Source organism: Dermochelys coriacea, chromosome 6 (genome assembly GCF_009764565.3).
Source record: "Dermochelys coriacea isolate rDerCor1 chromosome 6, rDerCor1.pri.v4, whole genome shotgun sequence".
Classification (NCBI taxonomy): Eukaryota; Metazoa; Chordata; order Testudines; family Dermochelyidae; genus Dermochelys; species Dermochelys coriacea.
In genome coordinates, this window is record NC_050073.1 from 37,975,997 (window position 1) to 38,048,085 (window position 72,089).

At 40.0% G+C, this 72,089-nt stretch overlaps 1 protein-coding gene across 1 annotated transcript; it reads left to right on the forward strand.

Moving 5' to 3' along the window:
- Nucleotides 1-35,695: 35,695 nt before the first annotated feature.
- Nucleotides 35,696-45,122, forward strand: KCNA4 (potassium voltage-gated channel subfamily A member 4). Its single transcript, XM_038407686.2, has 2 exons — nt 35,696-36,497; nt 37,212-45,122. The coding sequence occupies exon 2, from the start codon at nt 38,018-38,020 to the stop codon at nt 40,007-40,009; it is 1,992 nt and encodes a 663-aa protein (XP_038263614.1). The 5' UTR covers nt 35,696-36,497; nt 37,212-38,017; the 3' UTR covers nt 40,010-45,122.
- Nucleotides 45,123-72,089: the final 26,967 nt, after the last annotated feature.

The following is a 72,089-nucleotide window of genomic DNA, read 5'->3' on the forward strand; positions in this document are numbered from 1 at the left end:
ATCTCTAGTCTGCCAGAGTTCTGTGAGTGAGGGGAGGTCAGCTTCTCATGGGTACTCGTCCTCCTGCCTATCTTTCGCAGCACTGCTGCTGATCTGCAGAGTGAGGCTCCAAAACCTGCCTTTTGTATGGCTCCCACTGAGACCTTGAGAATTACATGGCTGCCATTCTGAGCTGTCAATACTACACGGCAGTATTTTAGTGACTGAAACCTATTCATTTGGAGCTACAGGGGAAATTTATATAGACAGAATGAAAACTGAGTGGAATTCCTCTTTTACAAAGTTCTGAGGGGACATCCAAAATCTTTATAAACTTAGGGATTCAGATTATCAGTGTTCTTCTGATTATGCTATAGAAAGCAGGTCAAGCCTCTACAAAGTTAAGTAGCTCACCAGAGGCAGGGAGGAAGGGGCTTCCAGGAGTAGAGTGAGTTGGTTGACTTTCCTGAGGCTGTTTAGCTCAGCCGAGGTTCAGGCGTGTGGATCCTCTAAGCTTCACAAGAGCACAGCTTCAGTCTGGAAGAGTTTAGGTTCTTAAGAGTTGTCAGGATAGAGTTTACGTCAGTTGAATGCCTTGGGATTATTGACTAATTTATCCAGCGAGCTTTGAATATCTGGAGTTCAGTTAAATGTGGTTGCACTCTACCTGAATCGCAATTTGATTCCTGGTCTAGCCTTCCCACTGACATGAGTCTTACACTAAGGAAAATTGGGCAACTGTAACCTTTACCTAATATAGTCCATATGTCTAGTTAGATAAAGGAAAATACCTGTGTGGCCCATAAGATCAGGATTTGTTAATTTATATTCCCAACAGCGTATTCACAGAACCTCTTACAGAGCTCCAGGAATATTTGTGAATAATTAGGTGGTGCTGAGATGCATTTGTATCATTGTATTTGAGGAGTTGCTGTTTATAGCCTGCAGGAATACAGTTAAATACAAGTGGAAAGTGTGCATGTTCCTGTATATTTCATAGAAAGGCTCCTCATGTGAATGAAAGCATATGTCTGACAAATGATTGCTGAACACAGCATCCACAAATCCATTTATAATCTTTGCTTGTCTTGTTTCACCTTTTGTCTTGCTTCATAGCCCGCTGGCTGAGCACTATTCCTGAGCACTGACATATTTTGTATTATAATTTATACATTGTGAAATGTTTTCTATTTCAGATTCATACCTGACCCAGATAGTTACCCGGTGCTTAGTGCAGAGTATTATCTGGGAACTTGCACAACCACGGGAAAGTTTTAATTTATATTCTTGACATTTCAGCTGATGCTTATTTTTTGGACAATAAGATTAAATTTACTTAGCTCCATTTGTTCACAAGCCTCACAGCCACTTGATTCTAATCCTTTTGTAGCCTTGGCACTAATAGAAAACTATCTGAGATGTGCATCATCTTTAGGAGAATTAAGTCTGTATGTTTTATATGTAACAGTGGCAAATAAGTTGCCTTGTATATCTAATTTATGGGATGTAACAAGGTACGGTCCAAATAATTTCTTGCACTTCGGGACTAAAAACCAAACCAAACACCCCTATGAGCACATCCAGTGCTGGCCACTATCAGAGATAGGACATTGGACTATACGGCTATGACAATTCCTATGTTCTCTTGCTTAACTCTACTGGGCTATAGCTCAGACATATACATCAATTAACAGAGAACCACAGATACCCACCTTGTTACTAAAACGTGCACAGAAAAGAAGGTCATTCTTATTTGCCATAGAGGGAACGTTTCTTTCTGACCCCAAATATGACAACCAACCAGTGAATACTCTGTGCAGCCAAGAGGGCACTAAACTAAACTAACACAATGAACTTGTCAATTTGTGCCAGCTAGAAACCTGGTGAGTGGCTCATTCCTCCTGCCCTGAGATCAACCTCATTTAACAACATGCCAACTCACCAGATGAAAGGGGGTAGAAAGGAAGGGGAATCCATCCTTGAGGGAGGGAAGCAGGTAAGCCCTATTTGCACCTTTTCAATGCCCACCTGTAGAAGGGTTGACTCACCCCTAGTATTCCCCCTCATGGTTGAACATGGCGTAGCAGCTCTCTCTTCTACTTTCCCCTGCCAACGGTTGCTCAGGTTCTGGGGTGTTCTGCCTCTTCTGAGCCCTCTGGACAAGTCACATTTAGTCTCATCCCATCCAGGGTAAACAAAAAGTACACTAAACTAAACTAAACTCAAATAAACAAACTTTTCACCCCATCTAGGCTCTCCAGGTTTGTTCTCCTGCTCTGGTTCAGAGCAACACCTCTCAGTGCTTTCTCCCTGGAGGCCTGGCTCCATATTCAATAGTTCTCCTCTTTGTGTTAGTTGTTTCTACACCAACTTTTCCCACAGTCAGTATGGGTCTTCAGGCCCTCCCTCTTCTCTGGGCTTAATCCAGGGATGCTGTGGTAAGAAGCTAAGGTCTGCTCCATTAGACTCCTTGCTGCTTCCCTAGATGTCTTCCTACTTTAACTTTCCTTCAGGCCCTCTCCCAAAGCCCCTCCCTGGACTTACTATTCGTCTGCCTTTCTGTAGCTTGTTTGGTCAGTTGATCTGTCCATCCTACCTACCCTCTCACAATAGCAAAGAACTGCAGAATTCTTGTTCTCTCTACAGCCTCCTTCTGTTCCAGAATTCCTTTCTTTATACTAATTACCTCACTCCTTCCCAGCTGGTCTTTATCTTTAATTAAACCTGGTCCACCCTCCAGTGGTAGCCAGGTAGTAAAATGACCTCTCAGGCCCACATGGATTCTTTCAGTTTCTGTGTGGGGCTGTGAAGGGGCATACGCTTACACTGACAGAGAGGGGACTAATGAACGCCTCTGGGCTTGTTCTCCACCAACCAGGTACACCTGCAAGGCTTGTTCTGCCTGGAAGATTGGGACCTTAAAAGGGAAAACCTGCCACAGGAAGCGGGTGGTGAGCAAGAGGAAGGCTGTTCTGTCTGCCTCTCTCTGTCAGCTGTTGGGGTGTGGAGGGTCACAGTTCAGTTCAGTCACAGACTGGTTTGTCATGTGCCATAATTTGCACTTGTTGATGAGTAAATGTGGAGGGCTTTTTCCCCTTTGGAGCCATCCCAGTAAGCCAGCAACATCTACTCTTTGTTAAGATCTGGATGTAGCATTTACTCCAGAATGCATATACCAAAAACTGTTTGTAGTGTTTTTGTAGTCGTGTTGGTCCCAGGATATGAGAGAGGCAAGGTGGGTGAAGTAATATCTTTACAGGACCAACTTCAGCTGGTGGAAGAGACATACTTTAAGGTTTCTCAGAGCTAGAAAGACAGACCTGAAGAAGAGCTCTGTGAAGCTCAAAAGCTTGTCCATTCCACCAACAGAAGTTGGTCCAATAAATGATATTACCTCACCCACCTTGCCAATGAAATGTAAGGAATGTTTATAAGATCTTCTACAAGTAATGGTAGGAACAGTATATTTTTCCAAAGGTATTTAAGACTTAAAATCACTTGTTTTTCAAAAGAAGACCTCAGGAAATAGATAGTCTTTTAATAAAATCTACTTACTTTACAGGTTTGGTAGAGCTTAATGGAGCACATATGATTATATAAGAAAGAGATTTAATTTTCACACTGCAGAGATCATCATAAGAGACATGTGCTGCATTATAAGGGAGAAAGAGCCACTTAACCCAATTGTGTGGAAAATAAAATGCTTAAAATAATTAACTTCCTGTGCTTACAGAAGTAAATCACAATAACAAATTAATCCACTGAAAGGAAACTTCTGTGCACTAAAGCCAAACATACTGACATATTAAAAGTTCTCAAAAAACAAGTCTTTGGGCAAAAATGAGTGCAGTGACATGGAACTGAAGTTAGATAAACATGACACTGCATCACACAGTAACTGCTGTTACTATTACATTTTTTTAACCTTCTCATCATTTTCTTAAAAGAGAGTGTCCCTGTTTTCTAATGGCTAGATTATGACTTGGCCTACGCATGAGGGAAAGTAAGAATTCCTATGTGTGGACTCCCTTGACCTCAAATCTGGGTATACAGGCACAGTGTGGTCCATCTAATCGCTGCCTCAAAAGCTGGAGGGTGGAAGTGAGTGGAGTCTTGTCCAGTGGGTCTGGTGCAAAAGATGTCATAATTTGTTGCATGGACAAGCCAACATCAAATTAATGCTTCCAGGAGCAAGCAGGAGATAGGGAGACAACTATGCCTCAGAGAGATGCTCTGAGTGACTGTATCTCCTAGAGCTATTTCTCAGGTGGTGTGGCTTGTGCAGCATCTTTACTCAAGGCCTAACGGTACTTATAGGTTTTTTTTTATCTTGCAAAACACTACTTCGTCTACTCCAAAAAAGATGGCAGCTTGGGACCCAGAGGAGAGATTGATTATGGCACATGCAGTCCAGTATCCATTTCATTTCATGTCATTAATTTCTGATGGTCTTGGAAATGTTTTTGTAGCTAGGTCAGAGGGCGAAACAATGAGATTTTATTAGTTTAAAGTTGAACAGTTGCAGCAAGAAAGAAGTTAAATGGTTAAAATAAAATATTTTGTTTGATTTTATCAGCTGTTTAACAAAAAAAAATGTCCTTCCAGAAAACACAAGTGGATGAAATTGGAACAGTCATGCAGAAACGTTCATGGGATTCAGCCTGTTGAAATTAAGTGACTGTCTGACTAGAACTGCAGTCTTGAAACCCATTTCTTTTTTTTTAAATGATAAGTTTACTCTCTACGGTTTCTTCTACTGCACTCTTCACCATGCTGTCTGAGCACTAAGAACACTCACCCCTTCACCCTGTTCCTCTCAGCATCTGGATTTCTAGAACAATGGTCTTTTTTGTTCAACTGTTGGAAAAAAATCAAACAAACCATTTTAAATTTAAACTGCACACATCGTTTCTTGTTTCAGAGTAGCAGCCGTGTTAGTCTGTATTCGCAAAAAGAAAAGGAGTACTTGTGGCACCTTAGCTTATGCTCTAATAAATTTGTTAGTCTCTATTGTTTCTTGTGTTAACTTCAAATTTAAACTGATCAAATCTAATTCCGTGCTTGCCCTTCGTTGCTTTCATCTGCTGTCCAGAATGGACGGGTGCTAAAAAAGAGCAATACATATCAATTTTGTCTTCAGGTCAGCCCCATCTCGTCACTTGTGACATGAAACAAAATGTTTCTCAAAAAGAAACATAAGGCAAATGTTTCAGTAAAAAAGTCACATAAATCCCAAAGGAATCATTCTTTGCTGTGACTTAAAATTCTGGGGCCCAAATCTGCAAACATGGTTTGCCTTAGTTCCATATCAATAAAACAAGGATACAAATACCTATTTCCTCCTGCTTGTTGTCTGTCTTATCTATTTATATTGTAAGCTCTTTGGAGCAGAGATTGTCACTTACTATTTGTAGTACAATGGGGCCCAATACTCAGAGGAGGCCTCTAAATGCTATATAATGAGTATTCACATTTGACTGCATGAGATGATGAATCATCTAGCAAGGACTACTTGCATGAGTATGCGTTTCAGAAAACATTAAGTAATTTCTATTAACAGTTACTGAAATCAAACCAACTGATATTGTGTGGGAGGAGAGAGGAACATTTACAGCTCTGACAGCTCAGTAGTATTAACATTACAGTTGTATTATAAATTAAACTTTTTATGTGAAATATTTTTTCTCTTCTCTATGACGGTTTTGTTTATGTTTTCCTCCTGTCATAAAAAGCAACATTTCCCAATGACATCTCTCTTATGTTTCCTTTACAGTATCCAGTTGATAAGGGGATAAAAAATGTGAATCAAAGCCAGGCAATAAGTAACGGGTTCTAATCCAGCTTTGGTCAGTAGTGACAAAAAGTTGTTCCCATCTCATAGAGGATATCAGTGTCAAATGTGCTGGTGGTCTCAGTCCAATTTCTAGTGGACACTAGTCCCATCTCACAGAACCCATCACCTTTGCAAACTTTATTTTTAATTGCAGCAGAGAGGCCAAAGGCTGAATAGGAATGGAAACTGATCTATCCTGTCACCTTTAGGTATGGTTTCTCAAGGCTAGGATTGAGACAACATTATGGGAGAGTTGACATTCCTTCAGCCCTACATATACCATATTCAGCACCAGCTAAGAACACTAAATTCCCTAATTTATATATATATATAAATATATATATATATATATATAAAGACACACCCACATATATATTTGACTAATCACTGGCATAGTTTTCTCAGTGAGTTAGAACTAAACTGGAATATTTGAATTAATTTATAATATATTATTATACTAAGAAATCTCCCCATATAGTTAACTTACTTTCTGGCAGGAATTAACTCATTTTGTAAACCAACAAGAATCAACAAGCAATCAGAGTATTGTACAAAATTTTGATAGAAATTTCCAGAATGCTATATACATTTTCTGTTTTTTTATTTTGTTTAGAGACAATGTTGCTGCTTTTATTGATGCTATTATAAGGAGATACTTGCATTATAGTGTTTACCATGACATTCTATGTATTGGATTTTTGTCATATGACAAATATTCATAGTTGATTGTCTAGTGGTAGGATCTGTAATTACTAACAGGAGAACTATAATAATGTTCTGATGAACTTTGAAGTAATAGGAAAAAGCAAAAACAAATGAGAGTTTGCCTTCAACTTGCAGTGAGAGGATGTGAAGTGAAGGGACATGGGTCAATTTATTTGACTTAAAATAATATTACAGAAAATATGTGCAATAGGAATATTCCTGAAAATGATGATTTTTTTTTGTTACAGCGTGTGTACAATGACTAGCACAGGGTTTCCCTGATCTTTGATAGTCATCAGTAATATGGAGATAAGATAGCATATACTTGCTCATTCACTTGCTGCTTGTTGCACCCTGTCCTCTGTCCACAGTAAATCCCATTTTTAAAAATGACTTTGAAAAGGAGACTAAAGATCCAAAAGTCACCAAGATGTTTTTGAAAATGTTCTTCTGGGTCAATTACTTTTCCGTTTCAGTGTTTCCAAAATGGAACATTGTAGAATTTCAGTTCCATGAAAGATTTTAGGTTTGGGGGATTTTGTCTCAATTTGGGATGAAACAATTCCAAAGCTCAACATGTTTCACAGAATTGAAATTCTGTTTTCTGGCCAGCTCTAGTTATTGGTATTGGAGTGGCACCTTAGGATAGGGCATTGAACAAACACATAACAGAAAGAAAGTCCCTGCCTAGAAGAGCTTACAATCGAAGGGGAACTATACGGAAAATAGAGCTGGAATGTAAAAAGGTGGATGGAGGAAGCATGCGCTAGTTTTACTTGGAAAGCATCCATATGTAAATAATGTAATAAGCTCTGGAAGGTAGTGAGTAGGACTTAGCTGGGTTCACAATAACATTTTCACTATACTGCAGTTCAGTCTTTGATGCTGTTCCAGGGAAACAGCCTAAGTATAGAAACTGCTTCCTCTTCTCCACCTTATGCTGAGAACCATGGACAGTATTTCTTCTCCCACTCAGATTCCCTTCCAAGATATGCCTCCTTCTCCTGCCTAACATGGTCTTTTGGGCAAGGTCTGCAGGCCTATTTTTAGTATTGAAGTGAACCCTCTCCTCACCCAATAGATGCAGGCTGGAGAAACTTGGGAGAAAACTTGCTTTGCTCATTTATCTTGAAAATGAAGATGACCGTTCTCTCTCTCTTTGTGTTTGTATCAGAGGATATAACAGGTAGAGGTAAGGTGAATGAAAAGACTGGAGTTAGGCGGGGCATGTAACTGTTTTGGAATCTCAGATCCAAATGTCATTGCTTGGGTCTATCTCCAGGTTTTGCACAATCAGAATTTGAAAATATTGATGGGTTATTGTTCACAGGGCCTAATTCAGAGCCCCGTAAAGTCAAAAGAAGACTTTCCATTGGACTTGGACAGGCTCCAGATCTTGCCCATAATGAGCTAGTAATTCATCATGTGTTACTTTCTTCTTGCAGAGACCTAGTTCAAGAACTGTTTGGGAATAAGTCAGATCAATGTAAAATGTTTTGCTATCAGCAGGATTTCAGAGAGAAAACAATAAGAGAAGTGAACTTAACCAGACACTTCAAAAATATCATGAGGCATTGACCTTTAAAGGATTGTAACACAGATTTCAGTAGTGGAAGCTATTATGTGCTGCAGGTGAAGAAAAACAATGAAGTCAAAGAAGGCAAGACAGAGAGAGATTAACTTGAAAATAATCACTCTGTACACATGCTAAGGATTTTGGAGTATTCAAAGATAGCTCAGGAATATTTTATGCTTTGGATGCCAGTGCATCAGTGAAACCGGTGGGGGTGCAGTGGGCGCTCTGTCCCTGTAAGCTCGCACATGTTTGTTGTGGGAGGGAGGGAGGCAAGAGGAGAACCATGAGGGACTGGAGTAGCTGCTGTGGTGCCCAGAATTGGGCTGGGGAACAGGCAGGAATCTCAGGGCCTCCTTCTGCCAGGTGCCCATTGCTGAGTCTCAGTAGCTTCCCTTGCTCCCCCTCCTATCTCTCTGCCCCCGATTCACATGAGTTTCCGCCCTCCACATAAGATACTGCTCATTATATACACAACATCTATCTCTAAGATATAGAGTCCCTTATCTTTTCAAACTAGATTTGCCTCTAACTGTGATCTTCTTTGGCACTGATCCAGCAACTAAAAAATCATATAGGACCAAATTGTGATGGCTTTATTTATGGAGGATTTAAATGGAACTTAAGGGCAGCATAGACCTTGTACTAAGTGAATTTCACCATGTTTGAGCTGTGTTTAGCTGTGATTAGTCAAATGCATTACTTTGAAAGTCACCTTCTGTGAACATTTGTGCCAAAAAAAAAACCACTTGACTGCACAAATATTTGTAGGAAGCAAACCCCCAAAAGGGGGAAAGCTGGTGCTAAAGCAAATTCATTGGAAATTGGAGTGAATATTCCTGGCTGCTTTTTTTTTTAAAGCATTTACCTACAACTTGTTTTGATTGAACTGTCCATTCTTGAAAGACTCACAGTGCATAGCCAACTAGACACATCTGTGGCTCTGCAGTTATGCCATACTGACTACCGTTATGCAAATAACTGAGTTTTTGGTTCACTGGCCAAATCAAAAAGAAATAAATACAAAAAATTGTTTCAGGTCAGCCTGAAACTAACACTTGTTGAATTTTCTGGCTAAGTGAAAAGCCAAAAATCAAATTCATTTTGAGACGAACAAAATATTTTTTAACACGAAATGAAACATTTCATATAATTTTTTAAAGCTTTTAAAAAATAAAATAAAATTTAGGAAATTTTCTAAACAGTCCTTTCAAATTGAAAAATTGAGTAATTTTTTTTTTTAAAAACCCAGGTATTCTCTGGGCCTGAAAAAGTGGTTGGCAACTGGGGAACTTATTCCTGAAGGTAGAAATATTGCTAAAATATTGACTTATCTTTTTGAGGCTGAAATAGAAAAAAAGTGTTACTCATTATGTATACAGCTGTATATCTGGGTGATGCATACAGTTGTCTGAAGTAAATACTTTTCACTTAAAAAGGGGATTAAACTATATATTTAATGTCTGATTTTCTCCCTTACACATCTTTCTACTGCAGTTTTTATCTCTGCATTAGTTTTGCTGTGGAAACTACTGAAGAATCTTAAGTTCATCTCAGGAGGCAGAATCAAGTGCTTGACAGCTGTGTCCATTTCCAACAGGTTGAGTGGAAATCCAAATTGGAAATGTGATTCCACTGAATGCATTTAGACTGACCCACGTTATTCCTGCTACATAAACATATTTTCTTTCTTCCAAATGTTTCATGAGTATGTTCTGTATGTGCAACTAAGTACAGACCTAATGTTTCCTCAATGGTTTGGTAAAGGGTTTATCCCACATGACAACTAACTCTCCATTTTCAGAATTCAAAGTTGTTGAAATGGACACAAGTTTTGTTCCCAGCAGTAGCAAACATTGCCACTGCTTGTTATCTTCAATAGGTCACTTTTTTCACTTCTGATATAAACACCATCATTGCTGTGTCACTTTTAAAAGATGGCACACGCTGTATGAAACCTTCCGAAGTTTGTGCAATAAACTTCCTGAAGAAGAAACTTTCTCAAGGCCCATGGCACCATCAGGGAGCTGTGGCTGTAATATAAATAAATAGGTTCCATAATATTTGGCCTTGTGATACCCTGACTAATATGATGTGTAAATCAGATTTTATCTTGATCGAATTATAGGAGACATGTAATGATGATCTTGCCTTCAAAATATGCTAATTTGATATTCCACACACGGAAAAGCCTCACACACCTTGAGTTATTCTCTGACCCTGAGCCTCACACATTTGTTTCCTTTCATATCTTGTAACTGGGCAGTATCCATCACAGAGAATATTGTCAAACATCATTCAGAAGGTTATTAATCAATAGTTAGCAAACACAACAAAATTAGCATCAAGGGTAGACAGATTAAGTCTCCTTCATGATCGGAGGACACATGTAAATATAAAGCCATTGTAAAAATATCACGTACCAGAGTCAACATTATTAATAAAACGTGTGCTGATTACAATTCAGTGCTGCAAAAAATGAAATACATAATTGCCCATTTCACAACAAATGTTATATAGATCTGCTGTGGCTTGAACCACCACTGCTCCAAGTCTCTCGCCAATACACAGTTATGAGTCCATGAAGCCTTGAAAACCTAGCCTTTGACTCAGAGAAGTGCTGACAAATCAAAATAATGTATTAAAAATAGTAACAGTTACACAGTCCTAACAGATAAATTATTCTGAATTAAATCTCTCATTAAAACCCACCTATTCCATAATGCCAAGAAAACTTAATGGTTATGCAGCGACCATTGCTAGTATACCTGTTATAACTGCCTTAGAGCCTTGGGCTCCCCTCCCTGTTGTATCTGCCTGGTGTCTCATGTCTTATATTTATATTGTAAGCTCTCTGGGACAGAGGATGTCTTTTTGTCACTGTGTGTGTACAATGACTAGCACAGTGCTTCCTTGATCCTTGATAGTCATCACTATCATCACGGAGATAAGATAGCATATACTTGATCATTCACTTGCTGCTTGTTGCACCCTGTCCTCTATTCAAGTGACTTTTGAAAAGGAGACTAAAGCTCCAAAAATCATCAAGATGTTTTTGAAAATGTTCTTCTGGGTCAATTACTTTTCTGTTTCAGTGTTTCCAAAATGGAACATTGTAGAATTTCAGTTCCATGAAAGATTTTAGGTTTGGGGAGTATTGTCTCAATTTGGGATGAAACAATTCCAAAGCTCAACATGTTTCACAGAATTGAAATTCTGTTTTCTGGCCAGCTCTAGTTATTTGTGTTGGAGTGGCACCTTGGGATAGAGCACTGAACAAACATATAACAGAAAGAAAGTCCCTGCCTAGAAGAGCTTACAATCGAAGGGGAACTATACGGAAAATAGAGTTGGAATGTAACAAGGTGGATGGAGGAAACATGGGCTAGATTTACTTGAAAAGCATTCATATGTAAATAATGTAATAAGCTCTGGAAGGTAGTGAGTAGGACCTAGCTGGGTTCACAATAACATTTTCACTATACTGCAATTCAGTCTTGATGCTGTTCCAGGGAAATAGCCTAAGTATAGAAACTGCTTCCTCTTCTCCACTTTATGCTGAGAACCACGGACAGCATTTCTTCTCCCACTCAGATTCACTTCCAAGATATGCCTCCTCCTCCTGCCTAACAAGGTCTTTTGAGCATAGAGCATGAATAGGTCTGCAGGCCTATTTTTAGTATTGAAGTGAACCCTCTCGTCACCCAATAGATGCAGGTTTCTTTGACTGGTGACTGGAGAAACTTGGGAGAAAATGGAACTTGCTTTGCTCATTGCAGTTTGAAAACACAGATGACTGTTCTGTGCTGCTATGTCAGCTTACTTGTTTTCTGCTGGGGATACACTAGAAAAGGAAATTACATGGCAATATACCAGCATCAAACCATTGTCAGACTTAATATCACATAGTCTGGCTAAAGGCAATTTCTCCCCTCTCCTTATGTGAGTAGATGGGACCCACAGCTGCTAGGACCTGCCCCTCTACCTAGTAGCAAGCTTCTCCCAGCCCTGGGAATCAATGGTAGTCCTGCATTACAGGATTCAAAGGCCAGAGAGGAGGAGGGTAGAGGCAGGGGGCTGTCACTTTCTGAGGATGTTCCCCTGCTGACCCCAAAAATGTCCAGGGGTATCCAGCCAAGTTTTAAAGCTGCCAGAAGAAGCATTAAAACCTGAAGAAATGCAATCCTCAAAGCTGATGCTGTATAGCAGCAAAGACAGGGAACAAGTAACAGTACAGCTCTTATTGGTGCTGTGCTAATAGGGGAAGGGGCCTATAGTCATGTGGGGGAGCAGTGCCTCCATACACGTCCCAGGATTCTCAAGAACAATGATGGTTAAAGGCATGATTGGCAGTGGTGGAGGAGACAGCCCTTCCTCCAGCAACTGCACAGTGGGCAGGAAACTCTGCAGTTAGAATATTGCTCTGAGTCTTACACCATATGTAGGTAACAGAGCAAAATATCATGTTCCTAGCCATGGACATCTCTACAGGACAGTTTCCTAGGACACCAAAGTATCCGGGGCAGGGGAGAGACTGTGGCCTATGGATATTTTCCAGTTTGCTAAGATAGATAAGTCCCTAGACTCAGAAATGCTTCTTTCTTTTGTAGGGGAAGGGGGCATTTTCCCTTTAAAGATAATTCCTGCTAAAGTTTATGGGAGTTAGATGTGAGCAGCAAGGGGAGATGAGAACTCTTTCCTTTGCTTATGGAAAAATCTAGCATATTTTTATTCCAGTAAGACTCATCTTTGAAAAGTCAGAGATTACAAGAGCATATCTTTCTCTTTTGTGGGAGAATAAAGTCCTGTCTAAAGAAGAAAGGCTCCTATATTTCTTTATTAAGAATGTAGAGAAGATTTGTACTGCTGTCAGCGGTGCCATCTGGAATTTTGCTCTAAAAGTCTGCTGTGCTTTGTTGGTGGATAAACAGAATGACTTTCTCCCTTCACTTAGAGTCTGATTTAAATATTGCACTGATGGATGCTCATATTAGGGCATCACATCTCTATGCACACTCTCCCCACACACCCACAGGTGCGTGCAAGCTCACAAAGCTTTGTTTCTGTTGTGATTTTCCTCTGAAAAGAACTAAAATATTAGGCTTGCTTTGAATCTATTGGTCTCTTACAAGGCAACTCAGGGGCTGATCCTGCGGTATCTATCTAGACAAAACTTCAATTGACATTTGTAGGAATTTTCCCTGCCTCAGGATTGCAGGAGCTGGGGACTCATTGATGATGGGAGCCCACAGCACTAGTTTAAGATGGCAGAGGGGAGAATCAAATCAACAATCTAAAAAAAAACTTTGTAGTTAATCCACTGGCCATCATTAGTGATACTTTTAATGTCAGGTTGCTTCTCTTGCATGCGTTTTCTTTGAACTGCTACAAGACTGAACAGTTTTAAACTCAGAAAGCCCAGAAAACTCCCGAAGTTCCCACTTAGCTTCCCAGTCAAATACTATCTGCACCACTACAAGCACAACTGTTGGTGAAGTGGAAGAACATGTTAGTTCATTTGACAATGCTCTTACTGTCGGAGCCATGCTTCTCTGAAGAAGCAATTTGTTAATTAAATTACAAAAGGCCGACTTAGGAAAGAAATCAATTTTTCTCAAACCTTTGTTTTTTAAAGTTTTGTCACTTAAAAAAACAAACTAAATCTCCTCCTGGACTGAGGAGATGTGCATGTGGGGTGCCAATCTGGCAGGGATTTCTACTGCAAAGCTGTCAACCTCTAAAAACAAGGGTTTGTAGTACCTTTACTCTGGAATGATGTCTTTGGGTATCCAGGCATGGACCTTGTAATCAGAGAATGCAGATTCAATGACCCCAACTGGACAAACAGCAGGGTCTGAATCTGGGATCTACAAACATGAGCATTAACTTGAGCCAAAGGACTAAATCCATTAGCCTGTAGAAGTAGTATACTCCTATCCTCTTAAGTGGACCAGCCACTATAGGGGGACAAATATCCACTCACAGCCAGTGTGGGTTACACATTAAACAGCAGGATTCTGGGTGCCTGCCCCTTGCACCATTTCCTTCCTTTGGGCACCCGCACAAGAACACACAGAACCTGGCTTTTAAATTGACTTTGTTTTGAGTTATTCACTGGAAGGAACTGATTGGAATTTGAGTAGGAGGTCACACCATAATTGAACAACACCCCAAATCCCAGATGTACCCTTTCTAAAGTGAGTTCATGTTCAGGCAATGCAATGATCCTAAGGGAGTCTCTGGTACTGCAGTCTGCATGTTGTTTAATCCAGGCGGTTTCTCTGTGCTTTTTCTGGGAAAGAGAAGAGGGTGTTATGCTCTAAACTAAAAGGAGTACTTGTGGCACCTTAGAGACTAACAAATTTATTAGAGCATAAGCTTTCGTGAGCTACAGCTCACTTCATCGGATGCATTTGGTGGAAAAAACAGAGGAGAGATTTATATACACACACACACAGAGTGTGTGTATATAAATCTCTCCTCTGTTTTTTCCACCAAATGCATCCGATGAAGTGAGCTGTAGCTCACGAAAGCTTATGCTCTAATAAATTTGTTAGTCTCTAAGGTGCCACAAGTACTCCTTTTCTTTTTGCGAATACAGACTAACACGGCTGCTACTCTGAAACCTGTCATTATGCTCTAAACTGTTGTGCAGCATCTTGAGCACCTTGGAAGGGGGGAAATTTATAAATATAATAACTCTTCATCCTTTTCAAAGTAATAATATTAAAATACATCCCAAACCGCGCCAGCAGATGCTGAAATATTTCCCTGCTCTTGCGATTTTCAGTGAGAGTTTAATTGCTGTCATTGCTTTTCTCTCTCTTTATTTTATATAAATGTTTCTGCATGCCCAGGTTGGAGTAACCCTGCTTTTACTGGGCAGCATGCATCATACTTTGGAATTAACAATGCCCTCATACACACTCTTGAAACTCCCGTGAAATCAGTGTGAGTGCATGGGTGTAACTGAAGGCAAATGTCTGCCTGGTGTATTTGCCACAATCCTGGGGGTAAAAAAAAGAGCTACAGCCAGAAATAGTTAGAAACTACATGGAGAATTGTTCTTCTCCATTACACAATGATACAGGGAGATAATTTTCTTCAGTATTATAATCTATATTGCATTAGCACTTGAAAGGCCCAGTTACAATCAGTATTTAATAAGAGCAGCCATAGGAGAGGAAGGATGGTCCTACGGTTAGGTTCCTAATCTAGCACTTGGGAAACCTGGCTTCAAGTCCCTATTCTTCTACCTGGGTGAGCTTGAGCAAGTCACTTATCTTCTCTTTCACTCTATAAAATAGGGTGAATAGCATTTCCCTCCCTTACGGGGCTGTTATGAGGATATATACCAGGAGATGCTCAAACATTACAATAATGGGGGCCCTATAAATACTTAAGATAGACATCCCCTAAAGAGTTTACCATCTATGGCCTTAGGCAGAAGGGTAAGTGTGCTTATATCTGAAGCCAGTCTCCCTCAGTTTCCATGATCAAATAATTTAACTTATTGTCTCAGTATTTCTGCTTGTAAAAATGGAGCTAATAATATTTTTCTGCCTTCCAAGAGTGTTGGGAGAGTTAAGGACCACCTCCACATCCTGTGAACAAAGTTAACCATGTGCTTAAGAGTTTCCAGGACTGGGACTTAATTTCAGACCAAAGTTAAGAAGTGGGTGCAACAAGCAAAGAAACAAAGGGTATAGGATTGGGAGGAGACAAATAAGGGTGATAGGAACCGGTGGCTGTGTAGTCTAGCTAAGTGCACGATTAATAATGTACAGTCTTTAGTGACAACTTAAGACAAAACTTCACTATGCTATTAGCAAAATTTTGAAGCCAACTTCCAGCAAAAATTAGTTAAATGAGCCTCTGACCCTTGGTATCCCTGTATTCACACCCTTCATAGTACTGCAATAAAATCTGTACAAAACATTTGCAAATGTCAAAGCTTCTCAGAATTTGAGGATACCTCCCAGACACCACCACATTTTGTTATAACAGGCTCAATTTCATCACAATTTTCACCACATTTCATAAAGTTTTTCCAGTGGAGATGGGGTCATTTCTACGAGAAGGGTGACTCCAAAATGCAAAATTTGAATTTTCTTATGTGATGGATGCAAAAAGAGCAGAAATGTAAAACTGGAAGGATCCAAAATCACTTGAAATGAAAGAGCAGCATTTGTTAACTTTTACAGTAAAAATATCACCAGTAATTTCACACAGCTATATTGGCAGATTTTTTTTTACCTCAATTGAATATGGAGATGTACCTTATCTGAGTTTGGGAAAAAATTCTCTTCTCTGCTTGTGCATTTCCTGGCATTACTTAGTAGTGAAACAGTCAGAATACCTCAAAAAATTGATTTTGGGTTCTTGCTCAGCTGGCCCAATCCATGAAGTGCTAGAAATAATATTTAAAATGTTTTATCCTGTGACTTTTTGGCATGATTTTGACACCAAAAAGGTTTTACTTGGATGCTTTTGGTTCAACTTTTGGATAGTCAACCAAACTATCATGAACAGAACCCAGAATCTTTGTAGGTTCACTTATCACCATCCTCAGGATGGGACATTTTTGTCTTTGTTAGGGTAACAAAATGACTAGTCTGACTAGTTTGTGGAGAATAGTCTGATCAGCTGACTCACCTACTTCCACACCAAGAACTCCCATAGAATAGCATACATAGTAAATACATCACCACAAGTTACAGGAACTACTTTCTTCTGCTAAATAGCACTATACTTCTCCCAAAACCAAAAGTCTTTTGGTTTCTATGGTGTATGCCGATACTTGTTTACTTTGTACCACATCCTTAAAGAGAGAAAAGTCCTCTTATCTCTTACAGAGGAACTGCAATTTTGTATTCAGATGCAGCCTGCTACAGAGGAGATTCTCACACACTGTGATCACTCATGGAGACATTATTTTTGTTCTTTTTTGTTCACTAAGAATGTAGTAGAGGACATTCTGACTGAAAGTATATGGTTGCACTTTGAATATGGAAAAGGCTAACAGTATCACATCTAGATTTATAACAAAATCCAGTCTAGATGATCATAAACATATCCCTTTAAAAAAACTGCATAAATGAGTGCATAGCTATAATTGATTTTAATTTTACACAATGTATGGTAGGTAGCCTGCAACCTGGTAAGCGCTTCTAAAATCTTCTAGAAATATCAAGGACAATAATCATGAAAATCCAATATAGTCAGATTGGCAATAAAAAGCCTGAGAATTACATCCCATCTTTGTATGTTACTCTAGAATATATGACAGGTTTCAGAATAGCAGCCCTGTTAGTCTGTATTCACAAAAAGAAAAGGAGTACTTGTGGCACCTTAGAGACTAACAAATTTATTAGAGCATAAGCTTTCGTGAGCTACATCTCACTTCATCGGAGCAAATGCATCCGATGAAGTGAGCTGTAGCTCACGAAAGCTTATGCTCAAATAAATTTGTTAGTCTCTAAGGTGCCACAAGTACTCCTTTTCTTTCTAGAATATATTACATTATTTTCTGTATTTTCTTTCCCAGCCTTCAACAAGAAAAACACCAGACTAAAGATAATGAAAGATGAAATTTCTATTGCAAAATTAGAGAAGTCTATGAAAATCAGGGATGTTTTAGAAGCAGGCAAATGCATTTTCAAAAGATATGAGCAGGCTCATAATATATTATCTTCAACAGTTAAGCTGGTGGAGGATAACCAGTGGAATGATAAACTACTCAGGAGGATTTAATTTTTTTCCAATGTAATCTCAACATTTAATTTCTTGAATTGCTTGATGTAACATAATCTTATACAGAATCCAGTGCAAAGCGTAGGTCATACATTTCACAAATATGAATTCCTTTACAAAAACAATAAAGGAAGGAAAATAGCTGCTGAACAAGAGGGATTTTCCTTGGATTGTAGAATCAAATTTCTAAAACTGTAAACAAAACATAATAAAACAAAAAAACCCAAAAACTCTCTTCAGCAGTGAATCAAAGTGCAAGATAATATTAGAGTCCATAGACCTAGTGAGGTAAGTAAAGCTTTTTTGTGCAGGAGACAACGCTTTCTTGGAATTAGTCCAAGACCGGAATGAAATTGTGTTGGATCTAAAACCCACCAAAACCTTTATGAAACCTTCCATTTTTTTGACCTTGCTTTCATTAATATACAGCATAGTAGATAAAATACATTTTTTAAACAATTAAAATTATATTAAAAACTATTCACATTCAATTTTCCGCTGTGGAGAAAAAAGAAAGAAAGAAGTAAAGAACTACACATAACAGTCACAACACATACACCCCAGTTCAGCAAGGTACTTAAGCGCATATCTAACCTGAAACATAAGCAAAAAAACCAAGGAGTCCTTGTGGCACCTTAGAGACTAACACATTTATTTGGGCATACGCTTTCGTGGGCTAGAACCCAGTTCATCAGATGTATGAAGTAAAACATGAGATTACTCATGCAGGGACTACTCACATGCTTAAAGTCAGGGGTGTGCTTATGTACCTTGCTGAACCATGGCCTTACTGTACCATTGGAGAGTACTCAGATTCCATGGTGATTCAAATGGTATAAGAATCTGAATAGACAAGTTCTGGCATGGCATAGGGGTCTGTTAAAGATTAGACTCATCACTTATAAACATAGAGTATTTATGTTATAGATGTGCTTTATAGTTTGTCAGCACTTCAGGTACTGTAGACTGAATTCATTCATGAACTTTGCAATTATCTACATAGTTCATTGTAGTATTTAAAGAAGAAAAGCTGACGTGAACAAATTATTGGTTTTTGCCAGTTAGATATGGTGCATTGTTAAGATAAAGAAAGCTCTAGGCAATGCTTAATTTGTAATGAAAGAGGTGCTGGGGCTCAAACTGGGTGGCTGGAAAGTGGCAGCTGCAGGCTGGGCACCCTGCTCTGAAGGCAGCGCCACCATCAGCAGCAGCACAGAAGTAAGGGTGGCATAGTATATTATTGTCATCCTTACTTCTGCACTGCTGCTAGTGGTGGTGCTGCCTTCAGAGCTGGGTGGCTGAGAGTAGCGGCTACTGGCTGGGAGCCTAGAAGTGTTAAGATACGGGATGTAGACCTGAGGTTGAAAAGGATCCTAAAGGGAGCGGAAAAGAATCCCCTAATTATCCTTCATGTGGGAACAAATGATACGGTTAGATTCTCGCTGGAAAGTATTAAGGGAGACTATGCTAGGCTGGGGAAGACGCTTAAGGAAATTGAGGCTCAGGTGATCTTTAGTGGGATCCTTCCTGTTCCTAGAGAAGGGCAACAAAGGTGTGACAAGATTATGACTGTCAACAGATGGCTTAGGCAGTGGTGCTATAAGGAGGGCTTTGGGATGTATGGCCACTGGGAGGCATTCACGGACAGAGGACAGTTCTCTCAGGATGGACTTCATCTGAGTAGGGAAGGAAATAGACTTCTAGGATCGAGGCTGGCACAACTGATAAAGAGAGCTTTAAACTAGGAATTAGGGGGAGATGGATGGGAGATGTCCAGGAAATCTCCACGCCAGATTTTAGCATTGAGAGGAAAGAAGACGAAGTAAGAAAGGATACAGCCGTGGGTAGGAGAATGTATATAAGGAGCGAGGGCGGTGTGGATACTAGTCTAATAGGTTATACTGGCTGTAGAATGACTGTGCCTAATAGGGTACAAAATGTGAGCGAGGCCAAACAGCAAAAATTAAGATGTTTATACACCAATGCGAGGAACCTAGGTAACAAAATGGAGGAACTAGAGCTACTGGTGCAGGAAGTGAAACCAGATATTATAAGGATAACAGAAACATGGTGGAATAGTAGTCATGACTGGACTACAGGTATTGAAGGGTATGTGCTGTTTAGGAAAGACAGAAACAAAGGTAAAGGTGGTGGAGTAGCATTGTATATCAATGATGAGGTAGAATGTAAAGAAATAAGAAGCGATGCAATGGATAAGACAGAGTCCGTCTGGGCAAAAATTACATTGGGGAAGAAAACTAGTAAAGCCTCTCCTACGATAGTGCTTGGGGTGTGCTATAGATCTCCGGGATCTAATTTGGATATGGATAGAGCCCTTTTTAATGTCTTTATTAAAGTAAATACTAATGGAAACTGCGTGATCATGGGAGACTTTAATTTCCCAGATATAGACTGGAGGACCAGTGCTAGTAATAATAATAGGGCTCAGATTTTCCTAGATGCGATAGCTGATGGATTCCTTCATCAAGTAATTGCTGAACCGACTAGAGGGGATGCCATTTTAGATTTAATTTTGGTGAGTAGCGAGGACCTCATAGACGAAATGGTTGTAGGGGACAATCTTGGCTCAAGTGATCATGAGCTAATTCAGTTCAAACTAAATTGGACTGAAGAACTTATAGATCTAAAGGTAGAGGAGGCCTGGGATTACTTTAAATCAAAGCTGCAGAAGCTATCGGAAGCCTGTATCCCAAGAAAGGGGAAAAAATTCATAGGAAGGAGTTGTAGACCAAGCTGGATGAGCAAGCATCTTAGAGAGGTGATTAAGAAGAAGCAGAAAGCATACAGGGAGTGGAAGATGGGAGGGATCAGCAAGGAAAGCTACCTTATTGAGGTCAGAACATGTAGGGATAAAGTGAGACAGGCTAAAAGTTGAATAGAGTTGGACCTTGCAAAGGGAATTAAAACCAATAGTAAAAGGTTCTATAGCCATATAAATAAGAAGAAAACTAAGAAAGAAGAAGTGGGGCCGCTTAACACTGAGGATGGAGTGGAGGTTAAAGATAATCTAGGCATGGTCCAATATCTAAACAAATACTTTGCCTCAGTCTTTAATAAGGCTAAAGAGGATCTTAGGGATAATGGTAGCATGACAAATGGGAATGAGGATATAGAGGTAGATATTACCATATCTGAGGTAGAAGCGAAACTGAAACAGCTTAATGGGACTAAATCGGGGGGCCCAGATAATCTTCATCCAAGAATATTAAAGGAATTGGCACCTGAAATTGCAAGCCCATTAGCAAGAATTTTTAATGAATCTGTAAACTCAGGAGTAGTACCGAATGATTGGAGAATTGCTAATATAGTTCCTATTTTTAAGAAAGGAAAAAAAAAAAATCCGGGTAACTACAGGCCAGTTAGTTTGACATCTGTAGTATGCAAGGTCCTGGAAAAAATTTTGAAGGAGAAATTAGTTAAGGACATTGAAGTCAATGGTAAATGGGACAAAATACAACATGGTTTTACAAAAGGTAGATCATGCCAAACCAACCTAATCTCCTTTTTTAAAAAGGTAACAGATTTTTTAGATAAAGGAAATGCAGTGGATCTAATTTACCTAGATTTCAGTAAGGCATTTGATACCGTGCCACATGGGGAATTATTAGTTAAATTGGAGAAGATGGGGATCAATATGAACATCAAAAGGTGGATAAGGAATTGGTTAAAGGGGAGACTGCAACGGGTCCTACTAAAAGGCGAACTGTCAGGTTGGAGGGAGGTTACCAGTGGAGTTCCTCAGGGATCGGTTTTGGGACCAATCTTATTTAATCTTTTTATTACTGACCTTGGCACAAAAAGTGGGAGTGTGCTAATAAAGTTTGCAGATGATACAAAGCTGGGAGGTATTGCCAATTTGGAGAAGGATCGGGATATTATACAGGAGGATCTGGATGACCTTGTAAACTGGAGTAATAGTAATAGGATGAAATTTAATAGTGAGAAGTGTAAGGTTATGCATTTAGGGATTAATAACAAGAATTTTAGTTATAAGTTGGGGACGCATCAATTAGAAGTAACAGAAGAGGAGAAGGACCTTGGAGTATTGGTTGATCATAGGATGACTATGAGCTGCCAATGTGATATGGCTGTGAAAAAAGCTAATGCGGTTTTGGGATGCATCAGGAGAGGCATTTCCAGTAGGGATAAGGAGGTTTTAGTACCGTTATACAAGGTACTGGTGAGACCTCACCTAGAATACTGTGTGCAGTTCTGGTCTCCCATGTTTAAAAAGGATGAATTCAAACTGGAGCAGGTACAGAGAAGGGCTACTAGGATGATCCGAGGAATGGAAAACTTATCTTATGAAAGGAGACTCAAGGAGCTTGGCTTGTTTAGCCTAACTAAAAGAAGGTTGAGGGGAGATATGATTGCTCTCTATAATATATCAGAGGGATAAATACAGGAGAGGGAGAGGTATTATTTAAGCTCAGCACCAATGTGGACACAAGAACAAATGGGTATAAACTGACCACCAGGAAGTTTAGACTTGAAATCAGACGAAGGTTTTTAACCATCAGAGGAGTGAAGTTTTGGAACAGCCTTGCAAGGGAAGCAGTGGGGGCAAAAGATCTATCTGCTTTTAAGATTCTACTTGATAAGTTTATGGAGGAGATGATATGATAGGATAATGGGATTTTGGTAAGTAATTGATCTTTAAATATTCAGGGTAAATAGGCCAAATCCCCTGAGATGGGATATTAGATGGATAGGATCTGAGTACCCAGGAAAGAATTTTCTGTAGTATCTGGCTGGTGAATCTTGCCCATATGCTCAGGGTTTAGCTGATTGCCATATTTGGGGTCGGGAAGGAATTTTCCTCCAGGGCAGATTGGAGAGGCCCTGGAGGTTTTTCGCCTTCCTCTGTAGCATGGGGCATGGTTGACTTGAGGGAGGCTTCTCTGCTCCTTGAAGTCTTTAAACCATGATTTAAGGACTTCAATAGCTCAGACATGGGTGAGGTTTTTCATAGGAGTGGGTGGGTGAGATTCTGTGGCCTGCGCTGTGCAGGAGGTCGGACTAGATGATCAGAATGGTCCCTTCTGACCTTTGTATCCATGAATCTATGAATCTATGAATCTCAGTGTTGGGGCTGTGAACTGCCTAGTCTAAAAGTGCCATATGACAAGCCCCAGCACAAATTAAGCACTGTTTCTAGGACAGTACAACAAGCCTGATCTGTAGGGTGTCTACAAAAATGTACAAAAATAGCATTCACTTAGCCTTGTAGGTTGCTGAATCAAAACTTGATATAGTATTCTCATCCCATAAAGGTGTTATTAGTTCATTTATCTGTCTTCCCTGCTGAACAAAGGTAATGGACTCTTACAGAAGAAGTAAATGCATCCAGTAGGGAAAGGACCTTCTTTTATTTGTGGATAGATGGGGTGTGTGTGTTGACTTTATTCATAGAAATGTAGAGTAAAATACATATTTATTGAATTGACTCTTTGCAGACATTTTTTTCCAACCCTCGGGTTTTTAGAAAGGCTTAATATTCCCCCCCAGGCATCAGAAAACAGTATGGGGCTGTCTGTCATTACATGATTCCAGATCCTCACAGATAAGTGTGATACCAAGCATGCAAACACACGCATGCATACACACCTGCTTTGCAACATTACCCTATATTTCTTTTAAAGTTCAGAAAAAGAAAAGAGAATGGTGTAAATAAAATATCTTCTAGGAACATGGTGGTGCAGATTAGAGAGCATGCACATACTTCTTTAGCTTAACTTTCCCACAATTACTACATACTGACACAAACAAACGAACAAACAAACAGTTCCCTTTCATCTGGGGGTAGAGCAAAGAAATGGAGACTGAGATCCCATATGTTTCCTTTAACTTTTTGTAAGGCACTCAGTACTGTGATGACCATGGTATAAAGGCTTAGGTGACAGATTAGATAGATCTTGTAAGGAGATACATAGCCTTTAATCTCTAAATCATCAACTGTAAACTTGCTAGGCTGCAAGTCATTGTTTGGAAATGTATGTAAGATAAGTGGTTAGTCTCAATCTTGTTCATGTTGGTTTCCACATCACTAAAATACTCTCGAACAAGCAAGCAAACCAACCAGATATTACCACAATGAACACCTATTACAACATCTTCCCTGCAGAAAAGACAAGGATGGAATGGGCATGGTAGTAACCTTCCTGGAACTTGGAGGGAGGAGCACAGATTGCAGGAGTGAAGAGTTTGGAGGAGGAAGTCAGTCTGTGTGTACATGTGTGTACATGGCTAGAATACCAGTTATAATTGCATATCTTAATAAAGAGCCAGTTTAGTTTTACAATAATTGAGTCCTTTCATATCATATCATCATCATATCACCCAGCATGAGATACATAAAACAGACTTGGTTTAGGGCTGCACTATAAAAACAAAAAAACATAGCAAGTCACACAGCCCAGGTCAACTGACTTGAGCTTGCAGGGCTCATGCTATGGGTCTAAAAAAACACTTGGCTGGAGCTTGGGTTCCAAAACTCAAAGGGGGGGTAGGTCTCAGAGCTTGAGCTCCAGCCCGAGCAAGAACGTCTACACTGCTATTTTTAACCTTGTAGTGTGAGCCAGAGTCAGCTGACCTGGGCTCCCAAAATTGCTATCTCAATTCTTTTTTTGCAGTGCAGACGTACCCTTTCAGTTTGAATTCCCCTCTTCCTGACCAGATCAGGATAGAAGCACAATGGTAGGGGAGTATGAAGAAGTATATATTGCTTCTTCCCATGCTGTAACTCTTCTATGGATAAAGAGAGGACTTCAGGATCCAGAACTGTTAATTTCTAGCACCTTCACCAGCACTAAACTTGCCCTCCATTTGGGGCAAGAGTCCAGAGTAATTCAGTACTTTCACAAATGAAAAGGAAAAAAAAAGGAAAAGATTTTCCTTTCAAATATTTTCCCAGAATATCTGAAAGTGGCTGCTTGGTGTGTGCCAGGCTAGGAAGAGGACAAAACTCACCTTGTAAATAAGCAAGCTGGATTTTGAAACATTTCTCCTCTTGATTTCCCCTTTTATTGTTCTTGTTCTGAACATGAGCTTACATCTTATAGGATTTAAGGTTGTTTTTATGAGAAGGGATCTCATTCCTGTTTTTAATTTATTTGGTGTATATACCAACATAGAATTTGCCTACCTTGGAGACCTTGGTCTCAATATGTGGGAAGGACAAATGCATGACAACAATATATTGGAAAAGGGGGAATAGAGAAGTGGCATGAAGGTATAACGTGAGAGAAAATGACACTAACAGGAGAGGAAGAAGTGCAGCGAGGGAAGTGAAGAAAGTAATAATGGGAGAAGAAATAAGTTATTTGCTGTAATTGATTTAGAAATTGAATCGTTACTAATTGTCTCTTCTCATTTATTTCTACATAACAGTCTGTTTAATTAAAACCCATAAGTGCTGTCGGGAATGATGACTAACAGTGCCTATTCCCTTTCACACTCTATCCCATTGCCCCCCGTCACCAGCCTCCTCATGGCACTGTCAGGGAACAGTGAACACCATGTCAGTTGCCAGTGACCGTGTACTTAGGCTGTTACCAATTCATGACACAGCATCTTCAGTGTCTTCTTCTTTGAGGCACCTGCCAATGATTAAATGAATGTAACAGTCAACCAGACATAACTCCCTGGATCTTTAAAAGGAGGTGCTACTTGCAAAGTATAAAAAGTATGGTTAAAGCATGAAATAAAAGATGATTAAATTAAATATAAGCTTAGCTGGGCACCACTAAAACTGGTAACCAATCAAAGCTTAGTTAGAGAAACTGGCATAGTCATCATTCATTTGTACTTGCATTACTGCATATCAACAAGAAAATGTCTGCCAGAGGAGACCCTGCAGGTATGAGAATAAATTTTCTAAAGAGCTAAGAGGCCCACCTTGCTTTTTGTAGGAGCAAATACCTCTTAGTGTAGTGCAGCTGTGAGCACTCCCAAACTGTGGAGAACTGGCTCATATATTGGGACCCACTAAGTACATGGCTTCCATACGGGTGAATGGTACAGTTGTCCAGGCCCTGTTCAACTTTGACTGAAGTGAAACATTTGTCTGAGGCACCTGTATGATGTTGTGCTACAGACACACAGAACTATATTACCACAATCCCTCGCCTTGCAGGTAACAGTCAGTGAATCTCAGTTTCAGGGGGGTAGCCGTGTTAGTTTGTATCAGCAAAAACAATGAGGAGTCCTTGTGGCACCTTATCCCTGTTCTACACTGGGGGCGGGGGGCGAATAGCATAGCTGAAGTGGGCATATCATAGGTTGACTTACCTGGCCATGAGGACGGCGGCGAGTCGATTGCTGCTGCTCCCCCGTCGACTCCGCTTCCTCCTCTCATGAGCTGGAGTTCCGGAGTCAACAGTGAGCACATTCGGGGATCGATTTATCGCGTCTAGATGAGACGCGATAAATCGATCCCTGATAGATCGATCACTACCTGCTGATCCGGCGGGTAGTGAAGACCTGCCTTTAGAGAGTAACAAATTTATTTGGGCATAAGCTTTCATGGGCTAAAACCCACTTCATCAGATGCATGGTGTGAAAAATACAGTAAGCAGTATATGTATTACAGCACATGAAAAGATTGGCAACGGGGTTTGTTTCAGGGTTTGGTTCCTGGGTTAGTGTTTTTGTTGTGTGGTGTGCAGTTGCTGATGAGTATTTGCTTCAGGTTGGGGGGCTGTTTGTAAGCGAGGACTGTCTCTCAAGGTCTGTGAGAGAGAGGGATAATCCATCAGGATAGGTTGTAGATCCTTGATGATGCACTGGAGAGGTTTTAGTTGGGGGCTGTAGGTGACAGCTAGTGGCATTCTGCTACTTTCTTTGTTGGGCCTGTCCTGTAGTAGGTGACTTCTGGGTAGCCTTCTGGCTCTGTCAATCTGTTTCTTCAATTCACCAAGTGGGTATTGTAGTTTTAAGAATGCTTGATAGAGATTCTGTAGGTGTTTGTCTCTGTCTGAGGGGTTTGAGTAAATGTGATTGTATCTTAGAGCTTGGCTGTAGACAACGGATTGAGTGATGTGGTCTGGATGAAAGCTAGAGGCATGTAGGTAAGTATAGAGATCAGTAGGTTTCTGGTATAGGGTGGTGTTTATGTGACCATCGCTTATTTGCTCTGTAATGTCCAGGAAGTGGATCTCTTGTGTGGACTGGTCCAGGCTGAACTTGATGGTAGGGTGGAAATTGTTGAAATCCTGGTGGAATTCCTCAAGGGCCTCCTTTCTATGTGTCCAGATGATGAAGATGTCATCAATGTAGCACAAGTAGAGTAGGGGTGCTAGGGGAGAAGAGCTAAGGAAGCGTTGTTCTAAGTCAGCCATAAAAATGTTGGCATACTGTGAGGCCATGCGGGTACCAAAGCAGTGCCACTGACTTGAAGATATAAATTGTCCCCAAATCTGAAACAAAGAAAGTAACAGACTGCCACTAGCCATCACCTATAGCCCCCAACTAAAACCTCTCCAGTGCATCATCAAGGATCTACAACCTATCCTGAAGGATGATCCCTCACTTTCACAGATCTTGGGAGACAGGCCAGTCCTCGCTTACAGACAGCCCCCTCACTTGAAGCAAATACTCACCAGCAACTACACACCACACAACAAAAACACTAACCCAGGAACCAATCCCTGCAACAAACTCCAGTGCCAACTCTGTCTGCATATCTATTCAAGGGACACCATCATAGGACCTAACCACATCAGCCACACCATCAGGAGTTCGTTCACCTGCACTTCTACCAATGTGATATATGCCATCATGTGCCAGCAATGCCCCTCTGCCATGTACATTGGCTAAACTGGACAGTTTCTACACAAAAGTATAAATGTACACAAATCAGACATCAAGAATTGTAACATTCAGAAACCAGTAGGAGAGCACTTCAATCTCCCCGGACACTCAATAACAGACTTAAAAGTGGCAATTCTTCAACAAAAAAACTTCAAAACAGACTCCAACGAGAAACTGCAGAACTGGATTAATTTGCATACTGGACCCCATCAAATTAGACCTGAATAAAGACTGGGAGTGGCTGGGTCACTACAAAAAGTAATTTTCCCTCTGCTGATACTCACACCTTCTTGTCAACTGTTGGAAATGGGTGACGTCCACCTGGATTGCACTGGACTTGTTCGCACTACAAAAGTAATTTTCCCTCTATTGATATTCACTCCTTCTTGTCAACTGTTGAGAATAGGCCACTTCCACCTTAATTGAATTGGCCTCGTTAGCACTGACCTCCCCAACTTGGTAAGGCAACTCCCATCTTTTCATGTGCTGTAATATATATACTGCTTACTGTATTTTTCACTCCATCCATCTGATGAAGTGGGTTTTAGCCCATGAAAGCTTATGCCCAAATAAATTTGTTAGTCTCTAAGATGCCACAAGGACTCCTCGTTGTTTTTTTCAGTGAATCTAATATCCAAGTTACCCAGAGATATCTCTCTGCATTGTCCAGTTCCTCTCACTGGTCACTCACAGAAATGATTAAGTTACCTGTATTCAAAGTGACAGAGCACACATCAGCCTGTTACGTTAGCGGAAGACTCACACTTCACTTTAATACACAGCACTGAGATGTTTTTATAATAAAACAAGAATAAGTTTAGTCACAAAGAACAGAGATTTAAGTGATACTAAGCAAGAATAAAAGAGACAGGAATGGTTACAAACAAAACAAAACAAAATGCACTTTCTAGTGATTACAACTTAATTTTATCAAGTAACAGTCTTTGCCTAAGCAGTTTCCTTACTTACATCAAGTTACCAGCATCCCTAGCCCTGCAGACCAGAGGATCCAACTTTCATAGGTTCAAAGGGTGCCCTATGTCCCCTCAGTGATGGATAACTGAAAAGTCTTTTTGCTCCACTTATATTACCCAAATTCCATGATCTCTGCCTCAAGAGCCAGGAAGGCTTCCTGGGGTACAGATTCTGTCCCTCAAGTGGTTGTTAAACAGTCTTCTCCCTTACTCATTTTTTAGCCTAATGGCTTTGTTTACCTTATATGTAAATGTACTTTCATTGTCCTCTGCCTGTAACCAAGCTGCTCAGATAGGTAAATACATATTCCTTTGCGCAGGGCAGGCTGGGTTTATGCACTGTCTCCCAAATACATTTTAGGAACATATTTCCAGCACACATCTATAACTCTTTGTACTCATACATCATGCAATGATTTTTGTGACCAGTGTGCCACCAGTTTACATATGATACCTTACATGACATCTTTGAGGTACGTATTATGACAACAGTGTCTTGGAAATCGTGAAATTAATTATCAGGCCTGATGTGAGTTATATCATTGGGGAGGGGTGGTGAGCACCCGCTTCAGCCCTGAAGGGGTTGGAAAAGCCCTGCAGAGGGCTAGTCTTATTGGGATCCGGGAAGTGGGCGGGCGAAGCCCGTCCACTGCTAAAGGGTCCCCCCCAGCCTAAAAGGGGGATCCACAGGTGCAGAGGGCTAGTGCTGGGGAAGGGAGCAAAACCCCGGCTGATTAGGGGAAGTGGCAGCACCTGAGGGCCACACCCCAATCAGGGCTCAGCTGGCTGTATAAAGGCTTTGAAGATCCAGCAGAGTCTCTCTCTGTGTAGAGAGGGAGAAGGACCTGGCTGCAGGGGCTTAACCAAGGATCTAGTTTGGAGCAGGGCTGGGGAAAGGCCAAGGGAGCCTGGGAGCTCCAGCCTAGGAAAGCCCCAGGCTGTGGGCATGGTAAGGTCTATTAGGTACAGGGGTTGCAGAGGCAGCAGGTCCAAACCCCCTCGCCTGTGATGAGTGGCTTATACTTCAGTCTGCCCCAGGGAGTGGGGGCTAGTTGGTGACTGGCAGTAGCCTAAGACTGAGGTGAGGTGGGGATAGTGGGTAGGGGTTCCCCTGGGAAGGGGAGACCCAGAACTGTGGGGGTACTGCCAGGGGGCAGCACCCAAGATAAGGGCACCAGGGTCTGGGAGGGACATGGGGGCCAGGGGTGGCGAGACACTGGCCTGAAGAGGGCGCTCCAGGGGCTGGAACGCTAATTCCCTGAGATGACCATCAGGCGGTGCCGCTGGTGAGTCTGCACCCTGTGACAGGGGGCCTCTGCCAATTGCATTGAGGGGCTCCCCGGGTCACAAACTTGTAATGCAAGAAGAGGGTCTTCTGGGGTTATGTACAGAGAATGCCCCTGTGGAAATGCTAAGTCATTGACAGAGGACTGATGTAGATGTACTATTGGGGACCACAAGCGTTCTCTAATTTGTGGGGCTGGGCAAGAAGTTATCTTTCCAGTTGTGTTGGGGTGGGACTGGGTTCACTTTAACCAACTTCTAGCAAGTTTTCAGGGATTTCTTGCCTCCCCCAACCTACAAAGTGACACCAACCCCATCTATCTAATATTTAACTTATTTATATATTGTCTTTCTAGGTAATTACATGGCCATCATCATACTATCTGAGTAGTTCACAAACATTAATGGAAATCATCCTCATAACCACCCAGGGATGCGCAGGATTCCTTGAAAAGAGACATTTCTATCACAGGTACTTAAATGACCCCCATTATTACCATAGTATCTCAGCACCTCACAATCTTTAATGCATATATCCTCTCAACACCTCTATGAGGTAGGGAAGTGCTGTTATCCTCAGTCTACAGATGTGGAACTGAAGCATAGGAAAACTAAGTGACTTGCCCAAGGTCACACAGGAAGTCTGTGACAGAGCAAGGAATAGACCTGGGGTCTCTTGAATCTCAGGCTAGTACCCCAACCACTGGATCATTCTTCCTCACACTTCTTCCCTTCTGGAATTGAGACCTTGGCTTTCCGTATGCTTACTTGGCTAATAAAAATAGTGGTTTACCAATGTAAACACTATCATAAATTATCCCTAGGTTGCTAGCTAGATCAAAATTGGCCCCAGGAATGTTTAATTTATGTATTAGCCTTGACAGTTTAATTTTCTCCATCCTTGTGTAGTAATAACTGTCTGGCACCCCTGACAGGGATTGCTAATTTTGCTTGTATATTCAAGCTGGGAACATTTATTTTGCTGTTAATTTTGTGGCTTGTACACCCACAAAGCTGTACAACAATCTCCCCGATACAAAGAAGTTTAATGAACTTTTGCTTGGACACAGTTTACACGTAATTTGCTTGGACACCGTTTGTTCTACTGTCTTTGCCTACTTGGGCCTATATAAGTGGTGCATAATAATACTAGGCATCAAGCTCCCCTCTGGCACTGATCTGAAGCCATTAGGAATCAAGTTGAACATGGACCCTGATTTTTGACAACATAATTTTCCATTGAAAGAATTGCATACAATTGTTTCTGATGTTTCAGGTTGTCATGTCTGATAAAATGCATACATTTTTCCCGTGTATATGTGTGTGCGGTTGTGTAAATATAACTGTGAGAAAGCTCATAACATTATCTCATGCCCCAATCCATGACACAGTTGTGGATGAAATGACACATAAAACTGTCACAGTTCTTATACCACACCTCTTATTAATTTACATGTTCTTTCAACTTTTGTGGCAGAATCATTGTCTCTTTTTAAGGCACAAGGTCAACTTCTCATTTGTAGGGTGTCAGTAAGAAAGTAGCGGAACCCTCCACTACAATGATGGCACAAAATCACTCTCTTTCTGGGCTGGTAGTAGTGGCTTCTGACCAGAACTCATGGACACATAAAGGTAGAAAGGACATAACTGTGGGTCTTCCCTCTCCGAACAATCTATTTAATGTGAAGGGCTCAGAGGCAAAGCAACTTGTCTCTCCTGACCAAGCTTATCTGTTGACACAGAGCAGAAAACTCCCTCAATGTACATCTCTCTTCACCATCAGGTTGGCCATAGCGGATACAGCAGAAACTTTGACATGCTGATTTTGGCCCAGAGTCTCTGTGGGAGTTGTACTTTGTTACTGCAAGGCTGAATTTGGATCAAGACAGTTGTGTCAGAATATGGTCTAATACATGATCTTGTGCTTGAACACCAAGACCTTTCCTTCTAGTGTAATATGGGTGTGCTGTATTGTATAATATCTTCTAGCATGGGGTCCTTCAACAAAATTTATAGTACCATGGAGATAGTGTTTTAATCACAGTTTTTCGCCTGATCCTGCAGTTCCTCCATGTTCATAACTTCCATGGATGTCAATGGCAGCTTTTTGGTATAAGAACTTCAAGTTCAGGCCTGTAGAATCTAAAAGTCATGAGCTCATGAAAGCATCCTTTCCCAGTCAAAAATCTGGACAAATTGGTGCCAGCTGACACCAAATTACAAGGCACTATTGGATACATTTGATACTGGTAAAAATATCTGCCATGTAGTGAAACATGTCAAATTCTTTTCTCTACCTCTGTGACAGTTTGGCACAATACCAGGTTGCAATGTGAGACATTTCCAGGTACAGAGCTCCTGTACAGTTCTTAAAGCGAGTGCTTTTGAATTCTTTGCCTTGGCCCAAAATGTTGCTCTTTCTAGTTCTCTCATAGATGTAACCTTAACAGTCCAAAAGCAGCATTAATTGTGAGCCCACAATCTAATCTCTCCCCAGATTATTCCTGACAAAAGCAGGGGTAGTCTGCAAGGGACTGATGTCCATAGCCAGGTCAAAGAATATGTGTGTTAAATTTCACAGGTCATGCTTCTGACCAAACACTAGAATGGCCGGGTTCTACTTGCAGAAGAATACCTGCAAAGTATTCTCCCCATGAGTTTTTCAGAGAGCCTTAACTAAGGTGAAACCCTACCACCCCATGTTTTTCCAACCCCCTTAAGCTTCCTCTGGCATGTGGACAGGAGCAAATGCCACCCACAGTCTAACATCTAATATCTCCTGGTCTTTTGTGTGCCTTTATAATGATTATATTCCCCATTTGCCCTGTTTCAAAACTGCAAATATAGAAGGAGGACATTTGATTCAGTACATTGAGCAAACAAAGTTTAAAAACAATCACAGAAATATAAGGCTGGAAGCTTAAGAGGTCACCTAGGCTGTCCCCCACATGCTGAGGAGGAACCAAGTGTACTTAGCTTAGATGATCCCTGCCAGGTTTTTGACTAAAAAACTCTCTTCTTAAAAACTTCCAGTGACAGGGATTCCACAATGCAAATAACTTTGAGTTTGGTTCATTTTTTTTACAGTAAATCCTAGGGGCTGCAATAAGACTGGACCCCATTGTGTTAGGCACTGTACAAATACATAGAAAGGGGAAGTTCCTGCTCCAAACATCTTCCAGTCAAGAGAAGACAAGATGTGGGAGAAAGGAACTATAATTACCCCCATTTTACAGCTGGGGAACTGAAGCATAGAGAAATGAAATTATCTGCCCAATGTGACCCAGGAAGCTTGTGACACAACTAGGGGTGAAGCCAGGTCCCTAACTAGTGCCTTATCCACAGGGTATCCATCCTCCCAGATTGTCCATCCTAACAGTGTAATCTTCTTCTTCTAGTTTTGTTGTTTTGAAGAATCTCCCTGGTCATGAGCCTAAAAAGAACCCAAGAAAAATAAACAGATAAATCTCCAAGAACAAAAATAAACCATTTGGGTTATTTCTGTTCTAGTCTCCTTTTTCTTCCTTCTGTGCACTTCAGGTCAGGAAAGCACCAAAACCCAAGATTTGGCACATGGAGCCTGCCAGATCCATCCAATTTTTGGCCTTCATCCTTCAAGTTCCATAGCCTGTGTCATTGTCCCTGGGTAAGCTGCCCCTTTGGAGATTCTTTTCCAGTCCTCTTCAAGTGACAGACCCTTGGCTCCACTTCTTTTTGGGATGGGACCCTGTGATCCAACCACTCCCCAACTGGGACTCTGGGTTATATACCGCTGGTTGCCAAACATAATACCTAGCAGGCCCAATGGACCTGGCTCTTGCAAGAGTTTCCCTTTGGGAAGCTGTGGACAGTAAGTTTGCAGTGACATAGAGGCAACTTCTTCTAAAGAAAGTATGATTTATTTGCCAAAAGGTTCACAGCACTCAGAGAAGTGTGCATATATAAGAGATCTATATGCATACGGTGTTACCTACACTTGGCAATGCCTCTTAAACTTATAGGTAGACATGACTTAGCCTTGATGCCCCTCTCCTCATTTTTCTTGGGTACCCAATTGTATCTTGTTTTCTGCAGACCCTCACTCTCCATCAGCCTGGATGTTTCCTTGCCTGATAGTGCTGACCAGGATGCAAGTTGCTTCCTGTTCAGTGCTCTCTGACAGTCCTTGGGCAGCCTTTATTAACTCCCTCAACGCATTTCCCTTTTCTAGGTTCAGGGTTCTGTCATGGTTTAGTATACCCCTTTGATCCTAGGCTTAGCCCTGGGAAGAGTAAATTCTACAGCTCGGATGGAATCAGTTAAGAGGTATTCCCCATTGTTTTCTCCAGGATTCTTTAGCTGTGCCATTGTGTTGCCTTTCCTCACTGGTTCTTTTAACAACACTTTTTGATCTAACTCCATCATACACAAACACACAGAGACATGCACCATATTCATACAAATACTACAGATATTGTCCAGTTTGCCACATCAAGAATACAGCACGAAAAAATACTGGACCCTGACACATCCCATCTATTTTGAAGGCACAGTATGGGTGTTTTGGACTAAGAATCCTAAGGACTCCAAGTGTTGGATCTATGAATTGCAGTGTTATGGAGGGATGCATTAGAATGTGGATTTTTGCAGTGGCTGTGAAGCAGCCACACTTCTCTATTTAGCTGGTAGGCATTTAGGTTTGGAAGAAACAAAGAAAGAAAGCTGGATCCAGGTGTTGGATTCATGATTTTATGGGGCTACTGCATCAGTTTGCATTACGGTCTGGATTTTTTTAGATACAGTAGGAGCTTTTATTCACCCCCCCCCCATTTTGTTTGACTGGGGTTAAATTTGGTTAGATACAAGTGCCAGTCATGTGTTTTTTTCCATGCTATTGGGCTGGAATGCATTAAGATCCAGATTTTTTTTTTCAGTGAAGTAGGAGTGGTTACACTTGTTTTCAAATTAGATTCCCCTCCTCCCCATTCATGAATTTTGTGAAAACCTGGATCTGGTATCTGGCTCCAGCTGGATCTTGAACATATTTGACCCCAAGCCCTCAAATTCTACCATCTGACCAGTTTTGGGTGGTGTAGGAGCAGCTACACTTGTTTCCTATTCATGCTATGGCATTTTTTTTGGAGGCAGGTAAGGGCTAAAATTAGATGGATCTGGTAGGATCCATAAGCTGGATCTGGGGTTTTGTGGTGCTCATAGGCAGTGATGTGCCATGGTGATGATTTTCAATGCATTAGGAGCAGCCAGATGTATTTCTCTATATAAGCATTAGAATTTGGGGCTGAAGTTTGGCAGGATCCCCGTGCCACATTCAGGATTTTGCAGCGTTCCTACTCCAGGGTGTATTGTGGATTGGATTTCTTTTTTGCTCCAGTAGGAGCAGTAAGACTGGTTCTCTATTATGATGCTGCAGATTGGGAGATCAGGGCCAAAATTCAGCAGGAGACAGGTAGATCCAGCTTTTACCTGATATTGTGTGTGACAGTTATTCTCTGATTCATTTTGAAATTCCCAGTGCCTTCTGAGCACTTTTTTTTAATTTTAAAAAAATAATAATAAAAAGGCAGCCTTGAGCATTGACCTGAGAGCTAAGTTTTATTAGCCAACGTATGTATTATTCAGCTCTGGAATATTTCTTTCAATAATTAATATATGAATACAAAAAGAGACAATGCCAAAGGGGATTTGCAAAATACCTTAATGAGTGCGAGGGGGCCTGTGGCCGCTAGGGGCCGCTAGAGGGCTGGAAAGCCCAGGGAATAAATCAGACCAGGCGTTCGTCCTTCAGTGGTACGTAAACACAGTTGAGAATTGGGCAGAAGACTGACAAAGGGGGCTAGAGAGCGGGAGAGAGCAACAGTTCTTGCTCCGGCAACTAACTGATCACGGAGTTCCCTCGATTGCTGCGCGGGGGCTTGAAAACCCGGGAGTGAAAATCTCGCTGTTGCTTTTGATTGTATTTGTTTTAATTGCATCACTCCCACTCCCCCATCGCCCTAGAAATAACATCAGCAACAACAAGTGGAGGCTGAGAGCGTGACGGGTAGCTGGACTGCGGGGCGAGCAGCTGCCGTGTGCACGGGCGTGAGAGGGAAATTGCCACAAGCAGGACGCATCTTTTTTTTTTTTTTATCAATAGCCAGAGCCGGGCTTGGTCCAGGGATTATGTCACGTTGATTCACAAATCCTACAGCAAGCGCCGGGGTTGGGAAGACTAGTGATCACACTCACACACACACACACGTACGTGCACTCCCGCGCGCGCGCGCGGACACACACACGAATCCGCTCCTCTTTTTTTCTGGAGCAAGATTCTTGATTGTTGTTGTTTTTGCTAAGATCTGGGCTCAGAAGTGATCGTGGCTGAATTCTCCAGAGCCGGGCTAGCCGTCTGGCTCCCTCTGGTTCCATATAAAGGGAAGTGAGAAAGAGAAGTCATCAACCTGTAGTTTTGACGGTCCCTACACCTGCAAACCTAGATTGCTTAGTACAGTCCCCTCCTCGGGAGCTCTTTCTCCAGATCCTTGGACGAACGAGAACAGCGTTGCTATTTCTCTGCCTAGGAACAGTAAGTATAATAGCATATTAATAAACAGGTAGCTATAAATGAGGGTGCTATTTCTTAGGGGCATAGTGGAGTGTGTGTGTGTGTGTGTGTTGCTCCACAGAAGCTACAGTTTGTATTTTTTTTTCATACAAGTATGGATGTTCCTCACTTAATATGCCCAGGTATGTACCTGTTACTAAGTGACAATTTAGTAATAAGTGCAGTATGACTAAAACATAAGTTAGGTTTAGAATATACTGTATCATTCCTGCTTCTAATTAAGTTCCAAATATGTAGCAAAAGCTATTCTGTATATATGTCTCTTTGTGCAACATTTGATATATATGCATGTAAGATTTTATACATATATATTAATATATAAGTCTTGCAAAATTTGAATGTCATATACAGTAGTATTTTTGGATTTTGCTCTTTCCTAGAGTTTGAAAGAGAAAACAATTATACATAAGTGCACTTAAGTGTATATATGCACACACCCTTATCCATACACAGTCATATAAAATCTATGGGTGTATAGAGTGTGTGTGTGTGTGTGTGTGTGTGTGTGTGATGTATAAATGTGAATAGTGTGGTAGTGGATGGCTGAACACCTTAATAAATGACACAATTTGCACTTGACCTACACTGTGGCCTCTTAGGAAAATGAACCAATCTTTTCTAAACGTTTTTGTTTTTTGTTATTTTTGTGTGTATGTGTGTGTGCATGTGCCTCAGGTTAAGTACTTCTGCATGAGCATAACCAAAGGGTGATCCACTCCCTTGTCCCCTATGGAGACCTCAGAGCCAGTGTTGCAGCCTTCTTCTCCTCCTCCTCCTCTTGCCACTGCAGCTACTGCTCTGGGTGCTGCTCCAAGGTTTGAGACACTGTTGACAGGCTGAAGAAAGAAGGCTTGCAAAGACCTCCTCACTGTATAAATAAAATGATGGCTGGAAGTTACTTCAACTCCCTAAATATTATTATTAAGTAGTAATCATATTGCTAGGCCAAAGCATTGCTTGGAGCAAATGAGAAAAGAGACTATTGGCATTTGGTTACGATGATAAACTAAAGACCTGAAACTTTTTTGTGTCAAGAAAACAGGACAGTTACCTCCTTGCTTTGCATAAACATTTGCTCCTTGCTGGGTGCAGTCCTTGGAGTCTACAACAAAATCATGAATTTGAACAGATGTGTGGATTCTGGATAGGCCACTGGAGTGTAATAAGAATAAAGAGGCTTGGTGGATAAAAGGACAAGGCCTAGAATCTTTCTGAGATCAAATCTGAAGGCTGCATCTGTTATTTTTTTGATAGCAAAACAGTTATTTGTGTCAGATGTCCTGGATGATAAGAAAATGCAGATTTTGTGGTGGTTACAATTTTGCAAAACACAAATTCAGTTTTACTAATACCATGATGTGCTGTGCTTCCAAGAAACTGTCCTCCAAATGCAAATGGCTTTGAACTTCTCCTCATAGAAGTCAAGGTGTGACTATAGATATCCTAGACTATTTTGTATTAAACAAATAAACAATTACAAAATGGAGGTTGCAATGGTGAGTGCAGATAGCTCTGGCTGCAACAGCCACATGCCCTATGGATATGTCGTCCAGGCTCGGGCTCGGGAGAGAGAACGACTGGCACACTCAAGGGCAGCGGCAGCTGCAGCTGTGGCAGCAGCAACAGCAGCAGTGGAAGGTGGGGCCTCGTTAGGAGGCGGACCCTATCACCACTACCACCAGGTACAGAGTGGGGGGGCTTCCTCTTCTCACAATGGGAATGCATCACACAGCAGTTTGCTCCAGCGTCAGAACAGCAGAAGGAGGAAGCGAGGGAGAAAGAGGAGCCACTATCTGGGTAGCAGGGATTGTGGGGCCTCCTTCCCCTGTGCTGAGCTGCTGCCTCTCAGTGGCTCCGAAGAGAAGATACTGAAGGACTTGAGTGAGGAGGAAGAGGAGGATGAGGGGGAGGATGAAGAGGATGAGGAGGAAGGAAAGTTCTTCTACAGTGATGAGGATGAGGTGGATGAGTTTTCGTATTTGGACCAGCCACCTGATGATTGTGGTGGTGGCCCTGGGGGCTACAGCACTATACACTACAGCGAGTATGAGTGCTGCGAACGGGTAGTGATCAACGTGTCAGGACTGCGGTTCGAGACTCAGCTGAAGACCTTGGCTCAGTTCCCTGACACACTGCTTGGTGATCCGGCGAAGCGGGGCAGATACTTTGACCCACTCAGGAATGAGTACTTCTTCGATAGGAACCGGCCCAGCTTTGATGCCATCCTGTACTACTACCAGTCTGGGGGCCGTCTGAAGAGGCCAGTCAACGTGCCCTTTGATATCTTCACTGAGGAAGTGAAATTTTATCAGCTTGGGGAGGAGGCTATGCTCAAGTTCAGGGAGGATGAAGGGTTTGTCAAAGAGGAAGAGGATAAGGCTTTGCCCAACAATGAGTTCAAGAAGCAGATCTGGCTGCTGTTTGAGTACCCAGAGAGTTCCAGTGCAGCCAGGGGCATTGCCATTGTCTCTGTCTTGGTCATCTTGATCTCCATCGTCATTTTCTGTCTGGAGACTTTGCCAGAATTCAGAGACAACAAGGAGCTTATATTGTCCCTGGGCTTGGGGAGGGGGCTTTTCAATGAGACTCTGCACCTGGATGGTGGGGGGAACACTATCTTCAATGACCCGTTTTTCATTGTTGAGACAGTCTGCATCATCTGGTTCTCCTTTGAGTTTACAGTGAGATGGTTTGCCTGCCCCAGCAAAGCGGTCTTCATCAAGAACATCATGAACATCATAGACATTGTCTCCATCTTGCCTTACTTCATCACCCTGGGCACTGAGCTGGCCCAGCAGCAGGGCAGTAATGGTCAACAGGCCATGTCTTTTGCTATCCTGAGGATCATCCGTCTGGTCAGGGTGTTTCGCATCTTCAAGCTCTCCAGACACTCTAAGGGTTTGCAGATCTTAGGTCATACGCTCAGAGCCAGCATGAGGGAGCTGGGGCTTCTCATCTTCTTTCTTTTTATTGGAGTCATTTTGTTTTCCAGTGCTGTTTACTTTGCAGAAGCTGATGAACCTTCCACTCATTTTCAAAGTATCCCAGATGCCTTTTGGTGGGCTGTAGTGACCATGACCACAGTTGGTTATGGTGACATGAAACCCATAACTGTGGGTGGGAAGATAGTCGGGTCCCTGTGTGCCATCGCAGGTGTGTTAACCATTGCTTTACCAGTGCCAGTGATTGTCTCCAATTTTAACTATTTCTATCACAGAGAGACTGAGAATGAAGAACAAACACAACTGACACAAAATGCAGTCAGTTGTCCATACCTCCCAACAAATTTACTGAAGAAATTTAGAAGCTCATCATCTTCTTCCACAGAGGGTAAATCAGAGTATTTGGAGATGGAAGAAGGAGTTAAAGAGTCTCTTTGTGTAAAGGAAAAAAAATGTCAGGACACAGGGAATGACAGTGAGACAGAGAAGAAAAACTGTGTAAATTCAAAATCTGTGGAAACTGATGTGTAATATTGAAAGTTTCCAAATATATTTATGCATTAAAGAGTGCAGTGATAAAAATGAAATATGCAAACAAAAGTCTCAAGCATACAATAGTATGCCCTTTATTGGTTAAATACAAATACAGAATAGTGTTGGTAAACTTGTATTACATATCAAGTAAATTATATACCTTGTGGAAGAGGTGGTTTGAGCTTATGTAATTTCAAACTTTATATTTTTATTAGAATGCAGGCATTTTGCACATGAGGGGAAGAAATCATTAAAACCAAGACAGTTTTAAATTGGGTGTGTGAACTGTTGACATCACTAATAAGATCTCAGTGGTAAAAGTTGGCATTCAGAGGTATTTACTATGTAAGAAACAATGAAGTTCAGCAGTCATTATCCATTTATCAATGCTTTAATAGCTGTTACCATAAATCATTGGATTTCATAGTTGTCATCTTCAAAACAGTAAAAATTATTGTAAAAACCAAAATTATTCTACAGAACATAGGTCTAAATGTTAATTTGAAATAGCTAATGTTTGTTTTTAATTGGAAATTAACTTTGAAAAAGCTGCTGAACCTCCAGAAGTTGTTTATTTTTATAACTCTCTTTGGAGGCATTGCAGCATTTGTTTAATACATGGAAGAAATGAAGTAAGATAATCATTTAACATGGTCTGAATGCAGTGGCAAAGTGACTGGAATGCTTTTTTGCACTACTTTTTATGCTGGAGATATACTGAAAGAGACTTCATACTGTGAATGTTTACTAATGTAGTAGTTCAATGACAATCATTGGAAGAGTGAATTCTGCATCTCATTTTATTGGTTTTTTGTGTGTGTGTGTGTGTGTGATGCTGATGGCTAACCAGCTAATTTTACGTTAAGTCCATAGTCTTTTAATTATGACTATTTGTGATCTGGAAAAGGACTGTGAAGTAAAATGTTATATTTTTTTTAAAACAGTCTGCTCTATTGATGCCCTCAAGAAATAACAATGTATTTTATATTTTCTTTACTGGTTACTTCAGCATTCAGAATCCATGATAAATACACGCACTTTGTCAGTGTTGATGTAATTCTGAGTAATCAAAGGGACTGTAGCAATAATAAGATGTTCAACTGATACAGTGATGAGGACTAAGAATTGCTAAATGTGCTATTATTGGAGCTGTGTTTTTTTTCCTTAATTACAGCTTTCACCCATGTGCATTTGAAATAACCTTTAAGATCCATAATAGGCATTCTGGGATTTAGAATAAAACACTTCAGGACTCACGCTGTCCTCAAGAAAGCATTTGTTGATCCATTCTTGCTTATGTTTAAGCCACTCTTACCTTCCTTGTGCACCCCAAGCTCCTATTAACGTCAGTTGGAGATGTGGGTGTGCAAGGACTGTACTGTCAGGCCCATTGTATATTTCAGAACATGGCATGAAATAGGGAAGGTATCATCTAACACAGTATGCATTCAAAATAGGTATTTTTGGAGATAGAATTATCTGGGAAGGGCATTACTAAAGTGGAACAGTTTCAGAGAAGGCATTGTGGAATCCAGAAAGGTCCAAGTTACTACCCTTGAACAATATTGACACGAGCACTTTGGGACCTGGAAACGGGCACTGTTAGAAATAGAGGGAGTTAAACAACACTAGTAAGTTGGTGTGATTTTTCCAATGGCCATCCAAAGCCCAAAAGAGGAATTCTGGGATGATTGATAGGAAATGACAAAGTTCTGGTGCTGAAAAGTGTGATTTTTTTTTTTTTTTTTTTTTAGTACCCAGAACTAACCTCAATTAATGTAAATTGCACAGAGGTATCAACCTGGCGTTAATTTTCAGCAACATCATGTGGCACAGAATGGAGCCTTAGGTTTAGGACTTTCCTGGTTCGTCAGTTTTTTCCCTCATGGTTATTGTGTGGGTCATGTCAGCCAAGAAGATCCTCTACTTATCCTCCAATGCAAACATCACTAAGCTTATTAAAATACATTAATATTATTGATGGTACAGCAGAAAACACAGCATTGTGCTCAGCCTTGATTGAAAGGCCACAGATAAGCATTAGATTCCTCACATAAGATCCTGAACAGATTTCACCAACTTTTTGAAGAGGCATTAACCAGAGGTCCTATTTAGTGTGCTGACATTAAATTCAGCTAAGTTTTAAAGTGTAATACCCAAATAGTTTTTATTTGTAGAAATTCACTATAAGTAAGATATTGTATTTCATTCTTGCTATTCTATGGAAACAAATTTTTAAAAAAGCCTATAAAGAGGAAGTGTTAGTAATAAGGATGAGCATTACTATATATACCGCAAAAATCAACCAAAATAAAGTGCTTTAACAGGTGTCAGTAACAGCTTAAGAACATATGGATTCCTGTGTATACTGAATTTATAGCAGTACTATGTAAGCCAGGTCCCAGGTGATCTTATTTGAGTCAGTAAAAAGGTAGTGAAAATAAGGGAAGTACAAGCTAAAGACAAATGAGTAGAAAATAAGGAGTGCAGATTTGCGAGATAATTTGGCTGATAGGGAAAGTGGGAAATTTAGGCTGGATGAGAGACCATGGAATTTTGAATCTTCAGACTGAGAGTATTGTAGAAATAAGGAATAAAGCTCTTTTTTTTTTTCAGAGGGAAAGGCATATGTTGCATTACTCTTGGGGACTTGCAGTAGTAAATAGAAGAACATTATTATGTCAGATGAAACTGCTGTGCCTCTTGAAGATGTATATGAGCCTGTGTACATGTAATTGTTAAGTCAGGGGTTGTCAATATAAATGAGAATAACTGTAGCTCAAAATTAGGTATTGCTACTAGTCTGGCAGACCATTCTGAAACATACAAAATGACCCTGCGTTTCCAGAAAGGAAACTAATATCTTTACACAGACCTTTGGATTTGATCGACCCACTGCTCATCAGTCCAATCAGTTATGACAGTCTGAAAAGGCCTTACCCCAAACACACCTTCAGCTCATGAAAAGGCTAAAATCTGTAGGTCATAAATCTTTTCAATAAAATGGAAAGTCTCAATAAAATACAACTTAGGTTGCAACTTTGTGCAAGAGAAATCCCTGTTTAAGCACTTATAGTTCCCATTTATTAATACCGCTGCTGCTGTCAAAGCTTTCTTAATGTTATTTGATGCTGACAACTACCAGAATAAAATATTGTCATCATTTGGGCATTTTCTGATTCTTAAATTATGGACGAGAAATGCATCCCTGGTATAAGTGTACTGAAGTGCATGGAGTTGCACCAGGGATATATTTGGCCCTAAGTACTATCGTTCAGACCATGCCACAACAGACACATGCTCCAGCTGCAAATAACACAAAATGAAATATTTGGAGATTTTGGGCCTGATTAGTGTAAAATCTAGTGCAATTCCAGTAGAAGTCATTGAGTTACACCAATGCAAAGTGGGATTTCAAATGGATTTCTGTTAATTTTCTAAATTGCTCGTCATGTTCAGGAATACATATATCATTTTATAGTAACGCTTGGTGACAAGGCAGGAAAGCAAGTTTTTAAGGAGTGTGCTTTGCTAAGGGAACAGCTGATTTAATGCATTACTTATATTCAGAGACTTATATTTTTTCCTTCCTTACAATCATGCTGTTTCTTGAAATCACATTGACTCATGGAAACCTCAGTCTGGGTCCCCATACTGGTATAAACCTAACTGTTTGTGTTTTTGTTAGGGAGCACAATGTCTAGGCTTTTCAGTGTTTAGCAAAGCCTTCTCAGAATGGTTCTAACATAAAACCTATTGATGGAAAGCACAGTTCTTTGTTCCGGTTTGAAGAAAAATCTCCTATCTCCTTTTTTTTGTGTTGAAAAGAGTCCATTTTATTTGTTTCCATGTCATGCAAAGTCATTTTAGGCAGTGCAGGTGCATGGACAAATTGTTATAGGTATGTCCAAGTCACAACAACCTTGTGCTTGGTATTTTGGGGATGTTAAATATGAATTCTGGATTGTTCTTTGTCATAGAAAGCATCATTTGGTTGGGTTTTGGGCCAGCAAAACCTTGTTCTAGCTCGTGATGGAACATGAAAAATCTATTCTGGATGGCTTTGGTGTGTACAAAGTCTGATTTAAGTGTCATCAGGTCTTATCCCTGAACAAAAGAATTGTGTTTAGTGGCTCCAGACCCAGAAAGTTCATGTCAGGTATGTTTTTTGAATTGTGGGAAGTTCATTCTAACTGACCTGGTGTTATGAAAAATCAATTTTTAGGTGGCTCAAGAGTGTGAAAAACTTACACTTCATGGTTGGGAAAGCATGGGAAGGGCATTTTAGAAGAAAGGTGACAGGAAAGGCAGCTCTGAGTACTCACCTATACTCATAATCTAGAAATGCCTATTTTGGGCATGCCTAGTTTTTCCTGCATAGCCTTGATTTATGATGTGGCCTCTTTGTGATCCCAAAGCTTGGGAAGCCAATTTTCGGTGCAAACAAAGTATTAAAATAAGGCTTGTGGAAATTTGTTGGTAGTCCTCAAATTAAATATGAACTTTACTTGGTATTTTAGCTTTCAGTAATGCAATTCCTCAGGACCCATTTCTGACTGGTCCAGTGTTTATTCTACTTTCACTGTATCCTATTATAAATACTGGCCTAAATTATTGCAATTAATTGGTATGAAAAAAGTAATATGTCAAAACATGGATTAGCTTTTTAAAATTGACATAACATCCAGCATAGATGCTATAGATTTTGTTATAATAGGAGTGACCAAAATCCCAATTCATAATATTTGTAGACATGGCTCAGGTTATGCATTTTATTGTTGATGTATTTGAATGAACAAATATTTTTGGCTTTACAGTGAATGGGTCTTGTTTAATGGTTTACCCATATTTGTGCATCTTTGTTTGAAACAAGCGATTGTGGAGAAATCCGTTATTTTTAAATCACTGAGACGGAAATGAACATACCTTCATTTCCACAAAGATCATTTGAGTTGAAAATAACTCTTGACAACTTAATTCCTGGTTAAACACTAAAAAGATTTTACCTGGGAACCAGGTGCAAATATGAAACTTCCATGCTTTTTATGTATTCAGAACTCTGATTACATATTAGTTCATAAAGACAAGTCATTAAATCATTTTGTACTGAGGTGTTTGAATTAATTTTTATTTTAAACTCTTTTCTGGAAAATTATAATGTGCTTTGAGGACTTCTTTTGCAACAGGTCCTTTACAAAGCAAAGCAAAACAAAACAAACAAAAAGAAAAGAAGAGAGATCTTAAGTTACATTTCAAAATCTGATAAAAGATTCTGACCGGTGGAAAGTAGGTAAGTAAAAATTGTGTTTAATTATTCCTTCAGTTGCACAAGCATAGCATTGTCACTGAAACCAAATTAGGGATCAGTTGGTTAAAGGAAGTTTGCAACTACAAATCTAATTACTTTATAAATTGTGTCTAATTCAGGTTCTTACATGACCCCCATTATTGTAGTATCTGAGCACCTCATAATCTTTAATGTTTTTTTTCCTCACAACACCCCTGTATGATAGGGACATGCTATTATCCTCATTTACACCTGGAGAACTAAGGCCTAGGGAGACTGTGACTTACCTAAGGTCACACAGGAAGTCTCTGGTGGAGCAGGGATTTGAACCTACATCTCAAAAGTCCTAAACTAGCACCCTAAGTAATGGATCATGCTTTCTTCTTAGAATGCTCAAAAATACTACACATAGTCGTATTTTTCATAAACAAAACTGTTAATGCTGCAATGTCAGACATTTTTTTTACTGGGGTATGTGAAAAAAGATGGATAAAGCTCTACTTTATTTCTCTTTTGTGTGCTGCAGGGATTTTTATGTTTAGTTTGGGGGGGTGTATTTGATTTTGCAAGTTACATCATAAAGAGCTTTGACATAGAATGAGATAGGTGCCTCTTCGTAGTCTTATCAATAAAAATAAATCTAGTGAGTGTAAAGTTTGGGCTTAGTCCAGAGGTGAAAGTAAGCGGGTACGGCATACCGGTAAGAAAGTGGCCACTGGTACACAGCCGACCGTAGCGAGAGGGCCACTGACTCGGGGGGCAAAAGGGGCAGCTGCCTTGGGGCCTGGCAATTTAAAAGGGCCTGGGGCTCCCAGTTGCTGCTGCTGCTACCACGCCAGCGGCCGGAGCCCCGGGTGGCGCAGGTCGGGCAGCACTGAAGGGCTGGCTGGGGGAGTCTGGCCCCAGCCCCGTGCCTTCTACCCAAAGCCCCACCCCTTCTGGGGCTCAGAACCACCCCTCCCTACCTTGCCAAGGACCCCAGCCCCCCCTGTGTACCAGTAAATCTGTTAAATTACTTTCACCCCTGGTTTAATCTTAAAACAGTCCATGTGAGAAGATCCCTTTGAAGTTGATGGTAGGACCTGCAGGATTGGATTCCCCAAATTATTACATTATGTCCATAAGAAATAGTTATTGATGATGGAAATACAACCAAAATTATACAATGGCATTGCTATTCTTTTAATTTAGTTTAGTATAGTTATTCTGTTTTTGAGCCTAATCCTAATCCCACTGAAGTCAATGTTAAAACGGTTGGCTTTAGTGAGTGTAAGACTGGGCCCTTTATCAACTATTGAAAATATTATTACATAGTTTGAGAATGCAGTTCATATTTGTAGTTTATATTTATACTGATATAATGTGGCCTGATCTTGTTCCCATGAAAGTCAATGGGAGTTTGTCCTTAATGTTGATAGCACAGTTGAGCCCACTATGTCTGTTCTGGGGTGTGTTATGCGTACAGTATGAACACTATTTCATTTCCCTCCATTATTGATTTTATTTTGATACAGCTTTATAATGAATTCAGGGAGTGAGTGGCAGTTTCCTCCTGCACAGTGCAGCCCGAGAAAAGAAACCTACAAAAGGCAATTGATGTGAACTAAAGTACCTTTTGTTTTCCTGCCTAAATAGAATGATGCACGACACTTCACTCTAAGGAAAGTATATTTAAAGGGCTTTAAATTTCAGAGCAGTTGAAATAAGCACTACCTCTTTAAAGGGCTCATTAAATGGGCATCTTGCAAGGTGCTGAATGCCCTCTCCTTGGACTGACTTCAACAGGATTTTAGGATGCTGAGCATCTTGTAGGAAGAGCTCAGGCACCACGAACAATTTGAGCCCATTTAGCACTCATTTTTGCAAAGCGCTATGACAAAGCAGGATTTTTGCATATTTTATAGTCTGAGGTTGAAGGAGGCTAAAGAGTATTAGCCTTTCAGTTAAAGACTTCCTGCATTTCTGAAATGGTAGCTACAGATATACACAGTGAGAAAAGTATATGGTATAGCTGGGATTGGTCTGGGGTTTTTTGAAAAATTTTTGTTTGCATATTTAATGAGCATTGTTATATTTTATTGTGTGCCAAATGAGAAGCTTTAGATAAATGTTATTCTGGCATGTATCTTCCTCACTGCAAATAGTACAGTTCAGATATTGTATAGTAATTTATACTTGGTTTACTTCTGCATCCATTTATTTCCATTAGTTATTTATAGGCACTATGGTGATCAAGGATATATGGATCACAAGGCTAAAGATAAGTCATAAAAATTGCAGTAATAGAGAGGCAGATCGAGATCTAAGTCTTCTATGAGAACCTTCTAAACCAAACTGTTGGGTTTTTGCCTTTTAATTCATGAGCATCTGCTATAATAAATGGTATTTTTATGCAGTATGTTTGAAGGCAAGAAGTGTAATTTATGTTTCGTAAGGTTTTTATTATTCATAGTCTTGCAGAGGATTAGCATTATTCATAGCTTCTACAAGCAATATGGTATGAAGTAGACAAAGTAAACAGATGGAAAAGAGTCCTGTGGCACCTTACAGATTACCAGACATATTGGAGCATAAGCTTTCGTGGGTAAATACCCACTTAGTTGGATGCATGTCATGGACAGAGTCAATTCAGTGGAACTACCAACCAAAAAAAATCTCTTTATACTTTATATCTATTGCTCTGTGACATGAAGGAATTGTTTTGCCTCCAGAAAAAGGAGTGGGAAAAGATTTTCAAAAATGACTAGTGATTTTGGGTGTCTTCATTATTTTTTGGTGCCCAAACTGAGAGAAGTTGAAGAGGCCTGATTTTCACTCAGCTCTGAGCACCTGCCTTTTAAGGTGTCTCAAACTGTCACCCAGAAATTGAAATGGTCAAAATCACTACTTAGTCGCTTTTGAAAATCTTGACCTTGATGATTACCCTGATTATTTTACTACTTTGGCAGAAAAGAAAAAGTTATTGTAGCTTTTCAGGATGTCTGTGTTTTTTGTTTTTCATTGGATTTGAGCTACCTCTAATAGAGGTGACTGAAGAAACAATCCACAATGTTTGCAGACAGGATCTAGGTTTTATTATATGGAGAAATATATATGGTTTAAGGAACTTGTTCAGTGGTCAGCCATCTTGGCGTAGTATTGTCTGAAAAACATTTGTAATCATTTTGAGCTATATTGTATTGCTGGATACCCATAGCTCCCATTGAAATCAGATTGTTAAACCTGGATTTCCCTGTGAAATTAATGGGAGTTTTGTGGTGCTAGAAAAGCCAGTATTGGATGTTTATTGGTAACTCCGCTTGTTACATCTTGTTTAGCTCTCCAAGATTCAGTTCCAGCGCTAAAGTTTGTGCCATCCTAGGCAAACTGGAAAATGTGCATTTCTCACATCCTTGAGTACCATGCAGTAAACAATCACTGAACATTTTGCTACTCCTTATATTTGGCTGCCATGGTCACAGTGTGATCTTTTTGTATAGGCCCTGTTTCTCTCCCTCTAGTACCCAATTTTATTTTTGTAAGTGTGCTTTGCTGATCCCTGTGCCATTATCATTCCTCCTATGTGTGTTGGCACTTGTTTAAAACTAATCGTGTTGATGTGCCAGAATGCCTTCAAAGGCAAAGCTATTTTTCAGCTGCTGAGTGACGGGTATCATGATCCTAAAGATGCTATCATTTGTTACTGGGAAGGCTGGGAAATAATTAAATTCCTAAATACTAGAAAGGCGTGATGGAGTCATGAGTAGTGTCTTTAGCTCTCCACTGAGTCTATTAGAATTTTTTCCTGCACCTTTACTAATAGTCCCTGTTGAGACTACTGGGGACAGTTACATTAGACATGAGGGTAACTTGTTTCGCCATACAAATGTTTTCAGGATTTTTGTCTAGTAGTTAATGTGTGATCTGGTAATGTGTGTTATAAAGGTGCTTATTTGCTTTCAATTTCATTGTGATGATAATGATGTAAACATTTTGAGAAAGTGTTTAAAAATGGACTGAATTCTATATGGAAGTCATGATCCCCTGGGATTTAGTAATGCAGGACTTTGTGTGAGTTTCATAAAACAGAAAAAAAAATCCCTCAGTACGTGTTAGAGGCTATCCCTAATTTTCAAGAGGTCCTAAGAAAGACTAGCAATACCACATGTGGTATCTTAGACAGGAAGATACTTAAGGCTGACCTGCTTGTCTGGTGGAGGGAGGCGTCTGTATTGCTTGAAAATTAGATACTGCATGGCAAAATAAACCCAATTGTCTAAAAGGAGGGTTGGGTCCAGAAGGTCAAATTTTCAAAGCAGTGGTTGTGCCCCATTCTACCCCCTATCTTTATATATGCAAGTGGTTAATTGCACGTGGAAGTAGATAGTTGGATACATAGTTCTCTGATATCTGTCAGTGAATGCAGTTCTTGCAGGACCATCCAGTATGCCTGAATACTGGGGAGCCCTTAAGAGCTTTAGGGTCCCTGTTGGCTCTGTAGCTAAGGATGTTTCCATTTATCCTCACATCCAAGCAGCTGAAAAACACTTACTCATGGAACATAGTGCTCTGGAGCGGACCATCTCCATGGTCACTTATCCTGCAGAGCGCATTTTTAACGTGGCTTTCTGGGGGTGAATGCGTCCCAGGAGGCCACATAAACTGAGCCCAGAATTTCACCCAAAGTCAGTATAACTTCCCGAATTCACTGTACTATGCGTAAAACTGAGGGTTTGTTTTATTTTGGTAACTATGTCTAAGGATGAGTTACGGTTTATTAGAGAGGCTAGCAATTGCCTCCAGATGCTGATTCGTTATGTGCCTTTGCAAGGTGACATGTTTAATCTTCTCATTTCTAATGGGTGACCTTTTATGTTGTAAAGAATTAAAGCTTTTTTTCCCAACTCGACCCAATTTTTCATAGAGAGACTAGTTCAAGTCCTGTGACTGCATGTCACTAATGTGGTGCTGAGTGATATGTTTGTTCGGTATCACTGGCATGCAGTCCTTAGAGGAATGAAGGGATGCAATAAAAGTCCTGTTAAACTTAATTAGAAGGATTGCTTGTTGATATCATTTGCAGATTGCTGGTTCAGTTGAAGGAACCGCTCAGAAAGACACAAAGAATAAGTGCTACTGCATTGCTCGGATCTATATACCGTCTGTTAGCAAGTTTCATGGGCTGTGTGAAAAGCTGTTGAAAACAACTATGGTTAGATTTCTCCACCTGATGCTGCTCTCATCAAATAGTGAACTGTCTTATATTACTGATCTGTTTTGCACACTTTGGGAATTTACTTTAAATCCATGGATTAAGGAGTTTTGCCAGGAATTATCTTTTTTTTAAACTAACCCTTGATGTTTCAAATCACAGAGAGATTCAGTCTTGTATTTTGTCAAGTTCCAACCACTTTTTTCCTAATAGAATTAAAATGGCTCTTTGAATATAATAACTTTTGCCTGAAATGACCTAATATAGATCATATTCTCTTTTACCACATATTGTTGTTCTGAGGAACACTTCTCACAGGAAAATGCTCTGAAGATTCTCTTCTCCTTCCTACCCTCCCCTACTGAAAATATAAAATCCACATATCCTAATTAGAAATTGGCCCCAAACCAAATACCTAATTGTGCAGGTGGCTGCTTGTGAGGACATGAAACCTCTTGCAAGACTGGCCCCCCCTGCCCCAGAACTATACAGATTCCAAACTTTGCAGCTTGGGCCCATCATAACACTTTCTTTAGATCTGGCACTATACACTGTACAGAAGTATTGTCTTTGTTTGGGGAAAGGATAAGAGCGCATCAGTGCAATCTCTAGAAGATAAAACAGAACAAAAGACTATGTCTGATGTTCATCTGGTGTAAATTGGCATAGCTGTATTGATTTCATGAGGTTTTTTTCCTCTGGAGTGATCTGTAAAAGAGAAGGTGAAATTAATGGAAATGTAGAACCATAGTTAAAGACTAGGTGTCAGTTTTGTAAAACAACCAAAACCAGGTATAGTTCTGGTACAGGTTCCTCTTATTAAAAATCACTAAATTCAGAGGTTATGGGAGTGTCCACTTCAAAGATTGCAGTTTGAGTTCATTTCCAGTTCAGATAATTCTTGTAATCTGTTATCCTTAAATTGATTCCAGTGGAGTATAATGAAAATGGTACACGTAAGCAGTGATACACCATGATTCAGTAGCCTCATATCAGGACCAGTATTGTAAAAGGGAACACCAAAAGGAAAGTATAACACAAGAACTATGGTTTCAGTTGTGTCTGCCGTACAAATACTTTTTCAGAAGGGGTATGTACAATGCAGCTCATGGGAAGAATTATTGGTATTGCAAATGTAAAATGCCCCTATGTAAGCCTTAGGCTACTAGGTCCATGTTTTAAGTGTTACATTTATTTGCTTACGGGAATATGTCTGCAAAAACTGAGATTACCTGAGTTTTATATTTGCTATTGGCAAAAGGAGTTGAGAGAATTTAAATCTTATAACTCATGGGAAATTCTGTGTTTAATTGTATCCTTATGTGGTTACCTGATATTGGTGCCACTGTAATTGATCTTTTCGGCTGAATTGATTTTATTGATCTGTGGCTACTTTTTGCTCTATGGTAAAATAGTACAAACAATCCATTCTCTTGACATTTTGTTCAGTTTTGCACATGTTGTATATTTCATACTAGGCTTGATTTTCCTCTCTCAGCTTTCTGCAAACAAGGCAGAGGTATGTAGGCACAAAATCAGGAGCCAGATTGTATGTGAATCTGAAATAGGAATTAATAATATTGATCAGTGCATGGTGGATGCTGCACTTAATTGTGTAAACACAGCATTTGCTCTTTCCAAACCACCTACAGTTATTTCCATTCTGAGAGTTTTATGTTCTGTTATTTTATATTTATGGCTTGTCATTTAGAGTGATAAGAAGATACTTGATTAAAAAAAGAAGATATTGATTTTTTTTAACACCATGGTTAAATTTGCCAAAAGATTTCTGAGATTCTTGAACTAAATATAGGGCTTGCTCCTGCTCCTACTGAACTTAATGGGGGTGTTGCCAACGACATTCAAACCTGTATTCCTCAGGAGACAGTGATTAATATAACAACCTTTGCAACCTGTTTTTTTTGAGACTTGGACGTCTGACACTACCTTAACTGTGTAGTTTTGGCCTAGTTAGAAAACTTCTTGGTAGGTTGAGGCATCACAAATGGAAAATGGTCACTGATATTATGGGCCAAATAGTCAGTATCCCAGATTGTCCACTACCACAGTGTAGCCCATAGCTCGGGAGGAGGGGGGATCTGTGGGAAGAAACCTCCAAGAGGTTCCACTCACAGAGTTCCTCCCCATTGCTGTATCATGAGGTTGGGTTTGTCCCCTCCTAGAATGCGTTAAGGGGGACCACCTCCAAACTTTGTAGATCCCAGAGGACTCATGGGAGGTCAGGATTATACACTCATAGGCCATTTTGCTCTGCACCAGCTCCAGTCACTGGCGCCTCTGGCTCCTGACAATGTGGCTCCACTGGTGTTGCACTTCTCAGGATTCTCCATGGCTGTAGCGGCCTCTAATACAAGGGAGTCTCTGCAGAGAGGGGCTCTGTGAGGGACTGGAGGGGAGATGATATGCATCCTCCTGGCTCTGCCCTCTGCCATTACACAGACTCTGGACCTGTGGGTATGGGAGGTTTGTGTGTGTGTGTGTGAGGGCTCCACAGACTCCAGAGGAGGAGGAGATGGTGCAAAATGAAAATGGCTGAATCTGTGAATGTGTGAATCTAAGGTAGTGAGCTTGGCTTTAGTTTTCATTCATTACTTAACAGGCAAGCTCCCAGTGACTTCTGCAGGAGTTTTGTTTCTTTAAATACCAAATAAAAACTGAGTAAGCACCTCCGTATTTCACCCCCAATTATAATCCTACTGGAGTCAAGGGATTTTTGCCAGTGCTTTGATGGAAGTAGGATTGGCTCAATAGTTTGAAAATCAAGGGCCATAAATGGTGAGATTTTTCTTCCTGACTCAATTCTAGTTTAAAACCATATAATTGATCACTGTCTGCTAGGTATTATGAAAATATTTTCACCCTATAATATTAATAGCATTGATTTCCTTTTGTGCAGCCTGAGTGGTTTGCTAAGCAGAATAGGAATCTTCATTAGAAAGGAATCCTTTTTAGGTAATATGCTAATAATTTATCATTACACAATATAATAAAATTATTGAGATACATTAAATAGACTGATTGATGTGTATGCTGAGTTTTAAACTGTTTTCTGCCATTACAGAGATAATGTATACTCCTAATTGTGAATCACATTGGGAGAGATGATAGAACTGCATTTCTAACAAGATGAAAAATATTTGCAAGGACTAGAAAGCAATGTGGCATATTCCAAAATGAGATGCAAATGTAAACAGTATTTTTCATTCATTAATCTAAAACATGTAATTTTATTTCTGTCACAGTTTTATAGCCAAATTATTTGCAGTCTTTCAGAATGTCTAATTTAGCCTAAATTTCGCCGACAGTCAGATTGTCTCAGCATATTAAATGTATGCTGTCTTTGGGCCAAAGTTGCCCCTGCTGTAACTCAACACAGTGCAGTAGAATTATACCAGGGTTAATGATGGTCCTTTCAGTCTAATACTAAATTGTTCATTGTCACAGTGTGGAAGATGGAATGACTTAGTGTAAATATTAGCACCTATACACATAACAGATGCAGAATTGAAATAGACAAATAGGACAGAATTCTGACCAGCTGTAAGAATGCAGATGTCCCCTCCGCATGGCTGCTGCAGAGGGAGGTAGATTCAACCACCACTTCTGTGCCAAACCCTGCAGAGCTCCCACTTGGATCCAGGGCTGGAGAGGGACAAGCTAGAAGTGCGGACATGGAGAAGTGTATTCTGCCATTTTTCCAACTCCGTGGGAAAGTTAGCAAAGGTATTGCAGCCTCAGGATGCGTTAACTTTAGAGTGAAGGACCCCACAGAAGAGTTGTGTGAGGAGTGATGGATGAGGGAAGGAATATCAGGAAGGGGTCCTGAAGCTGGTATGGAGGATTCTGCTGTCCTGCTGATCATTGGTGAACTGTAGAGGTTGGGGACAGAACTAGAGGCTTTTGTAGCAGGGGAAGGAGCAAGCCCCATCTGCTGTGCTGAAACAATCCAAAGAAAACTCCTTAAGGTTATTTCTGTGGTGTTTGATGTCTCCCTTTCTCAAGAACCCGACCAGTGGGTATTTCTACAGGAGTTGTGATTTGGACTCCTATAACTTCCAAAAGAGAGAGAGAGAGAGAGAGAATATTCTGTTGTAACTAAAATGAACTACTGTGGGGTGAACATTGTTCATGGAAACTACTGTATATGTGACCAATACAAAACTCAGGCACTAACCAGGGAAGTGTAATTTTAGCAGAGGGCAATTTACATTGGGTAAATTTTTGTTTCTTTTATACTAGGCAAGTCAGAATTGCATTACTAATCTTTTTTTTGAGGCCTCTTTACTACTGCATAGCTGAGGGATCGGTCAAGGAATATAAATGGACTCAAACAAGATTCAAAAATGCTATTTAAACTGAATAACAGAAACTTGATTTGAAAGATGATGGCTATTTAAAATTAATTCAATGTCTAATTTCCTATTAAAGGGCTACTTTCTCCCTTTTGTTTCTAATCAGCTTCATGCTCTGGAATCAAGCAGTAGACCTATGCTGCAATGTTTTGGTTGGAACACTGCAGGGGAATGAAACTAATCCCCCACCCCCACAAAAAAAATTTAAAAGACTCATTTTTGGCTTTACAGTATTTTTATTGTTTTTCTCCTAAATGTTTGGCATAAAATACCAGACAAAATCACTCTAAATACAAATAGCTATCTAATAGCCAAAACATGCTATCAATTTTTAGGAAGTAATCAATGTTGCGTTCTGCCTAAGAACTGATGACACAGTGTGGCCTAGGTATTTAATTCATTACAGTGTGCATAGATTTTTAATGTTGTTTGTTAAAACATTTTATCAAATGCTGCAAAACATGAAATCTTCTATTTTACATCAATGTTATCTGGTTCTTGAAGCTGATTTTAAATAAGTTAAATATAGAAATCAATATTTTAAATATAAATCCAACAAAATATCTGTGATAGGAAAATGGAAACATTTTTTTCCGTTAAATACTTCAGATTCCCCTCAGAATATAAGGGAAAAAATCATTCTTTCTCGCCACAGTTAAGGTAACTTTTATTTCTTTTATATTAAAAATACCTCGCTGCACTCCACTCTCATGCTGTTTTGTGTGCAAGTAATGATTGATTTACTGCTGTGGTCGAGTGCACTACCCTGCCTGTTCTAATACCTATTGATGTTAATAGCAGCCTTTCCATTCAGTGGGACTTCTCAGATGCTTAAAATTAGGCACATACTTAATTGGCTTGCAGAATCAGGGCCCAGACACAATTCTGTTGGATTCTTACATACTGTATTTTAAGCGCAGCTTGTATCTACTTTCCGTTCTTTCCTCCCTCTATGAGGCTGTAGGACAGTGTGTTTTGTAGTGTCTTTTAGATGATATATATAACTGAAGTCATGATTGCTTATGGTCATTAATGATCTCATGGTTTTTTTTTACCAGGATAGGGCAGTTAATACAAGTGTCCTGACAAGGGCTGTCACTTGCTATGCAGCAAGGGGAGCAGTTGTCCACCCGACCCCCGACCTTTTTGTAGGTCTATATGAGCCATTATGTCTTCCACTTTCTCCCCACAACACCCCAAGCCTTTGCATGATATATTATAAATCACTTACAATGTTCTTTATGCTGACTGCTACATCCTCTGAATATTTCTGAAATGATGCCCCACTCCTGACTGTGTTCTAAATTTCCACTGCTACTTCAGTTACAAAAGCAATCTTCCCTTATTTCTTAAGCTCTTACAGAGGATTGCTGCACACTGTTAAACAGCTGATGTGTTTCACCAGAGGTGGCTGCATCTCTCTCATTGGCAGCGTGATTCTTCCGTATAGTTAGTAACATACTTTGAGAGACTTCTGGATAAAAATTATTATCAAAATCTATATTTATTAGTCATTACAGTATAGTGCAGACAAAGGAGTTTCTCTGTCTTGCCAACCTAGGTTGGCTTTTTCCATTTGTATTTTTTTGTGTAAGTTTGAGTGTACATTGTTTTGTGACAGAAACAAAGACACAAAAATATACAAAGGCAAAGGGCTTTTAAACTGAATAAGAGGAGCAGAAATTGGTAAATGCATATTTAACTGGCAGCTTGAAGCCTACTTTTGATTAAAGATTGTACAATAATGTATATTATAAAATGGAGTCTGGGCTGGTTCCTGCAAATCCATGTGCTTTTTTAAAAAAAAATTGGACAAAAATCTCTGAATAATAAATACCAAGCTCATTTTTCCTTCTGACATAACAAGCTAGTCCATTAATCCACTGCAGTATTTAGCAGTCATGATTTAACAACACTGAATTACAGATGATTTTTTGGTAGTGATGAATAATTTATTATTTTCACTAAAATTGCTACAAGATGTCAATAAGGGTCCCAGCCTACTTTTCAGTCTCTCAAAACCATGGGTTTCCACTACTTCCCTGTGAAGCACATGGCACAGTCTAGTGAATATGATACTGCTGTATTTGTGCTGGAGACATGATGAATTTTGTACAGCTAACACTTTTACATTAAAGAAAATTTGGATCCAATCCTGACAAGAATTACTGTTGGGCATATGTGTCTACTATCACACCATCAATTAAACCAATGTAAATAGTAAGCTTTGAAGAGCTGGGCCCTTAATATGTACTCCAGAAAAGATTGGTTTTTTTTTAATGTGCCCTTGTTTTAATTCAACAGATTTCTATGGAATTAGATAGCGTTACAAAATTTCAGGGTACAAGAGCTGCCTGTAGTTTGATCACTATTCCCTTATCCACCACCTGATCTCTTTTGAAATGACTGGAAAATATAATCAGAGTCAATTTCTTAGACTATGTCTATACCATGAGGTAGGGGTATGATTCCTTTGCTTCACGTACCCATCGACGCGCTAGCTGTCCTTGAACTAGCGTAAGCATAAATAGCAGTGCAGCGGTGGTAGCATGGGTAGTGTCAGCAGAGGCATGGCTGACCTGTGCTGAATACATACCTCTCTCGTTTGGACTTAGAATGGCTAAGCCGTGCCTTTGTTGCCTCTTCCTGTGCTACTGCAGCTACTCTGCTATTTATAATCACACTCCTAGCCTCAGTTAACAGTTGGCTCTCTTCTGAAAAATGTCAGGGTGCTCTCCCTGCCCCTCCTGAGTCCTAAAGGCCAGAAATGCCTAATTATAGATCAGACTCTGTGCTGAGTTGCAATGGTGTAAAACAAGAGCAGGTCAGTTGACTTCATCTTGTGTAAATTGAGAATTTGGATACTTGAAGTCATGTAGGAAATGACAGTCCAGGGATCAGAAGGACACAAGTTTAATGTGGAATGACTCTAGAGTCAAGAAATTCAGGCGGTACTATGAACATATTATTAATTATTATTTATATACTATGCCAGAAGCACAAACATCATTTTACAATCCAGAAATGTACCAAGCTAATTATGCAATCTCTGTTCCAAAGTGTTTATGAGCTTAAAAAAAAGGCTAGATTGGGTAGCATACAGGACAACAGAGTACAGTACGAGTACATGGTGACTATTAGTCCTAACAACTACGATGCTTCATGATACAGAAGGTTTTTCAGGAGCTTCTTATAGAATGAAAGGGAAGGTACATGAAGCAGACTATTAGACAGTCTGTCCTAAGCACAACGGATGGAATAGAAGGAGGCACAAACTTATTAAATTTGAACATGGCCGCTTTTGGTAATGTGTTTAATTATGCTTAAACAGCACATTTCACATGAACAACAAATCAGAAATAATATATGAGTAACTGCAGTTCAGTTATTATATTTATTACATTTACTTTCTCTTAATTTTCAAATCTAATTTGAGCTACATCGGCAGCAGTTTATGGGAGAGACTAAATATTGAGACTTCATCAATGTCAGCTGGACTGTCTCAAGGAACTTAGTGCCACTCAATCTCTTTCCTTCCTTCCTTCCTCCCTCTGTGTCTTTCTCAAGCTGCTGGTTAATTTTTTCTTCCCAAAGACATTGACGATATTAAATTAGAACACTGTGATTAGTACCTACTCCTGTTTGCTCGAGTGCCACAGCTGGCATATTCCAGCCAATGACTGAAATAGTCACTCTGCTTTAGGGCCTCTCCTCTGAATGGCAAGGTTATTAGAGAGAGAAGGTGGGTGAGGTGATATCTCTTATTGGAACAACTTCTGTTGGTGAGAGAGACAAGCTTTCCAGTTTACCGAACTCTTCTTCAGGTCTTGTGACCAACATGGCTAAAACACTGCAATCGGCAAGGTTGTCACTTCCATGGTTTTCCTGAGCAATCAGGCTAATTATGGAGTTTAGGGACAATGGTTGCTATCATGTGGGCTACTTCCATTGTTGCCCATAGCACATTGGGGTTATTTAAAATAAAAATGTATCCTGTCTGGATTTCATATTTTGAAAATGTCATTCTGAGACCTGCCTTGCAGTGCCAGATAGTCTTTGATCAGGCATTCCTGTGACTGCAACCGGTGTGCTTCAGCATTGTGTCAAAGTGGATTGTCACAATCAGAGTAGTTATGGATCATCACTTGCTGTATTGGACAGTGGAGACAGAGGATATTGTCACAGCATACAGCAAGGAGACAGATTGCAATCTGAAAAGTTCCCATTGAGCTGGGTGTGTCAGACAGAGACAGTTTGTAAGGTGTCTTGTGATTTTAGAAAGCATTTCTCACACCCATAGGAATTTTTAGATGCTTAAAATGTTAGATTGCAGCATTATGGAGTGGATTTGGTATGACATTTTCAAATGGTACATAACGTGTTCCTATTAAAATGAATGGAAATTTCTCCCATTGACTTCAGTGAGAGTAGGGTTGAGCCTAATCCTGAACTCCCATTGAAGTCAGTATAAAAGCAAATGCTAAGTAGTTTCAAAGACTATAATTTGATTTAGGACAAGGGGGAAACTACCCCATTCCACCAGAAATTCTTGCCCGAGGAAACAATGAGGCAGTGGAGTGGATGGATGCAATGCAGCCTGGCAAGAGGAGGAATAGTTTTTTTAATTTTATTTTTGCTGAGCTCACTGAACTCATTTAAAATTTATAAACAGAAGTTCCATTCATTGAAAGTAGCTAAGACTAGGGCTGAGATAATGATATGAAAACAGTGTGCAGCTTGGAAGAGTGAACAAGGGGACAATGAGAGACAACTAAAAAAGGATTCATACAGAGCAAAGAAGGGAAGGACCATAGTGTTGGAGGTCATGATACTGGACAGCTGGAGTAGTCAGATAGCCAGGTGCCAGTGCTACAGGCTGGTTTGGTTTTGATATTTACTTGTTGAAGTCCATTGAAATTGTTTGTCATCCTGATTTAAAACTCCCTTTTACAATGTGTTTCTCTCTCTTTCCTCTCTAGTTTTCTCCCTGGCCGTCAGGACCCCACATCTCTTTCCCACACAGGTAGAATGGAGTTTGGGGAATTGATGATGATTTCTGCAAACTCCAGCAAAAAGCTGGACCTGGAAGTTATTAGATGACTTTTTTGAATTTTCTCCTTTATTTTCCCCACCCTGATTTGGGAACATGTTACCTTCAGTAAATACTGCAAAATTAATTGGAAGGCAAATCAATTTCGTTTCCTGGGTGTAACTGAAAACAGATTTTTTCGATTTGTATCACGTTTGTTAGGATTTTATAAATACCAGCTTCAGCAGTTATTCCAGATGCTTTGAAATTAGCTGCCATGAATCTTTGGAAAAAAAAGTCTGTACTCTTTTTCAGAGAACGCCAGTAATTTTAAATCCCATGACTGGCATTGTTGTCAATGTTTGCAGCCAGCCAACTGTAAATATTTTTTTGTTTTGGAAGAAATTGAAGCTTGACATTAAAGCATTCCATAACTGAGAGGTTGCCCTTCAGAAAGTTGCATATTATTTATTAGAGGCTGCCAAATTCACCTTGTCTATTGTTCTTGTGCTGTCTGCAGTTCTGGTGCAATATATATATATAGGGGTTCTGTAAAAGTGTCTACAAAAATGCGTTGGCACTTTTGATATAATACTTGTTAAGTTTCATTCATAGCTAATCAGTGCCAGTTTGTTAGAATGTGTGAGAATATGATGATCTTATATATAGTGACAGGGTCAGGCCCGATGGCTATAGGAGAGTAATAGAAGGCAGATATATTAGCCCCAGGCTAAGTAGATCCCTTTTCCCTGGGTAAGGTAACAGGGAAGGTTCCAGAACAATCAGGAACCTTCTGGAGACAATCAGGACAGGCTGATTAGAACACCTGCAGCTAATCAAGAAGCTGCTAGAATCAATTAAGGCAGGCTAATCAGGGCACCTGGGTTTTAAAAAGGAGCTCACTTCAGTTTGTGGTGTGCGTGTGAGGAGTTGGGAGCAAGAGGCACTAGGAGCTGAGAGTGAGAACGCGGACTGCTGGAGGACTGAGGTGTACAAGCATTATCAGACACCAGGAGGAAGGTCCTATGGTGAGGATAAAGAAGGTGTTGGGAGGAGGCCATGGGGAAGTAGCCCCGGGAGTTGTAGCTGTTGCACAGCTGTTCCAGGAGACACTCTAGACAGCTGCATTCCACAGGGCCCTGAGCTGGAACCTAGAGTAGAGGGTGGGCCCGGGTTCCCCCCAAATCCTCCCAACTCCTGGTCAGACACAGGAGGAGTCGACCTGGATTGTGAATTCAGAAAAACGGCCAAGCTGAGGGCTGCCATGAAGCTCCAAGGCGAGCAAATCCGCCAATAAGCGCAAGACCCACCAACGTAGAGCAGGAACTTTGTCACTATATATATATTGTGAAATTTCCTCAAGGACAAATTCTTGGCTCAGTGCCTGGGCACTGTATATTTTATTGCTTGAAATTTTTCAGCATGAAAACATTATGGTCAGTGGTGTGGCATTGAGTTTTGTTTCATCTTATGTGTTTCAGTGTTATCAGTTCTTATCATATTTCAAAGAAATATAGCCTTCATGTTTAAAAACAATGTTCTCAAAAGGCTAAAATATTATTGACTGTTGCTCAGTAGAGAATTCTGCTGCCAAATAAATAGCACAGAATTTTACTGGTCACATATAAATAAAAAGGAGCATTTCTAAATGCTCAAAGTTTGAAGACCAGATCCTCAGCTTGTGTAAATCAACATAGCTCCATTGCAGTCAGTGGGGCTACTCCAGTTTACACTAGCCTTCTGAGGCTACATGTACACTTCGAGTTGGGAGAGGGGTGTGTGTGATTCTCAGCTTGTGTTGACTTACTCTTGCTAGCCCATTAAAAATAGTGTAGTTATAGTAGAATGGGTGGTGGTGAGTGACAGGATGGTCTAGCCACCTGTGTACAAACCTGCCTGGACTCCGGGAGTACACATGCAGGGTGGCCAGCCCATTGACACTGCTCACTGCTGCCACGGATACCTTGCTATTTTAGGATTCAGAGTAGCAGCCGTGTTAGTCTGTATTCGCAAAAAGAAAAGGAGTACTTGTGGCACCTTAGAGACTAACAAATTTATTAGAGCATAAGCTTTCGTGAGCTACAGCATCACGATGCATCCGATGAAGTGAGCTGTAGCTCACGAAAGCTTATGCTCTAATAAATTTGTTAGTCTCTAAGATGCCACAAGTACTCCTTTTCTTCTTGCTATTTTAGTGCAGCTAGCTCACTGAGATCTAGCATGTGTATGTGAGTTGGGAGTCATTCCCATCCCTTCAAGTGTAGATGCAGCCTGAGTGTAAAAATCAAGCAGTGACTACGTCTTTCATTATCCGCCAAAGATCTGTTTTCTAATATTGCATTGTGTATTTTAGGCAGTGCTTTTATCATTAGAAAGTACTAATGTAACGACTCATTTAATGAGCTCCCAATTATTCAGAGTTCAGTTCATAAAAATGGAACTACCAGAATTCTCAGACTTGGTGGGTCAATGCCATATTACACCCCTTCTTAGGACATTACACATGCTACCACAATGATTCTGGATGTGTTGTAAAATATTACTCATTGCATTTAAACATGTCATGGGATTGCTGCTTGCTTTCATACAGACCTTTTACATCCTGCGTTTTATAGCGTTTAAACTGTCAGAGTAAGGACATTTAGCAGTAGTATCAACAGCTCTTCTCTGGCAGACATTTAGATCCAGACTGTTCCTTTAAAAGTGAAGACCTGCATTTGGGCTCATGCAGAAAGAACACCTCCCAGAGCTCCCCCTCACACAGGAGGAACATGCCCCCTAAACCATGCACTAGTGGGATGCAGCACCTGATTTCATCCACAGCCAGCCAGCTTTGCAGGCTCATCCTGCCCTCCTTTCTATCCCCTTTGGCATGGTTTGCATCTTTGAGGATGCTGGCAGGATTCAGCCCTTGCAATCAGAAGAGTTGGGAACTGCAATTGTGCCTGGCTTGTGTTTGTGTGAAGGAGTGCAGGTCAAGGGAAGGTTCCTCATGCCCATCCTGCCTTGGCCTTGCAAATCTACAGATGGTCGAGGCACAATTAGTATTTTAAAAAGGAAAGTTTTATCTGTTCAGAATGTGCTTCTCTGAGAATTCAAGGCTCTGCTGAGAGTAACATTGGATGGTTCTATTATTGCAATGAGCCCTATGTATAGTAGGTATGTATCATACTATATTTTAACTCTGTCATAGGTGACAGACAAGGAAAAGAGCTTCCAGCATCTCTCATGATCATTCAGTCCAGAACTTTTTTAAAAGTAAAGACCAGTAAAATAAATCATCCGTGTATTCCCTATGAATGACTGGGAACTAAGGTCCTCTTCTGACCTACAGAACAGGTATAGTAGTACAGTTATTGGCAGCATAGCTTGCAGATGGACCTATACAGGAACTACATCTAAGAGAAGATCATTCAGGCTCCATTCTAACCATTCTCTGCTAAGACAGTCAATAAGGGCTACCAGTTAGAGATGGGTGCCCTGGCAATTTTTGAAAGTTGACTCTTGCCTTCAAGGATGTGGGCTTAGATGTCAAATTCATTTCATATACGCCTTTGGAGAGGAATAATTTCCATTTACAATTGATTTAGAATGGATTCAAACAAGTGATTTGGTGGTGATATAGTCTGGGCTCCAGATCCTAAGCAGGTGCCAATCAGCCTAACACCATTGGTTTTCCTGGAGCTACTCCAATTAAATATAGTTGAAGACAAGTTCCAGCCCTATATCTTATCCCATATCCCAGTCCCTGTAGCCATATCATGACTTAATGGCTAGATAGTTAGAGCTGTATGCATGTAGTTCCTTGTGAAAAAAAATCCACATGTATTTAAACATCTAATTTACTCATGCAGTAATTCCAGCTGGTGTGCAGTTGTGGGAAGTGCAGGTACAAATGGAGTGACTGGTGATTTGCAAGTGCAGTTACTATGATTGTGTATACAGTTGCATGTGTATATTAGTTAAACAAAAGCTGGTGCATTTTTGTATGTGGTCTTTTGTGTGTGCAGTTGGAAAAAGGCCCCCCGGGGTTTTACAATATGGCACAGACACTTTACCATTAATGTTTACTTTATTTTCCCCTTTTTCAGGGGTTGTCAATACTGGCTCTGAGATTTTGATGGTAGTGAAGTGATTACTAGTGGATATTTATATCCTTATACTAATGTTCTTCTATAGAACTGCCAGGAGATAGGCAAAACATCCATTACAAGTCTCAAAAATTTTTCACCCATGTCCTGTATCATCACTATCTTAGCCTGTGTTTTTGAAGCAGTTGCTGGCAAAAACAAAAACAAACAAATTAACAAAAGCCTTAATGATTCTTGTTTTATAAAAATCTAGAAGATGCTTTGTATATAGCACAGCATTAGATGCCAGGCCAAACTGTCAGCAAATAGACAAAGAAAAACAAAACACACATTATACTACTTATATCAAATATTGTACTACACATATACTATTGAGGATGGAAAACACAAACTAGAATAATGCACAAGTAGAAGATGAATGAAAACAGCTCACAGAGAGTAAATGAAAAGTCTGATCAGGGTGGGATTGATTTTGGACATAGTAAAATGAAGAGGCACATTACAGAAGCACATTGTTTCGTTTTTCATGTTCTATAATGTCTGATATTTTACTTAAATAGTTCATATAGGATAATTCTGTGTGAATCAGCCAGTGAAAATGCTACTTGTCCATTTGCCTGGGATGAGTAATGTCTTTTGACTAAGTAAAATAGCATTCATTCTTTTCTTTATCACCATCAAAGTAAAGATGAATTAACAGGTTTTGCACCTGGCCTAGTAAATTTTCATGATTTTGTGTGATGTTAATATGTGGGTCTTTCCTTATGTATTTATTTCCATCTGAGCATTTTGACAGATCATCTTGTACATGTGATCAGAGAAACTGAGATCAGTGAACAGTGCACAAAATGGTCAGTGCTGATCAGACGTGTCACTGGTGATACACTGCATGAAGAATTTCTTCATGACACTGAGAATGGACATCAAACTTGATAAGTCATTGGCAGAAGGACAGATATGTTGGATCTGGTTCACAATTAAAAAACAAAACAACCTCCTCCCAGAGAGTAGTTAACCATCGGAACAACTTACTAACGGATGTGGTATTGCAGTACCACCTAGGAGCCTTGATTAGGTCAAAGCCCTTTGTCCTAGGGAGTGTACAATGGGGCTCCGACATTGATGAGGTTTCTGGGTGACACCACATATCTTGGTAAGTTGCTCCATCATGTCATTTTACAATATGGTGAACTCTCCATTAACTGAAATCTTAAAATCAGGACTGTCTGTCTTTCTAAAATACCTGATCTAGTTCAACCACGAGTTATTGGGCTTGTTGCAGGATTTACTGAATGAAATTCTGCAACCTTTGTTATGCCAGAGTCACAGAAGGATATGGCAATGGACCCTTCTGCCCTGATAATCTATGGGCCTGATTCTCATGTACACTGAAGCCCTTTTGCACCACTCTGACATTGTAAAGGGGCCTAATAATGGGTATAAATGTAAAGTAGTCTTCAGGGACCTTAATGTAAATGAGACTCAGACCCCTATGAATCTGTGGTCTCACACCTGTGTAAATCTAGAGTAACTCCACTGATATCTGAGGCTGTATAAGTGTGGTGTAAAATGGGTGTGAGACCATAGATTCTATTTGTTAGCATATGAGTCTGATGTCTTTGTGCAAGAATCCAGCTCTGAAGAGCAGGATTTATTTTACTCAGATAAAGACTAAATGTAATCCTGTACTCAAACTTTAAACTTGATTGAGTTTCAGGGTTCTTTTTACATGGTGGATCTTTTACATTTTTGGTTTTGTTGGCAGAAATGAAGAAATTTGTAGAATAGCCACTATTTAAATGGACAAAGTTTAAGTTAATTTCCTGAAAATGTTTTGTTCCATTTTCTATACAGAGATGCTTAGAACTTCCATGCCAATAATCAGTTATTTTCATTATTGTTTCAATATTTGTCACAAACAATAGTCTAATGCAGTTGCTGGCATTCTAGAAGGATTGAGATAAATGATTGGCAGCATCAATTAGTTGGTCTTTTCATATGAAGTTGATGCACTCCCTGCAGTTGAATCCTGGTTCTAAAAGTGATGCCTATGCATCCTTGTCATGTAAATAAGTCATTTCTTTAGCCTGGATATTTATCCCTCCACAGTGTGAAGAGTTTATCCCCATACAGGCCATCTGGGAGCCTTTTAGAACTGTTCGTCTGCTTGCAGCTTTCCATTTTCTGTCTCCTCTGCCATCTTGTGATGCAGTACTCTTCCCACATGTGTATAAATTCTAGCCATTTAGTTCTCATCAGGGAACAGCAGCTTAATTCGTCAAGAGAGGAAGCATGTCTAGTGGTAAAAATGGAGTCTGAGGAGTCAGGAGATCCAGGTCTGTTCCCCTGTAGTCGATCATTCACCTTACACATGGTATTAAAGGAGGAAAGATTTTTAGGTTAGGGTAGTGATGAGGACGCTCAGTGTACATTAGGGTTGCGAACACCCTTACTACAAGGGATGTCCCCTATTTCTTTATCTCTGTACAACAAGTTCAGGAATTGCCGAGTGCTGCAAAAAACAGCAAGAAATATCCCTGGTGAAGGTGGGTGAGTGCCGCTTATTATTATAATAAGGAGGGGGGTGAGGTGGGGGTGCCAAGAAAAGTCCCATATTTCTGAAATACTGTGTTGGTAACCCTAGTATATGTTGCCCATGGACTTTTGAGTCCAATAGGCTTTATAATAAGTACCTCATCATGACCTGAAAATACCTTTTTCTATGCCTGGTCTACAAAGCTTAATAAATTACTTTATTTTATCTCAATACATTTTTAAATGAATGCTTTAGGGTGTATTGAAAAGTTGGAAACTCGCACTAAAATTTTAATACAGTTTGAAAAATAAAATCAATGCAAGAAAAAGGAAATATTAGAAAAGCCTTAAAGCACTTTTATTTTAAACAATTAACTTTTTTTAAAAATAGCTTTCTATGCACTTGCAGAAAATACAGTTAATACATTTGTTGTTTGAAAAATGTCAGTGTGCATATGCTTTTCATTATATTGTTTTGCCTCAGACATTATTCTCTGGTTGCGTTATTTATAGATAGCTATATGTGAGCCAAAATTCTTTGACCTCATATGGAATTTAAATGAAAACACTTGTGTTCAATCCAGGATTCATTCTATATATTTCAGTAGGAGATGTGTAAGCAGCTGACTTAGGAGAGAAAAAAAAGAAAACCTCTTTAGCCCTGATCCTTCAAGTTGTTCCACATTGGTAGTCCCATACCCATGAAAGGAAGGATGGTCTAGTGGTTAAGTTACTGACTTAGGCCACCCATGCTCAATTCATTGCTCCACCACAGACTTCCTGTTTGACCTTGGGAAAGTCACTTAGCTGCTCTGTGCCTTAGCACGTCATCTGTAAAATGTCATCCCCAACCTCACTGATGTTTAAGGATAAATACATTAAAGATTATGAGGTGCTCAGAATGTGTGGTGCTGAAGGGAATGCAGATGCAGAGCCCCATTGACTAATCAGACACTGCTGGGGTGACAAAGGAGTCTGCTCACTTGGAGCAGCTTATTGTCTTTTAAATATTGGTATCTGCAGTGCTTGATATTTTATAGCTAATTGATGATGTATTCAGAGAGTAAGACAATTTGACATAAATCAGCATACTTCCTTTAGAAATTAAAACAGCAAATGACAAACAGTGGAAAACATGTTGTGTCCGCATAAATGGTAATATTTTGCTCTCAGTTTAACCCATGCAGCCCCAAATTTAGCCCAAAGTTCTTTTTATTCTGTACACTGATTTTTGTATACACCTAAAAATGGATCTCATCTCAGTAAAAAACTTCTGATATTTTTTAAATAAAAAAGACTTTATTTTTAAAAAAAATACTTTGGCTTCCATAATATATAAATCTGACATGGGCTTTAAATTGCAACATTGTAAAATGACTGAATAGAACTGCTATGCTGATTTAAGTCATTTACATTCTCCTCAAAAATGATCAGATAATAAGAAAAATAAATGAAGTCTAGCATCTGGCCAGCTATCAAATCCAGTTAGTGAACCCATTAGATAAAGTATTACGGCTGTTATTATCCATAACAATCTAAGCATTTTATACTCATCAGGAAACACTCTTGCTTACGCTTTCCTAGCTGGGAGCTTGTCCCAGGATGGGCATGGTAATTGGTGATCTACAGCAGAACTTCCCAAATTATGGTGTATAGAACATTTGCTGGCGGTCCAGAGAGAGCCAGCTGGCCACATAATGCGGATTCTCCTTGCTTTCAGCTGAGAGGAACAGAACAGAGGAGAGGGAAAAGAAATGAAGAGCACAAGTGAACAAAGTGGTTCAATCCATTCTCTCCCCTGCCCCTCCAGGACAAAACACATTGCACTAAAAATACATAAATATGTTCTTACTATCACATTTCCATTTGAACAGCAGCTGTAGTTGCCACAAGATGTTATGCAACTACAGATGACAGGGTCCACAAGAGAATCTGTTAAGATGCAGTCCACAGTCTGAACATGTTTGAGAACCTCGATGTGTGGGAGGAACTTCTAATCTGATTAGCCCACACTGAATGGCTGCTTTTCACCTTCCTTCCTGCTGTTTCATCCTGGATTTTGCAGCCCACACTCACCTTCCAATCTGCAGTTCCTCTAACCACCCTGTGGGGGATGGGGAAATGTCAACTATAACTAACATCCATTTCTCAGTTCTTTGTCAGGGGGTGGCAATTTAAGGATTCACAGTTTCCAGAAAATACAGTCAAGAAGGGAAGAAAACATCATCAAATTCACAGGTGACGGGTTATTCTGAGTTCATGGGTGTGTTTCGATACAAAAGGTAAGTACAATGTTATCTAGTTTAATCCAAAGTACTTTATTTACAGAGTGAATTACCTGACTTTTACAGGTGCTGAAGTCAATAGGAGCTGTGGGGTGCTCAGCAGCTCTGAATTCAGCCCTGGAATATGATTGATTGCTCAGGCTCTTTGCATAGTATGCACTGAACTAGGTCTTAAAATCTATTCAAGATCTTGTTATTGACCAACAGGTAGGTAATAGGCATCCCTGGCTACTCACACTTTGGGAAATGTCTCACTCTTTTTTTGGAGCCACTCTTAGGCTGTCTGAAACATACATGTTTCTGTCTTTCTCCCAATCTTTTAATTTAGGAATATTATGCAATAAGAAGGTGAATGTTATCCTAGATAAATACAATGGGACAGTTCTACATACATGTATCATATTAAAGGATAATTAGCTCTTTGCTTTTGCATTTCCATTTGGTGTTTCATATACTTGTTTCCTTTTATCTCTGTAGGAAAATAACATTGCTGCTTTAGTTTGGCTGCCACTAAAGATCAGTGTTGTGGAAAAATGTGTATTTAAACTAACAGTGTGAATGATTTGCAATGGGCATATGTTTCACAAAGTGAAGACTAATATTATTAATTGGAATAATCAATTCTAATTCACCTGAATCTCAAACTAACAGATTTGCCACTGAATGATCTGCCAGATCCTTGGGAGAATAGTGATTGATGTCCCGTCATTGTTAGGAACATGCTGCTCTATGCCCTTATTCTATAAATCTATAGGATGATTCATGAGTTAGTCAAATTGTTAGATGCAAGTTACATTCTAGAATATGCATATTCTAGACTAATAAATAAAGAGGGACTCTTCAGTTTTGCATTCCAGATGAGGCCATAGTGTTTTCTAAACTACTCACATGCTACTACATGTTCATTTTTGTTCTCCCTGGTCTATAACCACTCAGTCATTTGTTGGCTGTTGCATCCCAACCCCCACCAGTATGTTGCCTATATCTATAGGTTGTCTGTTTAGCTTTGATCCTGATCATAATCTTCTAGTGTAATTCTCTGCTCCCTTTTGAAATCCCCATTGAAATCTATAAGACCCCAATCAAGGACTGAGGCTTAAAGGCCTGATACTCCATCTTGAGTATGGCTAGACAGCTATGTCCACATAAAATCCCACTGACTTCTGCTCAGACACAACAATTTGCCTGCATGCAGCAAGCTGCAGGACCTGGGCTTTAATTTGTAAGCACTTCAGAGAGGGACCATACCTTCACTCTTATCTGTATCTGTTAAATAAATAGAGATACTAAAATCATAAATGTTCTTTTTTAATGCCAGATGTTCTCGGAGCCTGTGTGAGTGGGTTGGAATCTAGGAAGATAGTTTGTTTCTTTTAAAGATTTTCTTCCTTTAGTATAACAGAAAAATACTTCTCAGGTTCCTACAAGTCTGCTCTAACGAGGAACACAGGACCATGCTTTTTTTTTGGGTTAGGATCCATTTGTGGATGTACACTGGGTTAGCTTTACTACTGACATCCAGTAATTTTGTCAGTCTCAATGTCTGGATGCTGGTATGATTATTAGCCCCAGCACATCATTAGAGTAAGCTTGATTTTTTTTTAATATTTCATAAAACGTGTTTTGTTCTCAAGTGTATATTTATTCCATTTGCTCATTCTTGCTCAATTCAGTTTGCTGTAGATACACAAGTAATGTTTCTCTCTATTTACTATTTTTCTACCTTGTTTCATCAGCTTTTTGAAGATGCCTCCCTGTTGTGGCAGTTCTTCTTTCCACAATGAAGTCAGTAGGGTTTCTCTAGATTTATATAAGTGTTGCTGGGTTCAGAATCTGCCGTGGCATCCTTTAAATATCCTCTTTTTCCTTATGTGTACACAGAGATAGAGTTTACTTTGCACTGGAATGTGAGGAATCCATAGTCTCTTCTACTCTTGTTCAAGAGACTTGGAGTTTACAGTGAACGTGGTCTCATGGTCCCTGGATTACAGGGAAAAATAATATTTTTGCACCATTGATCCTCAGGAGAATGCATTGACAGATACTGACTTTCTTATTTTAATTAATCTGTTCCTACTTTGACACTGCATCATGAAAATGAGGACAGGCATTGTTCTTAAGTGATTGAGCCAAATTCTGTCCTAGGTTAGACCTGTGCAATCCCTTAGACGATAGTGGGTTTACAGAGGAGTAATTGAGAACAGAATTTGATCCATAGACCAAAAATGACTTTTAAATTTGTATCCCTCTCAAGAGGAGAAATCCTCTCTAACCAACTCATTGATTTTTTTAAAATAAAACAAAATTAGTCACCTTTCTTTGCCATTCAATAGTGCTCTGTAATTTTCAGTTCTTTGCTAATTTTAGAATTCTTGTCCTTTGGCCTTGATCCCTTTCCTGTGCTCTACAGCTCTTTGCCCAACCTTCCTGGAAAACTGCTATGGAATGCAATAAGAATTAAGGCTAAGATTGAGCAGCCCATCCCCATTCAAAGGGCATAAGTGCGGGAAAATGTCTATTATTTCTTAGGAACGTTAGGTATGACTTGATTTCCCAGCTCAGTTTTCTATTGCTACCAGACTGAATGCATAGAATCAAATCAAAGGATGCTGTAAAGAGCAGTTATTAATGGACCCAGGAAGCATAAAATAATGACACAGATAATACAGCTTCTCAGGTACCCACTTCAAATGAGTTAAAGCAACAATGGCTGGGCCATCAGTTGGGGGTAAGAACCTATGTGTCTGGCACTAACCAAATTAGAATCTTTTTCTCTTCCAAAGCTGCAGTTGAGATCAAAAGACCCTGAGGGGTTTAAAAAAAAAAAGGTACCCCAGCCACAAAAAAAAAGGGAGGGGAAGTGGTTAGCTCAGCTGGACGCAGACCGAGACACAGTGTCAGCATGCAGTGAGGCTGACACACAGACAACCTGACCTGAGAGAACCAGTGAGCTGTGATTTGGTACCCAGAGAGTAACAGGGGACTTCAAGGCTAAGTCATATCTACCAGGGGCTTGAGGGGTATGCCAAGCTTAGGCAAGACAATATGTCTATAGGTCTCTTAATTTTAAATCTTTCTCTAAGTTCTGTGTACTATTTTGGCAAATACATTGAACTTTGTTTTGGAGAAGTGCTTTTTTGTCACTGCATGGTATTACTGACAGCAGGCTCCCAACTGCCGAACTCTAGCAGAATCCAAATCCTGTTTACCCTGCTGGGTAAAATGGTTGACAACCTGGGGGGGGGGGAGGGAGGGTAAAACCTGAAGAGAGTCAAAAAGTGGTTGG

What these genes read in the sequence shown, in the direction of transcription:
- KCNA4 (XM_038407686.2), top strand. Translation starts at nt 38,018, where the DNA reads ATGGAGGTTGCAATGGTGAGTGCAGATAGCTCTGGCTGCAACAGCCAC.